At 36.0% G+C, this 72089-nt stretch overlaps 1 protein-coding gene across 1 annotated transcript; it reads right to left on the bottom strand.

The window, feature by feature from the left end:
* Positions 1-12942: 12942 nt before the first annotated feature.
* On the bottom strand, positions 12943-51235 carry LOC308430297 (solute carrier family 7 member 12-like; the record flags this gene model as incomplete). The annotated part of the gene is made up of 4 exons (XM_080929449.1): positions 12943-12976; positions 13324-13448; positions 15445-15533; positions 50569-51235. 4 exons carry the CDS (start codon positions 51233-51235, stop codon positions 12943-12945), a joined length of 915 nt encoding a protein of 304 aa, XP_080785575.1.
* Positions 51236-72089: the final 20854 nt, after the last annotated feature.

Below are 72089 nucleotides of genomic sequence, written 5' to 3'. Positions count from 1 at the left end.
GTCAGGTAACATATAAAGGCAGACCAATCAGAATCACACCCAATTTCTCAACAGAGACTATGAAAGCAAGAAGAACCTGGACAGATATCATGCACACCCTAAGAGAGCACAAGTGCCAGCCCAAGCTGCTATACCCAGCAAAACTATCAATCACCATAGATGGAGAAATGAAGATATTTCAAGACAAATCGAAATTTACAAAATATCTGACCACAAACCCAGCACTACAACGAATTATAAATGGAAAACCCAATACAATGAGGGGAACTACATCCTAGTCAAAACAAGAAAACTCCTAGGCAAAAAAACCAAAAGAAGAAAGAGACACAGACACAAAACAACCTACAAAAGCAATAACAGGAAACAGAAACAACTATTCCTTGATATCTATTAACATAAATGGACTCAACTCCCCAATAAAAAGACATAGGTTATCAGACTGGATACATAAAAAAATTCAGCATTTTGCTGCATACAGGAGACTCATCGCAGAGACAAAGACAGACACTATCTCAGAATCAAAGGGTAGGAAAAAAACTTCCAAGCAAACAGCCCCAAGGAGCAATCTGGAGTGGTTATTCTAATATTGAATAAAGTAAATTTCCAACCAAAAGTTATCCAAAAAGATAGGGAAGGACACTTTTTACTCATTACCAGAGAAATCTCTCAGGAGGAACTTTAAATCTTTAACATATACAACAAATAAAAAAGCACCAACATTCATAAAAGAAACCATACTAAAGCTCAAAAAATACATTTCACCCCACACAATAATAGTGGAAGCCTTAAATACACCACTCTCTCCAATGGACAGATCATGGAAACAGAAACTGAACAAGTACACTGTAAAACTAGCAGAGACTTTGAACCAACTAGAAAACTCCTACAGTTGATAAACAAGTTCAGTAAAGTGGCTGGATACAAAAGTCACAAAACTGCCACTATACTATTCACCAAGAAGCATCCTTCAAACTTCCCAAGCCCATCAACTTTTTTCAAGTCTTTAAAAGTCGGTAATGCCTCCATTTTTACCATCTGGAGTCACTGCTCATTTTATCAATTCATTGTATGAAGCTAAGACATTCTTGAGACTTTAAAAATTCTTAACAAATATAGTATTAAAAATGTTTCACAAGTAAAAAAATCTAAATAATATTATCTATTGCAATTCTTATTATTTGTAAAATTAATGGACTATAATCAAGTTGGATCTATTTCTTATCATAAAGAATAATTTAAACATTAAAAAAAAATAAGAGTGAGAGACACCCCACTGTCTGGGGTCTCACAAGAACACCAAGCTAACAACCATAATATATATGCAGAGGGCCTATTACAGAACCATGCAGACTCCCTGATTGTCTCTTCAGTCTCTAGAGATCCCTATGAGCCTCACTTAATTGAAGTATGTGGGTTGTGTTTCCTTGATTTTCTCAACTCCTTTGGCTCTTACATTTCTTCTTCCCTTTTCCTACAAGGTTTCCCGAGCTGAAGGGAAGGGACCTAATGGAGTACCCCAATTTGGGCTTCTTTCCACCTACTATTTGGCTGTGAGTCTCTATATCAGCTCTTACTAGTAGCTTGTGTTAACCTCTTGGATGACAATTGAGCTAAACAATGATCTGTGAGTGTATAAAGATATCATTAAGGATTTTTTTTTAAAATTAATTTTTGATCTATTATAGTTCTCTGGGATTTCCAGCTTCCAATTTCGGGTCGTTCAGGCATCATCAGGCATGGGATCATTTCATTGTGTCCTGAATTTCCTGGATGTTTTGGGTTGGGAGATTTTTATGTTTTGATTTGTCTTTGACAGCAGTCACTGATACAAAACCAAACCAAAACCAAAACCAAAACCAAAAACAAACAAACAAACAAAAAAACCCAAAACCCAAACCTTAACAATCTAAGAACAGCTTTGGTCCAGATATGGTGGCATATGTCTTTAATCCCCATGCTCAGGAGTAAGAGGCAAACAGATCTTTGAGTTTAAGGACAGTTTAATCTATAGATAGATGTACCACATCTCATTTTGGAGAAGGCAAACCCATGACCTTGAGTGTGTTTGTTCTGATGGGGAAACTGCCTCAGCTAACCTCTTCTCCTCCCAGGAGACTAAGAAGTTGGGGTTTATGCCTTACTACTTTGAACTGCTCACATTTTAGGTCCTATTCATTCCCATTGTGTATTCCTGAAGGTTTCCCTTTATATTTTCCTTTCAGGTTCTCTTCACCTCTTGCAGTTTATCACAAGGCTCTATGTAGTGATAAGGAACTGACTAACATATTACTTATGACAAACAATTCTTACTGGATTAAGGGTACTTCATCTGCTTGCTCTTTTTTTTCACAAAAGTTTGCTTTACTGCTTCTCTAACATGCTGCTACATAGCCTAAAGGATTCTCAACAAAGGTTTAATAGTGTCACCTAATATTGAAGACTTACTATCCAAATTTTATTTTTTAAAAAATAAATTTATTTTATAAATATCTCAGCTAAAATATTCATTCTATTTAAGCAACTAAGCAATGGACTAAACCTCCAAAAATGTCCAAAATTAAATTAAAGAACCCATTCATTTTGTAATATTTCTTTTTTTTTTAAAGATTTTAAACATTTTTTTGCTTAAAATTATACATTTTTGTCAGTACTGTTTTTTCAGACATTAAAATAAATTTTACATAAAACCATGTGAATATGTTTTTTAGTCAGTACTTGATTTTTTTCAAGGGCTTGACAGTATGCATTGAAAACGTACTAGTTGCAATAAGCGTAAAGTACATGCAAAACAAAACGCAACATGGAAATAGTCAAAGTCTTCTTGTTTTGTGAATATATGTATAGTTTTTGTTTTCTTTATTTCTTGGACTTCATACAGTCTGTGAGTTGTTTCTGGGGGAGTGCAAGCCTCTGGGGTTAGCATCCCACTATCAGTGACTGCATATTATGTCTGTTCTTTTGTGACTGGGTTATCTCACTCAGGATGATATTCTCTAGATGCAGCCATTTTCTTAAGAATTTAGTCAAGTCATTGTTTCTGGTGGCTGAGTAGTATTCCATTGTGTATATGTACCACAATTTTTGTATCCCTTCTTCTTCTGAAGGACATCTGGGTTCCTTCCAGCTTCTGGCTATTATAAATAGAGCCGCTATGAACATTGTGGTGCATATATCTTTGTTGTGTATTAAAGTGTCTCTGGGGTATATGCCCAGAAGTGGAATAGCTGGGTCTTCAGGTAGTACTATATCCAATTTTCTGAGGTATCGCCAGACAGATTTCCAGAGTGGTTGTATTAGCTTGCAACCCCACCAACAGTGAAGCAGTGTTCCTATTTCTCCGCAGCCTCGCCAGCATCTGCTGTCATCTGAGTTTTGGATCTTGGCCAATCTGACTGGTGTGAGGTGGAATCTTAGGGTTGTTTTGATTTGCATTTCCCTGATGGCTAAGGATGTCGAGCACTTCCTCAGATGTTTCTCGGCCATTCGGTGTTCCTCAACTGAAAATGATTTGTTTAGCTCTGTACCCCATTTTTTAATAGGGTTATTTGATTCTCTGGTGTCTAGCTTTTTGAGTTCCTTGTACACCTTGGATATTAGGCCTCTATCTGATGTGGTGTTGGTAAAGATCTTTGCCCATTCTGTTGGTTGCCGTTTTGTTTTCTTGACGATGTCCTTAGCCTTACAGAAACTTTGCAATCTCATTAAGTCCCATTTGTTAATCTTTGACCTTAGAGCTTGAGCCATTGGTGTTTTGTTCAGGAAATTTTCTCCTGTGCCTATGTGTTCTAAGGTTTTCCCTACTTTCTCATCTAATAGTTCCAGTGTATCTGGTTTAATGTGGAGATCTTTAATCCACTTACACTTGAGCTTTGTACAAGGAGCTAAGAACGGGTCTATTTTCATTCTTTTGCATGTTGAGTGCCAGTTGGACCAGCACCATTTGTTGAATAGGCTGTCCTTTTTCCATTGAATGTTTACTGCTCCTTTGTCAAAAATCAGGTGACCATATACATGAGGGCTCATTTCTGAATCTTCTATTCTATTCATTGATCCACTTGCCTATTTCTGTACCAGTACCATGCAGTTTTCAGCACAATTGCCTTGTAATATAGCTTGAGGTCAGGGATAGTGATTCCCGCAGATGTTTTTTTTGTTGTTGAGGATGGATTTCGCTATTCTAGGTCTTTTGTTATTCCATATGAAATTGCACATTGATCTTTCCAATTCCATGAAGAACTGGGTTGGAATTTTGATGGGGATTGCATTGAATCTGTAGATTGCTTTTGGTAGGATGGCCATTTTTAAGATGTTGATCTTTCCAATCCATGAGCATGGGAGATCTTTCCATTTTCTGAGATCCTCCTCAATTTCTTTCTTTAGAGGTTTGAAGTTCTTGTCATACAGGTCCTTTACTTCCTTAGTTAGAGTCACACCAAGGTATTTCATAGTTTTTGTAACTATTGTGAAGGGTACCTTTTCCCTAATTTCTTTCTCCACATGTTTGTCTTTTGAGTATAGGAAGGCTACTGATTTGTTTGAGTTAATTTTGTATCCGGCCACTTTGCTGAACTTGTTTATCAGCTGTAGGAGTTCTCTGGTGGAATTTTTGGGGTCACTCAAGTACACTATCATGTCATCGGCAAAGAGTGATGTTTTTATCTCTTCCTTTCCGATTTGTATCCCCTTGATCTCCTTTTGCTGTCTAATTGCTCCAGCCAGCACTTCCAGTACTATGTTGAATAGGTAGGGAGAGAGTGGGCAGCCTTGTCGAGTCCCTGATTTTAGTGGGATTCCTTCAAGTTTCTCGCCATTAAGTTTGATGTTGGCTGTTTGTTTGCTGTATATTGCTTTTATTATGTTTAAATATGGGCCTTGGATTCCTGTTCTTTCCAGGACTTTTAACATGAAGGGGTGTTGGATTTTGTCGAATGCTTTCTCAGCATCTAGTGAGATGACCATGTGATTTTGGTCTTTAAGTTTGTTTATATGGTGGAAAACATTGATGGATTTCCTTATGTTAAACCATCCCTGCATCCCAGGGATGAAGCCTACTTGGTCATGATGAATGATGGTTTTGATGTGTTCGTGGATTCGGTTTGCAAGGATTTTGTTGAGTATTTTTGCATCAATGTTCATAAGTGAGATTGGTCTGAAGTTCTCTTTCCTTGTAGGGTCTTTGTGTGGCTTAGGTACGAGGGTTATTGTAGCCTCAAAAAATGAGTTGGGTAATATTCCATCTGATTCTATCTTTTGGAATAGCTTGGCGAATATTGGTGTTATATCCCCAATAAATGTCTGATAAAATTCTGCACTGAACCCGTCTGGACCTGGGCTTTTTTTGGTTGGGAGGCTTTTGATGACTTCTTCTATTTCTTTAGGTGTTATAGGGTTATTTAGATGGTTTACTTGGTCCTGGTTCAACTTTGGGACCTTGTATCTGTCTAGGAATTCGTCCATTTCCTCCAGATTTTCCAATTTTGTGGAGTATAAGTTTTTGTAGTAGGACCTGATGATTTCTTGAATTTCCTTAGTTTCAGTTGTTATGTCACCACTTTCCTTTCTGAGTTTGTTAATTTGGATACTCTCTCTTTGCCCTTTAGTTAGTCTGGCTAGGGGTTTATCAATCTTGTTGATTTTCTCAAAGAACCAACTCTTTGTTTTGTTGATTTTTTCAATGGTTTTTTTTGTTTCTATTTGGTCTATTTCTGCCCTAATTTTGATTATTTCTTGCCGTCTACTCTTTTTGGGTATATCTGCTTCCTTTTGTTCTAGTGCTTTTAGCTGTGCTGTCAGGTTGCTGATGTGAGCTCTCTCCAGTTTCTTCTTGGAAGCACTTAGGGCAACGAGTTTTCCTCTCAATACTGCTTTCATTGCATCCCATAGGTTTGGGTATGTTGTGTTTTCGTTTTCGTTGAATTCTAGAAAATCCTTAATTTCTTTCTTTATTTCTTCTTGGACCCTGCTATCCTTTAACAGAGTGTTGTTTAGTTTCCATGTGTATGTGGCCATTTTGTTGTCTTTGTTGTTGTTAAAGACCAGCCGTAGACCATGGTGATCTGAGAGGATGCATGAGAGTATTTCATTCTTCTTATATCGATGAAGGCTCGTTCTGTGTCCAATTATGTGGTCAATTTTCGAGAAGGTGCCATGGGGTGGTGAGAAGAAGGTGTATTCTTTTACTTTAGGATAGTATGTTCTGTATATATCTATTAATTCTAGTTGGTTCAAAGTCTCTGCTAGTTTTGCAGTGTCCTTGTTCAGTTTCTGTTTCCCTGATCTGTCCATTGGTGAGAGTGGGGTGTTAAAGTCTCCTACTATTATTGTGTGGGGTGAAATGTATATTTTGAGCTTTAGTAGAGTTTCTTTTATGAATGTGGGTGATTTTTTATTTGGAGCATATATGTTAAGGATTGAGAGTTCCTCCTGACAGATTTCCCCGGTAATGAGTTAAAAGTGTACTTCTTTATCTTTTTTGATAACTTTTGGTTGGAAATTTACTTTATTCGATATTAGAATAGCCACTCCAGCTTGCTTCTTGGAGCTGTTTGCTTGGAAGTTTTTTTCCCACCCTTTAACTCTGAGATAGTGTCTGTCTTTGTCTCTGAGATGAGTTTCCTGTATGCAGCAAAAGGCTGGATTTTGTTTATGTATCCAGTCTGATAGTCTATGTCTCTTTATTGGGGAGTTGAGACCATTTATATTAATAGATATCAAGGAATAATTGTTTCTGTTTCCTGCCATTTTTGCTTTTTTGGGTTGAGTTGTGTCTGTGTTTTTTTCTTTAGTTTTCTTGTTTAGGAGTTTTCTTGTTTTTACTAGGCTGTATTTTCCCTCCTTGTATTGGGTTTTCCACCTATAATTCGTTGTAGTGCTGGGTTTGTGGTCAGATATTGTGTGAATTTTGATTTGTCTTGAAATATCTTTGTCTCTCCATCGATGGTGATTGATAGTTTTGCTGGGTATAGCAGCTTGGGCTGGCACTTGTGCTCTCTTAAGGAGTGCATGATGTCTGTCCAGGCTCTTCTAGCTTTCATAGTCTCTGTTGAGAAATTTGGTGTGAGTCTGATTGGTCTGCCTTTATATGTTACCTGACCTTTTTCCCTTACTGCTTTTAGTATTCTTTCTTTACTTTGGGCACTTGATGTTTTTACTATTATGTGTCGGGAGATATTTCTTTTCTGGTCCAACCTATTTGGAGTTCTGAAGGCTTCTTTTATGCTCGTGGTCATCTCATTCTTGAGGGTAGGGAAGTTTTCTTCTATGATTTTGTTGAAGATATTTACTGTGCCTCTTAGTTGATACTCTTCTCCCTCTTCTATTCCTATTATCCTTAGGTTCGGTCTTCTCATTGTTCCTTGTATTTCCTGGACATTTTGGGTTAGGAGCTTTTTGTTTTTTGCATCTTCTCTGGCTGTTTTGTCTATGTTTGCAATGTTGTCTTCTGCCCCCGAGATTCTCTCCTCGATCTCTTGTAATCTGTTAGAAATGCTTGCTTCTGTGACTCCTGATTTCTTTTTTTGGTGTTCTGACTCTAGGGTTATCTCTTTTAGCGCTTTCTTTATTGTGTCAATTTCTGTTTTAATTTCCCTCTTCCATTCTTTTATTTCTTTGGTTCTGTTTTCGTCTCGTTTCTTGAGTTCTTTGAGTGTTTTTCTTGTTTCTTCTTTAAAAGCTTCTGAATCTTTTTGCTTTTCCTCCCTTTCTTGTTTAAGTAACTCTATCAGCGTCTTGAGGCATGTTTTCAGGTCTGTGTCTTCTTTCTCTGGAGTGTTTAGAATTCCTATGTTTGCTACTATGGGAGAGCTGGGTTCTGGTGTTGCTAGATTGTCTTGGTTTCCTTGGGATATACTCTTTCTCTTTCCTCTTGCTATTTTGTTGTCAGTGATATGTTCTTGCCTTTCCCTTGTATCTGGTCTGTGTCCCTGGTACACTTTCCGTGTGCACTCCTCAGAGATCTCTCTACTCCCCAGCAGCCCAGGTTCCGGGTGGCAGCTGGGACAGGCTCTGCTCTGCGTCCTGAAGTCGCCCCCGGGTGGGAACAGACGTTCCTAAGATTTGTTCCTGGTCACAGATGCTCAGCCTCTCCGAGCCACCTTTCCGGCTGGCTGTTGGGCCAGGCCCTGCTCTGTGTCCTGAAGTCGTCTCCGGGTGGGAACAGAAGTTCCTAAGATCTGTTCCCGGTCACTGGATCGGGGAGGACAGGGCAGGTCAGGGCAGGGGGTGCCCTTTCCGTGTGCACTTCGCAGAGATCCCTCTGCTCCCCCGCAGCCTAGGTCTCCCACTCACCAGTTGCTCAGCCTGTATGAGCTGCCTTTCCGGCTGGTGGTTGGGCCAGGCTCTGCTCTGCGTCCTGAAGTCGTCTCCGGGTGGGAACAGAAGTTCCTAAGATCTGTTCCAGGTCACAGTAGCTCAGCCTGTATGAGCCGCCTTTCCTTGTAATATTTCTTATGTTATCACTAAGATTATTTAAATATTTTTGACTTTTAATTTTTTCATTCATTAATTTATTTATTCCCTTTACATCCTGATTGGAGCTTTCGTACCCCTCTCCTCTTAGTCCCACCCTCTTATTAGTTTTTCTCACTCTCCCCCCTTTTCTTCCCAGAGAGAGGGAATACCCTTTATCCTCCAGGCACCAACTTGCCCCGGGGCATCAAGCCCCATTGGGACTAAAGACATGCTCACCAACTATGTATAGTTCGGAGAAAAGGATCCAAAGGTGGGCAACAGAGTTCAAGTCAAAGATATTCCCTACTCCAATACTTAGGGTACCTACATATTTATAGGGGGCCTAGTACCAGTCCATGTATGCTCTTTGATTGGTGGTTCAGTATCAGAGAACCCACACAGGCCCAGAATAATTGACTCTCTAGGCATTCTTCTGGTGTCATTGACTCTTTCTTCTTTCTTTCAAGATTCTTTGAGGCTGTGGGTCTTTGGGTCTGTTTCCATCAGCTACTATATGAAGATTCTCAGTTATGCTAAACTTTTGTCTGGAAGTATAGCAGATTATCAATAATGGTGTCAGAGGTTTCTTTCATTGTGTGGTTCTCAAGTTGGACCAGTCATTGGTTGGCTATTCCCTCAATCACTACTCCAGCTTTATCCCTACACATTTTGTATTATGAATGTTCATCATTAAGAATACATGAAATTCTTGTTTTTTTCACTTAACATGTCCTCCAAGTTCATCACTTTTTATTAAATAGATGTTTGTTCATTTTGTGGTTGAATAAATATAGTTTTTTAAAACTTCCCTTAGGAAGAAAATTAACTGGTTTTATATGTTGGCTGTTTTGGATATTGATACAATAAAATGGCATGTATGTACGTTTTTGATATTATTATTGGTCTGAGGTCATTTATAGATCTACAAATCTAATAATGAATGATAATTTAATAGGAACAGGCTTTTTAAAATTTAGATACTGGACCTTGTGCTTCATTGTATGATGACTTGCTTTTCTGACATATACTCAGGATTGGAATATATATGGATATTGTGGCAGTCCTAGATATTTTTTAGGTGTCTTTATTATGCTTTTCATAATGGATGTACTCATTTGTAATCCAACCAATGATCTATCAGAGTTATTTATTATCAATATCTTTATCAATATCAAATTTTCATATTTATTTATTTCAGGCAGGAAAGAATATTATATAAAATTGATTAGCATTTTCCTAATGGCTAAAGGGATTAAACTTCCTTTTTCAAATATTGATTTTTACTTTTTTGATGTCTTTGTGCAGACCATGTAACTATTTTTATGAAATTTCTCTTTCTCTAAATAAAATCCAACCACTGCTTACTGCCAATATGTATACATGTATGGGACATCCACTGGAGCCTTGTCAGTCTTTCAAAGGGTCACCCTTCTGAGAATATGTTATCTCTTTTCTCATCAGCCATCAACAGCCATAGGTTTTCAAATAGGAGTGGAATCTTATATGTCCTTCCATGTGAGAATTCTAGCTTCTTGATTTTATGCAGATAACCACAGCTGCTGAGGTGAAAGCCAAAGAGAGAAATGGCCATGTGGTGTCCAGAAAAAATTGTTTTGAAACAATCCTGCTCAATCTCTGCTCTTACTTTTTTCTTTTTCTTTTATGATGTTCTCTGAGCCTTTCTTCCACAAACATTCTGACTGGTGTAAAGTGAAATCTCAGGGTTATTTTGATTTGTATTTCCCTGATGAGTATGGATGTTGAGCACATCTTTAGGTGCTTCTCAGACATTTGCTATTACGCAGTTGAGAATCCTTTGTTTAGCTCTGTACCCCATTTTTAATGTGATTATTTGATTCTCTGGAGTCTAACTTCCTGAGTTCTTTGTGTATATTGAATACGAGCCCTCTATCACATGTAGTGTAGGATTGGAAAAGATCCTTTTCCAATCTGTTGGCCACAATTTTGTCTTCTTGACAGTGTCCTTAGCTTTACAGAAACTGCAACTTTATGAGGTGCCATTTGTCAATTCTTAATCTTAGAGCATAAGCCATTGGTGTTCTGTTCAAAAAAATTTCCCTTATGCCTATGTGTTCTAATCTCTTCTCCACTTTCTGTTCTAATAGTTTCAGTGTACCTGGTTTTATGTGGAGGTCTTTAATCCACTCACAATTGAACTTTGTACAAGGAGATAAGAATGTATCGATTTGCATTCTTCCTCACACTGGTCAGAATGACTAAGATCAAACATTCAGATGCTGGCAAGAACACTCCTCCAATTTTTGGTGGTATTGCAAGCCAGTACAACCACTCTGGTAACCATTCTGGTTGTTCCTCAGAAAATTGGACATAGTACTTCTTGAGGACACAGCTATACCACTCATGGGCATATACCCAAAAGAAGCTCCAAAATATAACAAGGAAACATGCACAATCATGTTCATAGTAGCCTTATTTATAATACCCAGAAGCTGTAAAGAACCCAGATGTCCTTCAACAGAAGAATAGATATAGAAAATGTGGTACATTTACACAATGGAGTACTACTCAGCTATTAGAAACAACGACTTTCTGAAATCTCTAGGGAAATTGATGGAACTAGATGCTATCATAGTGAGTGAGGTAGCTCAGTCACAAAAGAACACACATGATATGCATTCACTGGTAAGAGGATACTAGCCCCCCAAAGCATTGAATATCCAAGAAACAATTCACAGACACTATGAAGCTCAATGAAAGAGCTAGAGAAAAGTCTTGAGGTGAAAGGGTTTGCAACCTCATGAGAAGGACATTATCAACTGACCAAACCCTTCACAATTTTCATGGACTAAAATACCAACCACTGAGCATACATGGAGATACCCATGGCTTCAGTTGCATATGTAGCCGAGGATTGCATCATCTGGCATCAAAGGTAAGAGTCCAGTGAATGTTCATCTTCACAGTGTAGGGGACTGCTGAGGGGCTGAGGTGGGAAAGGGTGTTTGAGAGAAGGAATACCTTCATGGTAGCAAGTGTAGGAGGAGGAGAATAGTAGGGGGAAGGGAATAACATTTGAAATATAAATACAGAGAATATCCAATAAAAATTTTACAGACATGCTATGATTGTATTTTCTAGGTTTGCAAAGAATGCTAGTAATAATTTGTTTGGATATTTAGTTTGAATTGAGTTATATGAGTTGACTTTTGAGTTGGTAATATGACCATTTTGACAATCTATAAACATGATAATTCTTTTTGTCTTGATATGACTCATTTTTAAATCTTGTTTGACCCATAATTTTCATTGTGCAGGTCCTTTATCAACCTTGTGTGTTTTACTTCTAAATACTTGGGTTTCAGATTATTTTGAGTATTTTATATCTTAAATGCCTGTTCTTTTCCAATGAGAGACAGAAAGGGATCTAGATGAAATGGAAGGTAGAGGTATAGGAGAACTAGAAGGAAGGGGTAAGTGTAATCAGGATGAAGTGTATGAGGCAGAATCTATTTTCAACAAAAGAGAAAGTGAAAGCCAAAGGAAGAAAAAATGATTTATTATTTGTTCTTTAGCAGATGATTATTATTAAATAGAAAACTATTATGTTTGTACATTTGCTATTTTCACATTTTATTTGTCCTTAGAAAATTTAAACAATGTATTTTGATTACACTGTCTTTACCTAGTCCTTCTGACTCCTTCCAGATACATCACTCCCTTCTCACTGTTTTTCAGTCCATATATTTTTTTAATGTTTGGCATTTACTGGAAGGTCAGCCACTCTCCAGAAGCTGTATCCTGAATGAGCAATATCTCACTTGCATATACACATTGTGTTTGACTTTTGTGTAGAGGATTTAGTGGGGATTTCATGGTTTCAAAATGGAGAAAATAAATTAAAGTTTTTTATTTTATATATGTGAATTTATTTTATATGCATGAATACACTGTCTCTCTTTTTAAACACCAGAAGAGGGCATAGGATCTCATTAAAATTTGATGTGAGCTACTGTGCGGCTGCTGGAAATTGAACGGAGAACCTCTGGAAAAGCAGTTAGCACTCTTAATCACTATGAAATTTTATGTCATGAATATTTAATATATCAAAATACAATATTGATGCATCATTATTATAAAATATATAAAACTAGGAAAAAGATCAAAGGAGATGATCAGATTATTTTGTGTGTTTGTGTCAAAATTCAACATCATTTGTATAATTGCTAGTACCAAGAACTCAACATGTCCAGGTAAGTAGTAAGAATATAATTGAAACATTTGAAAGTGGACCACAGATGGATACTGAGAATAGTAAGATACCAAAATATCTCTAATGTAATAAAAGGGAAACATCAGAGAACTATGTGGTCTAATGTTAGTACAGGAAATTCCATGTAATAATGATATATAAGATGACAATGAAAAAAGTGATGGAATTTTTTAAGCTAAAGAAATAATTAAAATACTATTATAAGAAACTATGTCTCATAATAGTTCTTAGCTCCTTAACTACTAAAAAGTGCTAATAGCTTTATAATCAATATACCTATTTATAGAATTGTATTGTGTTAAAAAATAAATTTTCACACTTCCTTATCCTTTACTTTTATTTTGGGAGCCTTTGTGCTCAGAAGTTATATTGGGACTACACTGTTTTGTGCTGTGCAATATATGGAGATTTTGTGTTTAAGAGAATATGTATTTTTTTAAAATAAAAATTTCATTAACAATATTATATTTTATAAAGTAAATATTTAGTATGCTAATTTTATTCAGAAAAAAATGTCTTTGTCTTGTTTGTCAGATGGTGAAACATTAAATAGCAACTGAAAATAACATGTTATTGTTTTAAAATTATCAGAATGTTGATTAAGGTAAACTTGAAGCCTGTACATCAGAAATCCACTGGCAAGAAAGATAACTTGATAGATATGCTCGATATTAGGAGACTGGATCAATGGTGTCAAAATAAGAAATGAAGACATAGCTAAGGATCCAAATACAAATGGCAAGCACACCTGAAAGTAAAAAGAAACTTAAGATTAGTGGTGATGTTGTTTTCTATTTTTTGACAGCCATATAATATTACCTATATCCCAGAATCAAAGGTTGAGAATAGATACAGTCTCAGTATTACCTTCTAACTATATTTACTTGGCAACTGACAAGTTGTAAAAGCATAGAATTAAACCTAGCGATTCATGGATTTATTCACTAGTCACAGGGTTTCCAATTAACTCATTGAAGTCAATGTTTTTTTTCATGAAAAGAGTGAAGTACACATGAAAACACATCATTTATATTAACCAATATCGAACTAATAAATGTTTAGTTCAATAGTTGCTGATTTTTCCTGACTTGAGGAATAAAGAGACTCAGCTATGTCATAACTGAGTATTCATTCCTAATGCAATCTAAATCAGAGTATCTTTATTAGAAACCCTACAAATTAAAAAATGAGTTCATAATTAAGTGTGTTATCTTTGTTATTCACTCCTGAAATATTAACTAAATGATTCTGACTTTTTTCCTACTGTCTTTTGGTTTGATAAAGTAAGTTTCTTTTATGGAAACTAATTTTTACTGTACTAGTGCATAATATTGAACTACTTAATGAATCTGTCACTCTGATTTTAATAAAAATACTCAGTGCATATAATAATGATCACCAAGAAGCATCTGATTCTAGTTTATTATTCAAATTATTTTCACATAATGCAGTATCTGGAATGGGTTATCTTTACTGCATTTATTCTATGGATGAGGCAAAAGCAAAGACTATGGGATCTCATAGAACATTTGGCTGTCATTACAAACAGATAAAATAAGTAAATAAAACAAATGAGCAAATGAAAATAAATGAGGGAAATTAAGGAAAGTATAGAAAAGAATAAATTTAGTTTAGAAGTTTTCTGTTAATCTTGAAAGCAACCATTACAAGGAACAAGCAAAGAGTTTGTTCTGGAGAGGTATGCATATTTTTACTGTTGAGATAAGAAAATGAAATAAGTCTTCAATTGATTCACTATGAGAAAATTATTCTTCACAGCAGCAAATAAATATGCCATGACATAAAATAAACAAAACGAACCAACCAAACAAACCAAAGTCTGGCTCTTTCTTTAGGATTGGGTGATATACTTGAGACCTACAATTATCTTGAAAATAGAAAAAAATCGTTTAAAAGAATTTATGGCAGCTTGTAGATCTGTATCTGCATATGTTTTCTTCTCATGTTCCACTCAGTTTTTAGTATCATCATTTAAAATAACATATTATTTATCCTGCATTTTATGGCTTATATATTTCATCTCGCATATGTGTACCCATGTATGTAATAAATGTTGCTTATGTTCTCCTCACAAATGTCTGTGCCTGGGCTTCATGGTACCTCTTCCTGGTGGAAAGAGAACTTATAATACAGTGGTTTAGTGTATCATTGGATACAAACCTTAGTGCCAACAAGAAATGCATTAAAAGCTGTTTCACAAGCCTACATTAATGCTTTTATTTTGATAGTTAAATTAAATTTTAAAATGTTTCTAGAATCACCGAAGTTGATAATATTATTAGGATTTTAGAGAAATTTGATATTTTTCTGAGGACATGAGAAAAAATAAGCCTATATAGTTTATGTGAAATGGTTATCAGAGTCCTCCTTGAACAATTTTAATACTTTATTTCACAAGTAAAAACACTGGTTAGTTTCTAAAACATGATAATAATTATATATATATGTATGTGTATATATATATATATATGTGTGTATGTGTGTATATATGTATATATATGTGTGTGTATATATATTTCTGTTACAGATAATTTTTAGCTTTTATACATTAATCCCCCCAAATGACCCATAATACAAATTTGGGAAACAGAGATGATATCAGATTTGTTATACATTAAGCTTATAATTGGTTAGAAGCATATACATATGTGAAACAACATTTCTACTAATTCAATAGTGTTCAATAATGTAGGTAGAAATATAATGATAGCATTTTGATTTACCTTAAATGGTCTAGGAAGATCTGGCATCTGGTACCTCATTTTAAGTAAACCTATCATACACAGCAAGTCAGTGAAAATGGCTATTATTCCTAAATATTTTATCAAAGAAGTTAAGTTTGAATTCATTATTGAAACTGTAGATAAAATGACAACTTGAGTGACAGATACAACAGGACTATGATGGTCATTGAGCATTGAGAAGATGACTGGCATCTGTCCTTCTTGGCTTCCAGAGTAGAAAATTCTTGACGCTGAAATTATGACACAGGCTGTGGTGCTCAAGGATGAGAGGGAGATACCCAAAGAAATAACCCATTTCATGGAAGGGTATACTCTGTTTACCCACGTGATAGCAACAGAATCTGCAAAAATTAAACAGAAAGTAAAGAATAAAAGCCACTTTCCTTTATTTCTTCTTCTCTGAACAATGCAACTTCATGCCTCCTTACAAAACAGGGGATCGCTTCACTTACTTTGTGAATATAATTTGACCTTACAGTATTTTCCTTAAAGATAAATTAGAAATTGCTCTTTTCCCATTTTAAGCCAACTTCATGACAACTTGTAGAATTATTCTTGCTCTGCAGATGGGTGCACTGCATAATGGAGGTCTGATGGTATCAGCTAATTTACTAGAGGAGAGGCAAGACAAGACATGCTAGCTCAGGAACCTTTCCAGTTTATGCTGCAATCTACAAATAATAATTGTTGTAAGATTTAATGATTTTCTTCTTTGGGTTTCCTGACAAGAAGACACTGTCTATAGATGTGCTCAACATGGCTTAGAGCTGGAAAGAAGAATATATATATCATTTTGGGGGACAGCATTGCTACAGAAACATATAGCCATCGGCCATATTGAGTCTGCAGTCAGGAAATAGAGAATATACAGGCTATGTGGGCAGATTTAAATTCCTCAGGGATACTTTCTTATTGCCTACTTTCTCCAATAAGACTTCACTTATAGATTTTCCACAGAATCTCTAAGCTGGAGACCAAGCACTCAACTTCACATGCCTAAGAGAAACATTTTGTAGCCAAACAATAGTGTCCAACAACTACCCTGTAAAATCATTTGTGCCATGTATTAGAATATAAAATAACTTGCGTTTTGTTTCATTCTCCTTTGCATAGTGGCACAGTTACCCATGAGTCCATTCTCTCTTCATATCTCCAACATAAATACTGGCATTAATTCACACTTTATACTTAGAATATAATTTTGGAATTTCTTTTTTCACAAGCAAAAAAAATTTCCAAGTTGGAACCAAAGTCAATGTGCATCTCTAAGACAGATGCTTTACAGGTTGATAGAATCTACAAATGTGACTAACCTGATAGTGATCAGAAGTACTTATCTGGCCTTAATCTTAAATTGTTAATATGCAAGCATGTGAACTATAAACACGGTTGACTTGTGGTAGAAAATATCTGAAAGAATTGTGGAATGAAATATATATGTGAAAAAGGCTTGAAAACCTCTGTCAAATAAATAAAAAATGGAAAGGTTCTTCAATAGATATCAAGATTATGTTTTTAAAATATTTATTTATTTACTTTGAATGTTTTAGGTGTGTATCAGGTGGAATGCATGTACCAAAGTGTGACTGTAGAAATCATACAATAAATTGTCAACTCTCTTCTTTCTTTATTTCTTTTTTTAATTTTTATTTTACAAAGGTGCACAACTATGAGTTTCAGTAAGAAAAGACTTTTATCTGGGACTTTTGAATAATAATTTAATTGTTAAGAACATTGAGCTCACCATGATATGACCTTTGGGGGTTCAGAGGTTGTTACTCTTTAGGTAGATGTGAGCTCTGCAGGATCCTATATAGGATGCTTGCTTTTTTTTTTTAACTTTATTTAAAAAAAACAAAGATAAAAGAAAAAAATTTAAACATTTTTGCATAAATGTATACAAATACAATTGTGTCAGTGCTTGGCTTTTTTTCCTTTTCTTTTTAAGGTTTGATACTCTGCATTAAAGTCTTACTAGTTACAATGAGCAAAAAATACATGTAAAACAGAATGTAACCTGGAATTAGTCAACGTTTTCTTGGTGTGTAAGGATTGAGCATGACTTTTTTTTTTTTGTTTCATTTTGTTTTCTTTTTTTCTTGAACTTCACACAGTCTGTGAGTTGTTTCTGGGGCAGTCCGAGCCTCTGGGGTTAGCATCCCACTATCAGTGGCTGCATATTATGTCTGTTCTTTTGTGACTGGGTTATCTCACTCAGGATGATATTCTCTAGATGCAACCATTTTCTTAAGAATTTGATTAAGTCATTGTGTCTGATGGCTGAGTAGTACTCCATTGTGTAAATGTACCACAATTTTTGTATCCATTCATCTACTGAAAGACATCTGGGTTCTTTCCAGCTTCTGGCTATTATAAATAGAGCTGCAATGAACATTGTGGTGCATGTATCTTTGTTGTATATTTGAGTGTCTCTGGGGTATATGCCCAGAAGTGGAATAGCTGGATCTTCAGGTAGTACTATGTCCAATTTTCTGAGGAATCGCCAGAGTTATTTCTAGAGTGATTGTATTAGTTTACAACCCCACTAACAGTGGAGAAGTGTTCCTCTTTCTCTGCAACCTCACCAGCATCTGCTGTCATCTGAGTTTTGGATCTTGGCCAATCTGACTGGTGTGAGGTTGAATCTCAGGGTTGTTTTGATTTTTAGTCAAATCTGTTCTACAATGTGGATTCTAGGTACTGAATCCAGGTCATCGTGCTTGATAGCAAATGAGCAATATTTGCTTTGTAAGGCTAAGGTCGTTGTCAAGAAAATAAAACGGCAGCCAACAGAATGGGAAAAGATCTTTACCAACCCCACATCTGATAGAGGCCTAATATCCAAGAAATACAAAGAATTCAAGAAGCTAGACACCAGAGAATCAAACATTCCTATTAAAAATGGAGTAGAGAGCTAAACAAAAATTTCTCAATTGAGGAATATCGAATGGCCGAGAAGCATCTAAGGACATGCTTGACATCATTAGTCATCAGGGAAAAGCAAATCAAAACAACCCTGAGATTCTACCTCACACCAGTCAGATTGGCCATGATGAAAATTCAGATGACAGCAGATGCTGGCGAGGATGTATAGAAAGAAAAATACTTCTCCACTGTTGGTGGGGTTGTAAACTGGTACAATCACTCTGCAAATCAATATGGCAATTCCTCAGAAAATTGGACATAGTACTACCTGAAGACCCAGTTATTCCACTTCTCGGCATTTACCCCAGAGATGCTCCAACATACAACAAAGATACATGTACCACAATGTTCATAGCAGCTTTATTTATTATGGTCAATATCTGGAAAGAACCCAGATATCCTTCAGTAGATGAATGGATACAAAAATTGTGTTCCATGTACTCAATGGAGTACTACTTAGTTATCAGAAAATGATCTTATGAAATTCTTAAGAAAATGATGCATATAGAGAATATAATCCAGTCACAAAAGAACAGACATAATATGCAGTCACTGATAATTGGATACTAACACCAGAAAGCTCTGAACACTGAAGAAACAACTCACAGAATGTGTGAAATTCTAGAAAAGGAAAAAAATAAATAAAAGGAAAATAAAAAAACCAGTATGTTTACTCTTTGCACACCAAGAAAACTTTGAATCATTCCAGGTTACATCCTGTTTTACATGTACTTTATGCTCATTATAACTAGTAAGAACTTAATGCACACTATTAAACCTTATTAATAAAATCCAAGCAATGACAAAAATGTATTCGTATACTTTTATGCAAAAATATTTAAAAAATTGTACATTTATCTTTGTTTTTTAAAATAAAGTTCTTCAATAAAAGAAAAGAAAAGAAAAGAAAAAAAAAAACATTATGTTTATCCCTTACACACCAAGAAAACCTTGACTAATTCCAGGTTACATTTTGTTTACATGTACTTTATGCTCATTGTAACTAATAAGGTCTTAATGCACACTATCAAACCATATTTTTTTTTAAAAAAGCCAAGCAATGGCAAAAATAAATTCGTTTACTTTTATGCAAAAATGCTTAAAATATGTACATTTATCTTTGTTTTTTAACAATAAAGTTTTTCAATTAAAAAATTATAGTCTTCACAAATTTAAATGTTTGACATAAGGAATATAAGTAGTTATGTTGTAAAATGTACAATAGAGTGCTAAATTATTTCAAATTATGTACATGGCAGTAAAATTCTAGTTAAAACTGAACAGCTTAGTTATATTTTTGTGCTAGAATAATGTTTTTTAAAACCTATTTGATAAACAAGAATGAAAGGAAAAGCATAAGGAAATAGATGCATTTAAAGAGGAAACACGAAAAACACTCAAAGAAATCAAAGAACTAGAAGAAAACAGAACCAAAGTGATGAAGGAATTTAATAAGGCAGTGAAAATGGAAATGGAATCAATAAAGAAAACACACCCAAAAAAATGAAACAACACTGAGGTAGAAAACAAACAAAAGAAATCAGCAATCATCGGACGCAAATATCTCCAACAGACTACAAGAGATTGAAAAAAGAATATAGGAGGCCGTAGGTAACATTAAAAACATAGGCAAAACAGTCAGAGAAGATACAAAAGCCAAAAAGCTCCTAACCCAAAATTTTCAGGAGTTCCAGGACACAATAAGAAGACCAAACCTAAGGATAATAGGAATAAAATTGTAGAAGAAAATGTCTCTATTTTTAATAATGAGATGATCATGAGCATAAAAGAAGCCTACAAAACTCCAAATAGAGTGGACCAGAAAAAAAATTACTCCTGACACAAAATTGTCAAAATGTCAAGTGCCCAAAGCAAAGAAAGAATACTAAAAGCAGTAAGGGAAAAGGTCATGTAACATATAATGGCAGACCAATCAGAATTACACCTGACTTCTCAACAGAGACTATGAAAGCTACAAGATCCTGGACAGACATCATGCAGACCACAAGAGAACACCAGTGTCAGCCCAAGCTGCTATACCCAGCAAAACTCTCAATCACCATAGATGGAGAGACCGAGACATTCAAAGAAAAAACTAAAATTACACAATATCTGACCACAAACCCAGCACTATAATGAATTATAGCTGGAAAACCCAATGCAAGGAAGGAAACTACATCCTAGTAAAAACAAGAAAATACCTAAGAAAGCAAACTAAAAGAATAACACAGGCACAATTTTATCTGTAAAAGCAAAAATAGCCTTAAACAGCAACCACTATTCCTTAATATCTATTAATATAAATGTACTCAATTCCCAAATAAAAGAACATAGGCTATCAGACTGTATATATAAACAGAATCCAGCATTTTGCTGCATACAGGAAACTCATCTCAGAGACAAAGGCAAACACTATCTCAGAGTAAAAGGTTGGAAAAACACCTTCCAAGCAAATGGCCCCAAGAAACAAGCTGAAGTAGCCATTCTAATATAGAATAAAGTAGATATTCAACCAGAAGTTGTCAAAAAAGATAAGAAAGGACACTTTTTACTCATTACAGGGAAAATTTGTAAGGAGGAACTCTCAATCTTTAACATATATTTTCCAAATACAGGAGCACCCATATTTATAAAAGAAAACCTATTAAAGCTTAAAAGATACATTGTACCCCACACAATAATATTAGGAGACCTCAACATCCCACTCTTTTCAATGGACAGATCATGGAAACAGAAACTGAACAAGGACACAGTGAAACTAGCAGAAGTTATTAAACAATTGGAATTAATAGACATTGCAGAACATTTATTCCTAAATCAAAAGAATACACCTTCTTCTTAGTACCTCATGGAACCTTCTCCAAAATTGACCATATATTCAGTCACAAAACGAGCCTCAATAGATATAGGAAGATTGAAATTCTCCCATGGATGCTATCAGATCACCATGGTCTAAGGCTGTTCTTTAATAAGAACAAAGACAACACAAAGCCAATATATATATGGAAACTAAACAATTCTCTATTAAATGATAGCATGGTCAAAGAAGAAATAAAGAAATTTAGGATTTTCTAGAATTTAATGAAAATGAAAACACAACATACCCAAATCTATGGAATACAATGAAAGCAGCACTGAAATAAAAACTCATAGCTCTGAGTGCTTGCAAAAAGTAACTGGAGAAAGCATACATCAGTAACTTGACAGCACAGTTGAAAGCTCTAGAACCAAAGGAAGCAGATACAACAAAGAGGAGTTGACAGCACAAAATAATCAAAACCAGAACAGAAATTGACCAAATAGAAACAAAAAGAACCATTCAAAGAATCAATAAAACCAAGATCTGGTTCTTTGAGAAAATTCACAAGATTGATAAACCCTTAGACTTACTAACTAAGGCAAAGAGTATCAACATTAACAAAGTCAGAAAGTGGAGAAATAAAACCTAAAACTGAGGAAATTCAAGAAATCATCAGATCCTACTACAAAAGCCTATACTCAACAAAGCTGGAAAATCTGGAGGAAATGGATGAATTCTTAGTCAGACACAAGATCCTAAATTTAAACCCTCTAAATAATCCCATAACACCTAAAGAAATAGAAGCAGTCATCAAAACCTCCCAGCCAAAAAAGCCCAGGTCCAGATGTGTTCAGTGCAGAGTTTTATAGGACATTTATTGCTGACATAATACCAATACTCTCCAAACTATTTCACAAGATAGAATAAGATAGAACACTACCTAACTCATTTTTTGATGTCACAATAACCCTCGTTCCTAAACTACACAAAGACCATGCAAGGAAATAGAACTTCAGACCAATCTTGCTTATGAACATTGATGCAAAAATACTCAACAAAATTCTTGCAACCAGAATCCAAGAACACATCAAAATGATCATTCACCATGATCAAGTAGGCTTCATCCCTGGGATGTAGGGATGGTTTAATATTCAGAAATTTATCAACATAATTCATTATATAAAAAAAACTCAAAGAAAAAACCACATGTTCATTTCCCTAGATGCTGAGAAAGCATTTGACAAAATTCAACAACCCTTCATGTTAAACATCTTGGAAAGAACAGGAATCCAAGGCCCACAACTAAACTTAATAAAAGCAATATACAGCAAACCAATAGCCAACATAAAACTTAATGGTGAGATACTTAAACAATCCCACTTGAATCAGAGAGTAGACAAGGCTGCCCACTCTCCCCCTACCTATTCAACATAGTACTGGAAGTACTGGCTGGAGCAATTAGACAGCAAAAGGAAATCAAAGGGATACAAATTGGAAAGTAAGAAATAAAACATCACTGTTTGCAATGTATTTAAGTGACCACAAAAATTTCATCAGAGAACTTCTACAGCTGATAAATAAGTTAAGTAAAGTAACTGGATATAAAATTAATTCAAATAAATAGGTAGCTTTCCTTTACTAAAAGGACAAACACGGGGAGAAAGAATTTAGGGAAAATGTACCCTTTACAATAGTCACAAAAAATATAAGATACATTTGTGTGACTCTAATTAAGCAAGTGAAGAACCTGTATGACAAGAACTTCAAATATCTGAAGAAGGAAATCGAGGAAGATCTCAGAAAATGGAAAGATGTCCCATGCTCATGGATTGGAAGAATCAACATTGTAAAAATGGCTATCTTACCAAAAGCAATCTACAGATTCAGTGCAATCCCCGTCAAAATTTCAATCCAATTCTTCATAGAGTTGGAAAGAACAATGTGCAATTTCATCTGGAAAAACTAAAGACCTAGAATAGGAAGATCTATCCTCAACAACAAGAAAAAAATCTGTTGGTATCATCATCCCTGCCCTCAAGCTATATTTCAATGTTATTGTGTTAAAAACTGCATGCTACTGGGACAGATGTAAGTATGTAAATAAATGGAATAGAATAGAAGATCAAGAAAAGAGCCCTCACATATATCGTCACTTGATTTTTTTTTTTAACAAAGGAGCTGTAAACATCCAATGGAAGAAGGACAGCCTCTTCAACAAATGGTCTTGGTCCAACTGGCACTAAGCATGAAGAAGAATGGAAACAGACCCTTTCTTATCTCCTTTTACAAATCTCAAGTGCAAGTGGATCAAAGATCTCCACATTTAACCAGGTACACTGAAACTATTAGATGAGAATAGGGAAAACCTTAGAACACATAGGCATAAGAGAATATTTTATGAACAGAACACCAATGGCTTGTGCTCTAAGGTCAAAGATTGACAATTGGGACTTAATAAGATTGCAATGTTTCTATAAGGCTAAGATTAATGTCAAGGAAACAAAATGGCAGCTAACAGAGTGGGAAATGATCATTACCAACTCCACATATGATAGAGGCCTAATATCCAAGGTATACAAAGAACTCAAAAATCTAGACACCAGAGAATCAAACTATTAAAAAATTGGGTACAGAGCTAAACAAAAATTTCTCAATCGAGGAATATCGAATGGCTGAGAAGCATCTAAGGAATTGCTGGACATCATTAGCCATCAGGAGAATGCAAATCAAAACAACCCTGAGATTCCACCTCACACCAGTCAGATTGGCCAAGATCCAAAACTCAGATGACAGCAGATGCTGGAGAGGATACGGAGAATGAGGAACACTTTTCCAATCTTGGTGGGGTTGTAAACTGGTACAACCACTCTGGAAATCAGTCTGGTGGTTCCTCAGAAAATTGAACATAGTACTACCTGAAGACCCAGTTATTTTACTTCTGTGCATATAACCCAGAGAACCAATAACATACAACAAAGACACATGCACCACAATGTTCATAGCAGCCCTATTTATAACAGGCAGAAGCTGGAAAGAACCCAGATGTCCTTCAGTAGATGAATGGACACAAGATTTGTGGTATATTTACACATTGGAGTACTACTTAGCTATCAGAAACAATGACATTATGAAATTCTTAAGAAAATGGATGCATCTAGAGAATGTCATCCTGAGTTAGTTAACCCAGTCACAAAAACCAGACATAATGTATAGTCACTGATAATGGAATACTAACCCCAGAAAGCTCTGAACACCCCAGAAACTACTCACAGACTATATGAAGTTCAAGAAAAACAAAAGCTAAAATGAGAAAAGATGAAAAATCATTATGCTTAATCTTTACACCCTAAGAAAACTTTGACTATTTCCAGGTTACATCTTGTTTTATATGTACTTTATGCTCATTGTAATTAGTAAGAATTTAATACATGCTATCAAATCTATAAAAACAAGTTCTGACAAAAATGTATTCATATACTTTTATGCAAAAATGCTTTTAAAATCTGTACATTTATCTTTGTTTTTAAAAATAAACTTGTTCAACTAAAAATGCTTTCATACTTAGCATTTTCTTTTGTTTACTTGAAAAACTAATGTATTGTTTATTGTGCTTTGTTTTGTTGGTCCTCTGACCTATAACTGAGAGTTTATTATTTGGAGAAATAATTTCTATCAGAAATTGAATCAAGACCTTCCATTGCATTTTCAGATTTTTAACTGCATTTAAAACTCTCCGAGGTTAGATAGTGTTGTACATGGTCTCACAAGACATTTGAATGCAAATAATTTCCACCTTAGAAAAAATGGTACTGCATATGGTCACAGGTTTTTACATGAGGCTGATAGTCTATAGGTGGCATAATGGAATAAGCAGAGGACATGAAGTATTTTCTGAAAGTGTTATTCTAGTGCCTAGAGTTTCCATGTGCTGGACAATGCAACTTCATTCATAGAAGAAAGAAGTAATTCTTTCACTTTTGTTTATAACAAATCATACCTGATGTCGTAATTTCTTTTGGTGTCAGAGCGACCAAGTAAGACACATTAACCAGTAAATACAACACAATTATGATGGAAAGACAGGAAATCACAGACTTTGGAATTGTTTTAGCAGGATCTTTTATCTCCCCTGCAAAACAAATGTAAGTTTGTTAGAGAAACAACGCAGTAAACATTTAGAATTCTTGTAATAAAAGGAGAGAAAGACAATTTTTAACTGTCAAAGTTCCTTCAACGACTTGTAATGATACTTTTTTTGTGCTACATAATTTCATCTTTAAATGCTGGAATACTTTGTCCTCAGTAGATTAAGCCTGAACATTAACAACAGGAACAATAGAAAGCTTACAAACTTATCGAAATGAAACAATTTACTGTTGAATTGAAAAATATAAATGGGTCAAAATGGAAATCAGTAAGTAGACCAATCTTTTTAGAATAGAACAAAATTGAAAGGACAATATATCTAAATATATGGTGCACAGTGAAGAAAACTTTTGCAGTGTATGCTATATTTCAAAAGGAAGAGAATGCTCTCAAATTACCAATTTAGCAGCTAAGTTAAAAGCTTTAGAACAAAACCAATAAAACATACCCAAAAAGTAGATTAAAAAAAATATCAAGAGTTCCCAAAGGTTTAAAGACTGGTGAGAAGGAGATCTGGGAGGCATGGAGGAGAGATCTCTGCCGAGTGTGCACGGAAAGTGCGCCCCTGCCCTGCCTGATCCAGAGACCAGGAACACTGAATTGGGACCTCTGTTTCCACCCGGCAGCTTTGGGGTGCAGAACAGGGCTCGGCCCATCTGCCACCTGGACCAGCAGTTCCCAAAGGTTTAAAGACTGATGAGTAGAGGATCTGGGCAGCCAGTGAGCAGAGAGATCTCTGCCGAGTGTGCACGGAAAGCATGCCCCTGCCCTGTCTGATCTAGGGACCAGGAACCCAGCACTGGGACCTCTGTTTCCATGCGGCGGCTTTGGGGCGAAAAACAGGGCTCGGACCATCCAACACCTGGACCAGTGGAGATCCAGAGACACAGACCAGATACAATGGAAAGGCAAGAACATATCACTGACAACAAGATGGCAAGAGGAAAGCGAAAGAGTATATCCCAAGGAAACCAAGACAACCTGGCAACACCAGAACCCAGCTCTCCCATAAAAGCAAACATCGGAACTCCAAACACTCCAGAAAAAGAAGACACAGACCTAAAATCTTACCTCAAGAAGCTGATAGAGATACTTAAACAAGAACGGAAGGAAAAGAAAAAAGAATCAGAAGCTTTTAAAGAAGAAACAAGAAAAACACTCAAAGAACTCAAAGAACTAGAAGAAAACAGAACCAAAGAGATGAAGGAATGGAAGAGGGAATTTAAAATGGAAATTGACACAATAAAGAAAACAATAAAAGAGATAACCCTAGAGGTAGGACACCTAAAAAAGAAATCAAGAGTCACAGAAGCAAGCGTTTCCAATAGACTACAAGAGATGGAAGAGAGAATCTCGGGAGCAGAAGACAACATTGTAAACATAGACAAAACAGCCAGAGAAGATGCAAAAAACTGAAAGCTCCTAACCCAAAATATCCAGGAGATCCAGGACACAATGAAAAGACTAAACCTAAGGACAATAGGAATAGAAGAGGTTGAAGAATATCAACTAAGAGGCACAGTAAATATCTTCAACAAAATTGTAGAATACTTCCCTACCCTTAAGAATGAGATGACCATGAGCATAAAAGAAGCCTTCAGAACTCCAAATAGGATGGATCAAAAAAGAAATTCCTCGGGACACATAATAGTCAAAACACCCAGTGCCCAAAGCAAAGAAAGAATACTAAAAGCAGTAAGGGAAAAAGATCAGGTAACATATAAGGGCAGACCAATCAGAATCACACCCGATTTCTCAACAGAGACTATGAAAGCTAGAAGAGCCTAAACAGATATCATGCACACCCTAAGAGAGCACAAGTGCCAGCCCAAGCTGCTATACACAGGAAAACTATCAATTACCATGGATGGAGAGATGAAGATAATTGAAGACAAATCGAAATTTATACAATATCTGAACACAAACCCAGCACTACAATGAATTATAGTTGGAAAACCCAATACAATGAGGGGAACTACATCCTAGTAAAAGCAAGAAAACCCCTAAGCAAGAAAACCGAAAGAAGAAAGAGACACAGACATAACTCAACCTACAAAAGCAATAATACCAGGAAACAGAAATCACTATTCCTTGATATCTTAGTAACATAAATGGACTCAACTCCTCAAAAAAGAGACATAGGCTATCACACTGGATACATAAACAAAATCCAGCATTTTGCAGCATAGAGGAAACTCACCTCAGAGACAAAGACAGGCACTATGTCACAGTAAGAGGGAGGGAAAAAAACTTGCAAGCAAACAGCTCCAAGAAGCAAGCTGGAGTGGGTATTCTAATATTGAATAAAGTAAATTTCCAACCAAAAGTTATCAAAAAAGACAAGGAAGAACTCTTTTTACTCATTACCGGGGAAATCTGTAAGGAGGAACTCTCAATCCTTAACATATATGCTCCAAATACAAAAGTACTGACATTCATAAAAGAAACCATACTAAAGCTCAAAAAAAAAAAAAAAATTTCACCCCACACAATAATAGTGGGAGAATTTAATACCCCACTCTCTCCAATAGACAGATCATGGAAACAGAAACTGAACAAGGACACTGTAAAACTAGCAGAGACTAAACTGGAATTAATAGATATCGACAGAACATATCATCCTAAAGTAAAAGAATATACCTTCTTCTCAGAAACCCATGCCACCTTCTCGAAAATTGACCACATAATTGGACACAGAGCCAGCCTCAATCGATATGAGAAGATAGAAATACTCCCATGCATCATCTCAGATCACCATAGTCTACAGCTGGTCTTTAACAACAACAAAGACAGCAAAAAGACCACATACAAATGGAAGCTAAACTATGCTCTTTTAAACGATAGCAGGGTCAAAGAAGAAATAAAGAAAGAAATTAAGGATTTTCTAGAATTCAATGAAAACGAAAACACAACATACCCAAACCTATGGGATGCAATGAAAGCAGTACTGAGAGGAAAACTCATAGCCCTAAGTGCTTCCAAAAAGAAACTGGAGAGAGCTTACATCAGCAACCTGACAGCACAGCTAAAAACCCTATAACAAGAGGAAGCAGATAAACCCAAGAAGAGTAGATGGCAAGAAATAATCCAAATTAGGGTAGAAATAGACCAAATAGAAACAAAAAGAACCATTGAAAAAATCAACAAAACCAAGAGTTGGTTCTTTGAGAAAATCAACAATATTGATAAACCCCTAGCCAGACTAACTAGAGGGCAAAGAGAGAGTATACAAATTAACAAAATCAAAAAGGAAAGTAAAGACATATCAAATGAAACTGAGGAAATTCAAGAAATCATCAGATCCTACTCCAAAACCTATACTCCAGAAAGATGGAAAATCTGGAGGAAATGGATGAATTCCTAGACAGATACAAGACCCTTAAGTTAAACCAGGACCAGGTAAACCATCTAAATAATCCCATAACACCTAAAGAAATAGAAGAAATCATCAAAAGCCTCCCAACCCAAAAAAGCCCTTGTCCTTATGGGTTCAGTGCAGAATTTTATCAGACATTTATTGGGGACATAACACCAATATTCTCCACACTATTCCACAAGATAGAAACAGATGTAATATTACCTAAATCAATTTTTGAGGCTACAATAACTCTTGTCCCTAAACCACAAAGACCCTACAAGGAAAGAGAACTTCAGAACAATCTCACTTATGAACATTGATGCAAAAATACTCAACAAAATCCTTAAACCAAATCCAAGAACACATCAAAACGATCATTCATCATGACCAAGTAGGCTTCATCCCTGGGATGCAGGGATGGTTTAATATAAGGAAATCCATCAATGTAATCCACCATATAAACAAACTCAAAAAACAAAATCCCATGGTCATCTCACTAGATGCTGAGAAAGCATTTGACAAAATACAACACCCCTTCATGTTAAAAGTTTCAGAAAGAACAGGAATCCAAGGCCCATACCTCAACATAATAAAAGCAATATACAGCAAACCAACAGACAACATTAAACTTAACGGTGGGAAACTTGGAGCAATCCCACTAAAGTCAGGGACTCTACAAGGCTGCCCACTCTCCGCTACCATTCAACATAGTACTGGAAGTCCTGGCTGGAGCAATTAGACAGCAAAAGGAGATCAAGGGGATACAATTCAGAAAGGAAGAGGTAAAAACATCACCCTTTGTAGATGACATGATAGTGTACTTAAGTGACCCCAAAAATTCCTCCAGAGAACTTCTACACCTGATAAACAAGTTCAGTAAAGTGTCTGGATATAAAGTTAACTCAAACAAATCAGTAGCCTTCCTATATTCAAAGGACAAGTATGTGGAGAAAGAAATTAGGAAAAAGATACCATTCATTATAGTCACAAATCTATGAAATACCTTGGTGTGACTCTAACTAAGCAACTGAAGGACCTGTATGAAAAGAACTTCAAACCTCTAAAGAGGGAAATCGAGGAAGATCTCAGAAAATGGAAAGATCTCCCATGCTCATGGATTGGAAGGACCAACATTTTAAAAATGGCCATCCTACCAAAAGCAATCTACAGATTCAATGAAATCCCCATCAAAATTCCAACCCAGTTTTCATTGAGTTGGAAAGATCATGTGCAATTTCATATGGAATAACAAAAGATATAGAACAGCGAAATCCATCCTCAACAACAAGAAAACATCTGCAGGAATCACTATCTCTGACCTCAATCTATTTTACAAGGGAATTTTGCTGAAAACTGTACGGTACTGGTACCAAAATAGGCAGGTGAATCAATGGAATTGAATAGAAGATCCAGAAATGAGCCCTCAGGTATATGGTCACCTGATTTTTCACAAAGGAGCAGTAAACATTCAATGGAAAAAGGACAGCCTATTCAACAAATGGTGCTGGTCCAACTGGCACTCAACATGCAAAAGAATGAAAATAGACCCGTTCTTATCTCCTTGTACAAAGCTCAAGTGTAAGTGGATCAAAGATCTCCACATTGAACCAGATACACTGAAATTATTAGATGAGAAACTGGGGAAAATCTTAGAACACAAAAGCACAGGAGAAAATTTTTTGAACAAACACCAATGGCTTGTGCTCTAAGATCAAAGACTGAGAAATGGGACTTAATGAGATTGCAAAGTTTCTGTAAGGCCAAGGACATTGTCAAGAAAACAAAACAGCAGCCAATAGAACGGGAAAAGATCTTTACCAACTCCTCGACAGATAGAGGCCTAATATCCAAGTATACAAAGAAATCAAAAAGCTAGACACCAGAGAATCAAACCACCCTATTAAAAATGGGGTACAGAGTGAAACAAAACCTTCTTTTTGAGGAATATGGAATGGCTGTGAAACATCTAAGGAAGTGCTTGACATCGTTAGCCATAAGGAAATGCAAATCAAAACAACCCTGAGATACCACCTCACACCAGTCAGATTGGCCAAGATCCAAAACTCAGATGACAGCAGATGCTGGCGAGGTTGAGGAGAAAGAGGAACACTTCTCCACTGTTGGTGGGGTTGTAAACTGATACAACCACTCTGGAAATCAGTCTGGCGATTCCTCAGAAAATTGGACATTGTACTTTCTGAAGATCCAGCTATTCCACTTCTGGGAATTTACCCCAGAGACACATTAATATACAACTAAGATACATGCACTACAATGTTCATAGCAGCTTCATTTATTATAGCCAGATGCTGGAAAGAACTCAGATGTCCTTCAGTAGATGAATGGATACAAAAATTGTGATACATGTACACAATGGAATACTACTCAGCCATCAGAATCAGTGACTTAACCAAATTCTTAAGAAAATGGTTGCATCTAGAGAATATCATCCTGAGTGAGATAACCCAGTCACAAAAGAACAGACATAATATACATTTACTGATAGTGGGATGCTAACCCCAGAGGCTAGGACTGCACCAGAAACAACTCACAGACTGTGTGAAGTTCAAGAAAAAAAGAAAACAAAACAAAACAAAACAAAAAAAAAAAAAAAAAAAAAAGCCATGCTCAATCCTTACACACCAAGAACACATTGAGAAATTCTAGGTTACACCCTGTTTTACATGTACTTTTTGCTCCTTGTTAAAAAAAAAAAAAGAAAGAAAAAAAAAATGAAAAAAAAAAGCCAAGCACTGACACAATTGTATCTGTATACATTTATGCAAAAATGTTTAAATTTTTTTATATTTGTTTTTTAAATTAAAATTTAAAAAATAAAAAAAAATAAGAAAAGTTTTTGATTCTTTTTGGTTTTCCTCCCGTTTTTGTTTCAGGAACTCTATTATCATATTGAGGTATGATTTTATGTCTGTTTCTTCTTTTTCTGGATTATTTGGCATTCTGCTGTTTGCTGTGCTGCACGAGCTGGGTACTGGTGTTTAAGGTTGTCTTGGTTTCCCTGGGATATATACTCTTTCGCTATCCTCTTGCCATCTTGTTGTCAATGATACGTTCTTTCCTTTTCCTTGTACCTGGCGTGTGTCTCTGGATCTCTGCTGGTCCAGGTGGAGGATCGTCCAAGCCCTGCTCTGTGCCCCAAAGCCGCCGGGTGGCGACAGAAGTCCCAATGCTGGTTTCCTGGTCCCAAAATCATGCAGGGCAAGGGCATGCTTTTCTTACGCACTTGGCAGAGATCTCTCTGTCCCCTGTCGACTCAAATCCCCTTTTCACCAGGCCTTTATCTCTAGGAACTGCTAGTCTAGGTGGCAGATGGCCAGTGCACTGTTCTATGAAATTCTTAAGAAAATGGCTGCATCTAGAGAATATCATCCTGAGTGATATAACCCAGTCACAAAAGAATAGACATGATATGCAGTCACTGATATTTGGATACTAACCCCATACAGCTCTGGACACTCCAGAAACAACTCACATACTCTATAAAGTTGAAGAAAAGAAATAAGAAAAGAGAAAAAAAATTATGCTTAATCCTTACACACCAACAAATCTTTGACTATTTCCAGGTTACATCCTGTTTTACATATACTTTATGCTCATTGTAACTAGGAACATCTTAATGCACACTATCAAACCTTTTAAAAAAAACCAAGCACTGACAAAAATGTATTCATATACTTTTATGCAAAAATGCTTAAAATTTGTTCTTTTATCTTTGTTTTTTTAAAATAATTTGTTCAAAAAAGAATACACAGTTAGACAATTTTTCGTGAAGCCTCCATATGGGGAACTTAGAATGATAATTCAAAATATTATTATCAAAAATCAGTGATTCTATTATTAATATTCAATACTGAGCTAGTCAATATTTTCTATAAATATTGTACAGGTTGTGAGAAGTCTTAGTTCTCAGAACAAGGTTATTCAGTCTTTTTAAACCATTTCTCTATTAATTTTAGTGATACTACTCTAATACCCATTCCTGTAAAAAAATAAATCAATTGGCTTAAAATAATTTTTGTTTATATAAATGAAATGCATAGTATTCCAAAAAAAATAAACCATATTCAAATATAAAAAAAGAAAAAAAACTGTAGGTCAGCTAAAGGATATCAAGGAAATATAAGTAGATAAATAATAAGCCAAAATATTTTTTGATGATATGATTTTATATATAAAAGAGCTTAAAAGTACCACCAGTAGACCCCAAAAGTTGAAAAAAACTTTCAATAAAGCAGCAGGACAAATACATAAAATTAACACACAAAAATTACTAGACTTTCTGTATATATAGATGATAGTCTAAGAGAGAAATTAGGAAAACAACAGCTTTTACAATAGCCTGAAAAGGAAAATATGAATAGATCCAATAAAGCACATAAAATATGTTATAAGAACATTAAGAAATTGAAGAAATAACTTAAAAAATCAGAATATGAAAACATCTTTCACATTTATGAATCCCTAAGACCAAAATGTTAAAAATGACCGTCTTACCAAATACAATCAACAGATTCAATTCTATCCTTATTACAGTTTCAACACAATTGTTGAGGGATCTTGAAATTAAATTCATCCATTTAATTTGGAAACACACACAAAAAATCAAACCACAAACCACAAACACATAAGCAACAAAAGCCAGGATGGCTGAAGCAATCCTGAATAAAAAATAAATGTGGGAGGTATTACCATTCACTGAAAAAGATGCACCACAGAGCTATATTCATAAAAATACCACAGTGTTGAAATTGAAAACAAATATGTTGAAAAACAGACCTGAATTGAATCTATACATAAATCCACACACTTTTTGATTCCTGACTTTTGACAATAATAAACTAAACAAATAGCCCCTACCCTCCCAACCCCCCCCCCCAAAAAAAAAAAAAAAAAAAAAACATAAGACTAGATATTTTGAATCATATAGAAAAGAGTGCTGGTTTTAACTGAGAACTTACTGGGACAGGGAAAGATTTTCTGAAAAGAACACCAATATCACACAAGAACAACAATTAATACATGGAACCTTGTGCGACAGTAGAGTTTCTGTATGTCAAGGGCCATGACTTTGGGAGAAAGTGACAAGCTATATAATGGGGAATCTTTTTTAATGACATACCTAATAGAGAGTATATATCAGACATATCTAAAGCAAAAGATAACTAAAAAAAAACTGGACAGCAAAGAAACTGATAAACTAATTAAAAATGGGGCACAGAAATAAGCAGTTATAAAAAGACAAAACATAAATAACTAGGAAGCACATTTAAGATTTTTCAAAATTATTAATTAGGGAAATACAAATATAAACTACTTTGAGTATTTGTATCCACCAGTTAAAATGGCCAAGAATAAAAAACGAATAACATCTTATTCTTGCAAGGATGCAGGCCAAAGATAACACTGATCCACTGCTGATGGCAGCGCAGACTTTTCTAGTCATGTACAGAAATCAATGTGACTATTCCTTAGGAAGTTGAGAATAGATTTACCTCAAGATCCACATATACTACTTTTAGGCATATTACCAAAAAACTCTACATCCTCTTAAAGAGACCCTTGCTCAATCATATTTATTACTGCTCTATTCATAATAGCCAGAAATTAAAAACAGCCTAGATATCCATCAAATGATGGATAATGAAATTGTGGTATACTGAATCAATAGAAAGTTACTCAGCTGTTAAGAAAATGAAATTTTGAGATTTTCAGGTAAATGGATAGAGCAAGAATTGAGCCATGCTGAGTGATGTAACAGAGTGAAAACATTATTAAAATAAATATTAATTATTATGTTATTGGGTTGACAATATCTTAATATTATCAAGAGAAAAAGGAAAACTCAATAGCAAAATACATGTAGATACATGCAAATTCTTTTCCCTATAAGAAAGGTGAAATTAAAGCAGCTCATGAAAAGTTATGTCAAATATTAAATAGAAAAGTGGAATATATCACAAGGGACACTTAATACAAAATATGTGTCTATTACAGAACAATTTATATAAAATTTGAAATTTTATTTCTTCAAAAGTAAACATCTGGAACTGGTTGAAAAATATCTGTTGAGTGTATATTTGCGTATTTTCCATTGGTCATCAAGGAAACTCCTCTTAAACGGATGAAGATCTTGATAGAAAACCCACAGCCAATCAAAATGCTGAGCTGTGAAATCCAGTCCCAATGGAAACATTCATAAAACATTCGCACACCCAAGACTCTAGGGACTTTGCACAAGAGGAGGCAGACTGTAAGATCCAGGGGAAAAAAAATTTGCTGTGAGTTTTTTTTCCAAGTCACGTCAGATACTAAATTATAAAGTCTCACTAACATGACGAGCCAACCATGTGATGAACAAGAATAACAGCAATAGACATGCCAAAGAGTACTAAAGAAAAGCCCACAAATCTTTTTTTTATTTATTTTTTAAACGACTTTATTTTGCAAAACAATAATAAATGTACAGATTTTAAACATTTTTTGCTTAAAATTATACATTTTTGTCAGTACTGTTTTTTCAGACATTTAAATAAATTTTACATAAAACCATGTGAATATGTTTTTTAGTCAGTACTTGATTTTTTTCAAGGGCTTGACAGTATGCATTGAAAACGTACTAGTTACAATAAGCGTAAAGTACATGCAAAAGAAAACGCAACATGGAAATAGTCAAAGTCTTCTTGTTTTGTGAATATATGTATATTTTTTGTTTTCTTTATTTCTTGGACTTCATACAGTCTGTGAGTTGTTTCTGGGGGAGTGCAAGCCTCTGGGGTTAGCATCCCACTATCAGTGACTGCATATTATGTCTGTTCTTTTGTGACTGGGTTATCTCACTCAGGATGATCTTCTCTAGATGCAGCCATTTTCTTAAGATTTTGGTTAAGTCATTGTTTCTGGTGGCTGAGTAGTATTCCATTGTGTATATGTACCACAATTTTTGTATCCCTTCTTCTTCTGAAGGACATCTGGGTTCCTTCCAGCTTCTGGCTATTACAAATAGAGCCGCTATGAACATTGTGGTGCATATATCTTTGTTGTGTATTAAAGTGTCTCTGGGGTATATGCCCAGAAGTGGAATAGCTGGGTCTTCAGGTAGTACTATAATCAATTTTCTGAGGTATCGCCAGACAGATTTCCAGAGTGGTTGTATTAGTTTGCAACCCCACCAACAGTGGAGAAGTGTTCCTCTTTCTCCTCAACCTCGCCAGCATCTGCTGTCATCTGAGTTTTGGATCTTGGCCAATCTGACTGGTGTGAGGTGGTATCTCAGGGTTGTTTTGATTTGCATTTCCCTGATGGCTAAGGATGTCGAGCACTTCCTCAGATGTTTTTCGGCCATTCGGTGTTCCTCAACTGAAAATGATTTGTTTAGCTCTGTACCCCATTTTTTAATAGGGTTGTTTGATTCTCTGGTGTCTAGCTTTTTGAGTTCCTTGTACACCTTGGATATTAGGCCTCTATCTGATGTGGTGTTGGTAAAGATCTTTTCCCATTCTGTTGGTTGCCGTTTTGTTTTCTTGACTATGTCCTTAGCCTTACAGAAACTTTGCATTCTAATTAAGTCCCATTTGTTAATCTTTGACCTTAGAGCTTGAGCCATTGGTGTTTTGTTCAGGAAATTTTCTCCTGTGCCTATGTGTTCTAAGGTTTTCCCTACTTTCTCATCTAATAGTTCCAGTGTATCTGGTTTAATGTGGAGATCTTTAATCCACTTACACTTGAGCTTTGTACAAGGAGATAAGAATGGGTCTATTTTCATTCTTTTGCATGTTGAGTGCCAGTTGGACCAGCACCATTTGTTGAATAGGCTGTCCTTTTTCCATTGAATGTTTACTGCTCCTTTGTCAAAAATCAGGTGACCATATACATGAGGGCTCATTTCTGGATCTTCTATTCTATTCCATTGATCCACTTGCCTATTTCTGTACCAGTACCATGCAGTTTTCAGCACAATTGCCTTGTAATATAGCTTGAGGTCAGGGATAGTGATTCCCGCAGATGTTTTTTTGTTGTTGAGGATGAATTTCGCTATTCTAGGTCTTTTGTTATTCCATATGAAATTGCACATTGATCTTTCCAATTCCATGAAGAACTGGGTTGGAATTTTGATGGGAATTGCATTGAATCTGTAGATTGCTTTTGGTAGGATGGCCATTTTTAAGATGTTGATCTTTCCAATCCATGAGCATGAGAGATCTTTCCATTTTCTGAGATCCTCCTCAATTTCTTTCTTTAGAGGTTTGAAGTTCTTGCCATACAGGTCCTTCACTTCCTTAGTTAGAGTCACACCAAGGTATTTCATAGTTTTTGTAACTATTGTGAAGGGTACCTTTTCCCTAATTTCTTTCTCCACATGTTTGTCCTTTGAGTATAGGAAGGCTACTGATTTGTTTAATTTTGTATCCGGCCACTTTGCTGAACTTGTTTATCAGCTGTAGGAGTTCTCTGGTGGAATTTTTGGGGTCACTCAAGTACACTATCATGTCATCGGCAAAGAGTGATGTTTTTATCTCTTCCTTTCCGATTTGTATCCCCTTGATCTCCTTTTGCTGTCTAATTGCTCCAGCCAGGACTTCCAGTACTATGTTGAATAGGTAGGGAGAGAGTGGGCAGCCTTGTCGAGTCCCTGATTTTAGTGGGATTGCTTCAAGTTTCTCGCCATTAAGTTTGATGTTGGCTGTTGGTTTGCTGTATACTGCTTTTATTATGTTTAAATATGGAAGGCAACTCTTATAAGGGACAACATTTAATTGGGGCTGGCTTACAGGTTCAGAGGATCAGTCCATTATTATCAAGGCAGAAATATAGCAGCTTGCAGGCAGGAATGTTGCTAGAGGAGCTGAGAGTTCTACATCTTGATCCATAGGCAGATAGGAGAAGACTGTATCTTCCACATTGGGCAGAGCTTCAAAGCCCACCGCAACAATGGCACACTTCCGTCACCAAGGCCACACTTGCTAACAGTACAAATCTCTACGGGCCAACCATATTCAAGCTATCACAGAAGACAGCATGTATACCAATTGCCATTCCATATTCTCTCCTGAAGTCATTTGTAAAGTAGCCTTGTGGGTTATATAGGGGTTTCCAAACAGAGTATACGTTCTTAGCTATGGCTGAGGTTCTAGGAATGCTTTGTTTAGCTGAAGAGGAATGCCAGGTACTTAAACCTATAATTTTGCAAAGAGGCTAAGCAGTTCCTCAAGAAGGAAGGAGGTGGGGGGCATGGGGGCACGGGGAACATGTGCCCTGGGGCTTGAAGGCTGAGAACAAGGAATGAGCAATCCTTAATTATATATTGTTTAGAAGATGAGAATTTGGTCTCACCATGACATGTTCAATGTTTGGATACTTCTCTTCCTCAGTCTCATTTCAAGCTCAGGCTCTGGTCACACTGCCCCACAGTTACCCATTCCTTAGTTTTAGGGTCATAGGATTGTTGAAGGAGACTATTGAAAATTTATAAAATCTTTAACATAATACCACAAAATTCATCACTGAAAGAAAATTTTGGGCAGCACCAAAATAGTAACTGTGAAAGAACAGTGACAATTGAACGATGGTTTCCATCCTTATATTTCAGAGAATTTCAGACTTTACAATATGTCCTTTGTCTGCCAAACTGGCTTTTGTTTTTCAAGAGAGATTTCCAAACATCTTGTGGAAAATAATTTCCAAATCATTCACTTTCTGGTCTTTCCATTGTCATTGTGTTTTATTTATTGGCTAATGTTTCCTCTCTGGCATTTTTGACACTGAAGAAAATCACCTGTCAGGTATCACTGGCTATAAATTAGAAGCAGATGGTCACACCTTTGTACCCAAAATGAACTTGCATTGTCCTTCACATAGACACTCCAGGCTCTCAAGATCAATTTTTAGAAGAGAATCTGTACACCTCGCTTGCACCATTATACCTATTCTATGTTTTCAGCCTCATGTATGGACCTCTCTCTGTGTGTAGGAGGATTTATTCTATGTTCTAATGTTCTTGAGTCTAAATGCCTCATAAGATCATGTCCAACTCTATTTGTCATGGAGAATTTGAAATGCAGATGAAAATCTAAAAAATTTAATTAAAGGAGAACACTCAAATTTTGAAAGCATTGATTCTTCTGAATAATAAACTCTGTGTTTTGGTCAAAAATGAGTTATAAAAAAACAAAGTTTAACAAACTAATTTTTTCAGATGCACACATTGCTAAGTTTGTAACTACTGTGACAAAATAACCAAAAGGTAATCAAATTATTATTTCATCAAATGAGCAAGCAAAAAAAGTACTCTAGCATAAAATATAACTATAGTAGTAGTTTTTCATTAAACTTTAACTGTCATTAATGTGATGTAAAATATTGTTACAATATATTTGACATTTTACAACATTATTACTTATATTCCTAATGTCAAATATTTAGATTAGTGAGGTAAGTAATATTCAGGAACAATGAGATTGCTAATCATGCTAATCAGTTGATGGGCTTTTCAACCAAGCATGATGATCTGAGTTCAATACCTAGAATTAGTAAACCTACATTGTAGAAAAAGAGACATGCCAAGTTTTTTTTATAAACTTCACATTAACATTGGAGCAGAAAAGGTTGAAAAACTGGTGAGGAGGAGATCTAGGCAGCCAGGGAGCAGAGAGATCTCTGTGGAACACGCACACTCCGACCTGCCTGATGCAGGGACCAGGAACAAAACTTTGGAACTACTATTCGCATCCGGCAGCGACTTCAGGGCTCAGAACAGAGCCGGCCCATCTGCCACTCAGACTGGCAGCTTCTAAAGGTTGAAAAACTGGTGAATAGGAGACCTAGGCAGCCAGGGAGCAGAGAGATCTCTGCGGAGTGCACACGGAAAGCGCACACTCTGACCTGCCTGATCCAGGGAACAAAACAAAATTTTGAAACTTCTATTCCCACCCGACTACTCTGAGGCATAGAACAGGGGTCGCCCCATTTGCCACCTGGAACAGTGGAGATCCAGGGACACAGACCAGATACAAGAGAAAGAAGAGAACATACCACTGACAACAAAATGAAAAGAGGAAAGCGAAGGAGTATATCCAAGGAAACCAAGACAACCTGGCATCACCAGATCAGAGCTCTCCCATAACAGCAAACATTGAAATGCCAAACACTCCAGAAAAAGAAGACGCAGACCTGAAATCATACCTCAAGATGCTGATAGAGATACTTAAACAAGAACGGGAGGAAAAACAAAAAGATTCAGAAGCTTTTAAAGAGGAAAAAGAAAAACACTCAAAGAACTAGAGGAAAACAGAACCAAAGAGATGAAGGAATGGAAGAGGGAATTTAAAATGCAAATTGACACAATAAAAAAAACACTAAAAAAGATAACCCTAGAGGTAGAACACCTAAAAAAGAAATCAAGAGTCAAAGAAGCAAGCATTTCCAATAGACTACAAGAGATGGAAGAGAGAATCTCGGGGGCAGAAGTCAACATAGTAAACATAGACAAAACAGCCAAACAAGATGCAAAAAACAAAAAACTCCTAACCCAAAATGTCTAGGAAATCCAGGACACAATGAGAAGACTGAACCGAAGAATAATAGGAATAGAAGAGGGAGAAGAGGATCAACTAAGAGGCACAGTAAATATCTTCAAAAAATCATAGAAGAAAACTTCCCTACCCTTAAGAATGAGATGATGACGAGCATAAAAGAAGCCTTCAGAAATCCAAATAGGTTGGACCAGAAAAGAAATACCTCCCGACACATAATAGTCAAAACACCAAGTGCCCAAAGCAAAGAAAGAATATCAAAAGCAGTAAGGACAAAAGGTCAGGTAACATATAAAGGCAGAACAATCAGAATCACACCCGATTTCTCAACAGAGACTATGAAAGCTAGAAGAGCCTGGACACACATCATGCAGACCCTAAGAGAGCACAAGTGCCAGCCAAAGCTGCTATACCCAGCAAAACTATCAATCACCATCAATGGAGAGACGAAGATATTTCAAGACAAATCAAAATTCACACAATATCTGACCACAAACCAAGCACTACAACGAATTATAGGTGGAAAACCCAAATCAATGAGGGAAAATACAGCCTAGTAAGAACAAGAAAACTCCTAAACAAGAAAACTAAAAGAAGAAAAAAAAAAAAAAAAAAAAAAAAAAAAAACACAGACACAACTCAACCCAAAAAAGCAATAATGGCACAAAACAGAAACAACTATTCCTTGATATCTATTAACATAAATGGATTCAACTCCTCAATAAAGAGACATAGGCTATCAGACTGTATACATAAACAAAATCCAGCATTTTGCTGCATACAGGAAACTCATCTCAGAGACAAACACAGACACTATCTCAGAGTAAAAGGGTGGGAAAAAAACTTCCAAGCAAAGAGCCCCAAGAATCAAGCTGGAGTGGCTATTCTAATATCGAATAAAGTGAATTTCCAACCAAAAGTTATCAAAAAAGATAAGGAAGGACACTTTTTACTCATTACAGGGGAAATCTGTCAGGAGGAACTCTCAATCCTTAACATATATGCTCCAAATAAAAAAATCACCCACATTCATAAAAGAAACCCTACTAAAGCTCAAAAAATACATTTCACCCCACACAATAATAGTGGGAGACTTTAATACCCCACTCTCACCAATGGACAGATCATGGAAACAGAAACTGAACAAGGACACTGCAAAACTAGCAGAGACTTTGAACCAACTAAAATTAATAGATATCTACAGAACATATAATCCTAAAGTAAAAGAATACACCTTCTTCTCAGCAACCCATGGCACCTTCTCGAAAATTGACCACATAATTGGACACAGAACCAGCCTCAATTGATATAAGAAGATTGAAATACTCCCATGCATCCTCTCAGATCACCATGGTCCACAGCTGGTCTTTAACAACAACAAAGACAACAAAAAGTCCACATACACATGGAAACTAAACAACGCTCTGTTAAATGATAGCAGGGTCAAAGAAGAAATAAAGAATGAAATTAAAGATTTTCTAGAATTCAATGAAAAGGAAAACACAATATACCCAAACCTATGGGATGCAATGAAGGCAGGACTGAGAGGAAAACTCATAGCCCTAAGTGCTTCCAAAAAGAAACTGGAGAGACTTACATCAGCAACCTGACAACACAGGTAAAAGCCCTAGAACTAAAGGAAGCAGATATACACAAGAAGAGTAGATAGCAAGAAATAATCAAAATTAGGGCAGAAATAGACAAAATAGAAACAAAAAGAACCATTGAAAAAATCAACAAAACCAAGAGTTGGTTCTTTGAGAAAATCAACAAGATTAATAAACCCCTAGTGAGACTAACTAGAGGGCAAAGAGAGAGTATACAAATTAACAAAATCAGAAAGGAAAGTGGAGACATAACAACTGAAACTGAGGAAATTCAAGAAATCATCAGATCCTACTACAAAAACATATACTCCACAAAATTTGAAAATCTGAAGGAAATAGACAAATTCCTAGAAAGATACAAGAGCCTAAAGTTAAACCAGGACCAAGTAAACCATCTTAATAATCCTATAACACCTAAAGAAATAGAAGAAGTCATCAAAAGCCTCCCAACCAAAAAAAAAAGCCCAGGGCCAAAAGAGTTCAGTGCAGAATTTTATCAAACATTTATTGCGGATATAACACCAATACTCTCCAAACTATACCACAAGATAGAATCATATGGAATACTACCTAACTCATTTCTTGAGACTACAATAACCCTCGTACCTAAACCACACAAAAACCCTACAAGGAAAGAGAACTTCAGACCAATCTCACTTATGAAAATTGATGCAAAAATACACATCAATATCCTTGCAAACCGAATGCAAGAACACATCAAAACGATCATTCATCATGACCAAGTAGGCTTCATCCCTGGGATGCAGGGATGGTTTAACATAAGGAAATCCATCAATGTAATCCACCATGTAAACAGACTCAAAGAACAAAATCACATGGTCATCTCACTAGATGCTGAGAAAACATTTGACAAAATTAAACACCCCTTCATGTTAAAAGTCCTGGAAAGAAAAGGAATCCAAGGTTCATACTTAAACATAATAAAAGCAATATACAGCAAACCAACAGCCAACATCAATGTTAACGGTGGGTCTGGAAATCAGTCTGGCGATACCTCAGAAAATTGGATATAATACTACCTGAAGACCCAGCTATTCCACTTCTGGGCATATACCCCAGAAATACCTTAGTACACAACAAAGATACATGCACCACAATGTTCAAAGCAGCTTTATTTATAATAGCCAGAAACTGGAAAGAACCCAGATGTCCTTCAGAAGATGAATGGATACAAAAATTGTGTTACATTTACACAATGGAATACTACTCAGCCACCAGAAACAATGACTTGACCAAATTCTTAAGAAAGTGGCTGCATCTAGAGAATATCATTCTGAGTGAGATAACCCAGTCACAAAAGAACAGACATAATATGCAGTCACTGATAATGGGATTCTAACCCCAGAGGCTCGCACTGCCCCAGAAGAAATAAAGAAAACAAAACAAAACAAAACAAAAAAATATTTACACAACAAGAAAATTTTGACTATTTCCATGTTACATATTGTTTTACATGTACTTTATGCTCATTGTAACTATTAAGTTTTCAATGCATACTATCAAACCTTTAAAAAATCACGTACTGACTAACAAATATATTCATACAGTTTTATGTAAAAATTATTTTAAAATCTGAAAAAAAAGTACTGACAAGGGAGCCTGGCCCATCTGCCACCCGTAACAGCCGCTCGTAGAGGCTGAGAAACTGGTGGGTGGCAGACCTGGGCTCTCGGGGAGCAGAGAGATCTCTGCGGAGAGCACAGGGAAAGTGCACCCCCTGCCTTGCCCTGCCCTGCCCTGCCTGAGCAAGTGACCAGGAACAGAAATTTAGAACTTCTGTTTCCACCCGGCGGTGACTTCAGATCGCAGAGCAGAGCCCGGCCAATCTGCCACCCGGAACAGCAGCTTGTAAAGGCTGAACAGCTGGTGAGTGGGAGACCTAGGCTGCAGGGGAGCGGAGGGATCTCTGCGGAGTGCACACGGAAAGTGCACCCCCCACCTTGCCCTTCCCTGCCCTGCCTCATCCAGCGACCACCAGGAACAGAAATTTCGAACTTCTGTTTCCACCCGGTGGCGACTTCAGGACACAGAGCGGAACCTGGCCCATCTGCCACCTGGAACAGCAGCTCATAGAGGCTGAGCAACTGGTGGGTGGGAGACCTGGGCTGCCAGGGAGCAGAGAGATCTCTGCGGAGTGCACACGGAAAGTGCACCCCCTGCCTTTCCCTGCCCTGCCCTGTCTGATCCAGAAACCAAGAATAGAACTTTGGAACTTCTAGTCCCACCCAGCGACTCTGAGGCATAGAACAGGGCTCGACCCATCTGCCACCTGGACCAGTGGAGATCCAGAAACACAGACCAGATACAAGGGAAAGGCAAGAACATATCACTGACAACAAAATGGCAAGAGGAAAGTGAAAGAGTATATCCCAAGGAAACCAACACAACCTGGCAACACCAGAACCCAGCTCTCCCATAACAGAAAACATATGAATTCCAAACACTCTAGAAAAGGAAGACACAGACATGAAATCATACCTCAAGATGCTGATAGAGATACTTAAACAAGAACGGGAGGAAAAGAAAAAAGATTCAGAAGCTTATAAAGAGGAAAAAAGAAAAACACTCAAAGAACTCAAAGAACTAGAGGAAAACAGAATCAAAGAGATGAAGGAATGGAAGAGGGAATTTAAAACGGAAATTGACACAATAAAGAAAACACAAAAAGAGATAACCCTAGAGGTAGAACACCTAAAAAAGAAATCAGGAATCACAGAAGCAAGAATTTCCAATAGATTATAAGAGATGGAAGAGAAAAACTCGGGGGCTAAGACAACATTGTAAACATAGACAAAACAGCCAGAGAAGATGCAGAAAACAAAAAGCTCTTAACCCAAAATGTCCAGGAAATCCAAGACACAATGAGAAGACCGAAACTTATAGGATAATAGGAAGAGAAGAGGGAGAAGAGTATCATCTAAGAGGCACAGTAAATATCTTCAACAAAATCGTAGAAGAAAACATCCCTACCCTCAAGAATGAGATGACTACTAGCATAAAAGAAGCCTTCAGAACTCCAAATAGGTTGGACCAGAAAAGAAATACCTCCCAACACATAATAGTAAAAACATCAAGTGCCCAAAGTAAAGAAAGAATACTAAAAGCAGTAAGGGAAAAAGGTCAGGTAACATATAAAGGCAGGCCAATCAGACTCACACCCAATTTCTCAACAGAGACTATGAAAGCTAGAAGAGCCTGGACAGACATCATGCACACCCTAAGAGAACACAAGTGACAGCCCAAGCTGCTATACCCAGAAAAGCTATCAATCACCATCGATGGAGAGATGAAGATATTTCAAGACAAATCAAAATTTACACAATATCTGACCACAAACCCAGCACTACAACGAATTATAAGTGATAAACCCAATACAATAAGGGAAAATACAGCCCAGTAAAAAAAAGAAAACTCCTAAACAAGAAAACTAAAAGAAGAAAAAGACACAGACACAACTCAACCCACAAAAGCAGTAATGGCAGGAAACAGAAACAACTATTCCTTGATATCTATTAACATAAATGGACTCAACTCCCCAATAAAGAGACATAGGCTATCAGACTGGATACATAAACAAAATCCAGCCTTTTGTTGCATACAGGAAACTCATCTCAGAGACAAAGGCAGACACTATCTCAGATTTAAAGAGTGGGAAAAAAACTTCCTAGCAAACAGCTCCAAGAAGTAAGCTGGAGTGGCTATTCTAATATCGAATAAAGTAAATTTCCAACCAAAAGTTATCAAAAAAGATAAGGAAGGACCCTTTTTACTCATTACTGGGGAAACCGGTCAGGAGAAACTCTCAATACTTAACATATATGCTCCAAATAAAAAAGCACCCACATTCATAAAAGAAATCCTACTAAAGCTCAAAAAATATATTTCACCTTACACATAATAGTGGGAGACTTTAATACCACACTTTCACCAATGGAAAGATCATGGAAACAGAAACTGAACAAGGACACTGCAAAACTAGCAGAGACTTTGAAACAACTAGAATTAATAGATATATACAGAACATACTATCCTAAAGTAAAAGAATACACCTTCTTCTCAGCAACCCATGGCACCTTCTCGAAAATTGACCACATAATTGGACACAGAACCAGCCTCAATCGATATAAGAAGATTGAAATACTCTCATGCATCCTCTCAGATCACCATGGTCTACGGCTGGTCTTAACAACAACAAAGACAACAAAAAGCTCACATACACATGGAAACTAAACAACACTCTGTTAAACGATAGCAGTGTCAAAGAAGAAATAAAAAAAGGAATTAAGGATTTTCTAAAATTCAACGAAAACGAAACACAACATACCCAAACCTATGTGATGCAATGAAAGCCGTACTGAATGGAAAACTCATAGCCCTAAGTGTTTCCAAAAAGAAACTGGAGAGAGCTTACATCAGCAACCTGACAGCACAGCTAAAAGCCCTAAAACAGAAGGAAGCAGATATACACAAAAAGAGTAGACGGCAAGAAATAATCAATATTAGGGCATAAATAGACCAAATAGAATCAAAAAGAACCATTGAAAAAATCAACAAAACCAAGAGTTGGTTCTTTGAGAAAATCAACAAGATTGATAAACCCCTAGCAAGACTAACTAGAGGGCAAAGAGAGAGTGTACAAATTTACAACATCAGAAAGGAAAGTGGGAACATAACAACTGAAACTGGGGAAATTCAAGAAATCATCAGATCCTACTACAACAACTTATACTCCACAAAATTGGAAAATCTGTAGGAAATCGACGAATTCCTAGAAAGATACAAGATCCCAAAGTTAAACAAAGACCAATTAACCATCTAAATAACCTATAAAACCTAAAGAAATAGAAAAATTCATCAAAAGTCTCCCAACCAAAAAAAGCCCAGGTCCAGACGGGTTCAGTGCATAAATTTATCAGACATTTATTGGGTATATAACACCAATACTCTCCAAACTATTCCAAAAGATAGAATCAGATGGAATACTACCTAACTCATTTTTTGAGGCTACAATAACCCTCGTACCTAAACCACACAAAGACCCTACAAGGAAAGAGAACTTCAGACCAATCTCACTTATGATCATTGATGCAAAAATACTCAACAAAATCCTTGCACACCGAATCCAAGAACACATCAAAACGATCATTCATCATGACCAAGTAGGCTTCATCCCTGGGATGCAGGGATGGTTTAACATAAGGAAATCCATCAATGTAATCCAACATATAAACTGACTCAAAGATCAAAATCACATGGTCATCTCACTAGACACTGCGAAAGCATTTGACAAAATCCTACACCCCTTCATGTTAAAAGTCTTGAAAGAACAGGAATCCAAGGTCCATACTTAAACATAATAAAAGCAATATACAGCAAACCAACAGCCAACATCAAACTTAATGGTGGGAAACTTGAAGCAATCCCACTAAAATCAGGGACTCGACAAGGCTGCCCACTCTCCCCCTACCTATTCAACATAGTACTGGAAGTCCTGGCTGGAGCAATTAGACAGCAAAAGGAGATCAAGCGGATACAAAAGGAAAGGAAGAGATAAAACCATCACTCTTTGCCGATGACATGATAGTGTACTTGAATGACCCCAAAAATTCCACCAGATAACTTCTACAGCTGATAAACAAGTTCAGCATAGTGTCTGCATACAAAATTAACTCGAACAAATCAGTAGCCTTCCTATACTCAAAGGACAAATATGTGGAGAAAGAAATTAGGGAAAAGGTACCCTTCACAATCGTCACAAAAACTATGAAATACCTTAGCGTGACTCTAAATAAGCAAGTGAAGGACCTGTACGACAAGAACTTCAAAGCTCTAAAGAAAGAAATTGAGGAGGATCTCAGAAAATGGAAAGATCTCCCATGCTCATGGATTGGAAAGATCAACATCTTAAAAATGGCCATCCTACCAATAGCAATCTACAGATTCAATGCAATCCCCATCAAAATTCGAACCCAGTTCTTCATGGAACTGGAAAGATCAATGTGCAATTTCATATGGAATAACAAAAGACCTTGAATAGCTAATTCCATCCTCAACAACAAAAGAACATCTGCGGGAATCACTATCCCTGACCTCAAGCTATATTACAAGGCAATTGTGCTGAAAACTGCAAGGTACTGGTACAGAAATAAGCATGTGGATCAATGGAATAGAATAGAAGATCCAGAAATGAGCCCTCACAAATATGGTCACCTGATTTTTGACAAAGGAGCTGTAAACATTCAATGGAAAAGGGACAGCCTATTCAACAAATGGTGCTGGTCCAACTGGCACTCAGCTTGCAAAAGAATGAAAATAGACCCTTTCTTATCTCCTTGTACAAAGCTCAAGTGTAAGTGGATCAAAGATCTCCACATTCAACCAGATACACTGAAACTATTAGATGAGAAAGTAGGGAAATCCTTAGAACACATAGGCACAGGAGAAAATTTCCTGAACAAAGCACCAATGGCTCAAGCTCTAAGGTCAAAGTTTAACAAATGGGATTTAATGAGATTGCAAAGTTTCTGTAAGGCTAAGGACATTGTCAAGAAAACAAAATGGCAACCAACAGAATGGGAAAAGATCCTTACCAACACCACATCAGATAGAGGCCTAATATCCAAAGTATACAAGGAACTCAAAAAGCTAGACACCAGAGAATAAAATAACCCTACTAAAAAATGGGGTACAGAGCTAAACAAAATGTTCTCAGTTGAGGAACACCGAATGGCCGGGAAACATCTGAGGAAGTGCTCCACATCCTTAGCCATCAGGGAAATTCAAATCAAAATAACCCTGAGATTACACCTCACATCAGTCAGATTGGCCAAGATCCAAAAATCAGATGACAGCAGATGCTGGCGAGGCTGCGGAGAAAGAGGAACACTTCTCCATTGTTGGTGGGGTTGCAAACTAATACAACCACTCTGGAAATCAGTCTGGTAATACATCAGAAAATTGGATATAGTACTACCTGAAGACCCAGCTATTCCACTTCTGGGCATATATCTCAGAGACACTTTAATACACAACAAAGATATATGCACCACAATGTTCATAGCAGCTCTATTTAGCTCTAAGAGAATATCATCCTGAGTGAGATAACCCAGTCACAAAAGAACAGACATAATATGCAGTCACTGATAGTTGGATGCTAACCCCAGAGGCTTGCACTCCCCCAGAATCAACTCACAGGCTGTATGAAGTCCAAGAAATAAAGAAAACATAACAAAACAAAAAATATTTACAAAACAAGAAAACATTAACTATTTGCATGTTACATTTTGTTTTACATGTACTTTAGCTCATTGTAACTATTAAGTTTTCAAGGCATATAACCAAAACTTGAAAAAAATCAAGTACTGACTAAAAAATATATTCATATAGTTTTATATAAAAATTGTGTTAAAATCTGAAAAAAAAGTACTGACAAAAATGTACAATTTTAAGCAAAAAATGTTTAAAATCTGTACATTTATCTTTGTTTTGTAAAATAAAGTTGTTTAAAAAAATAAAATTAAATGACAAAATGCCAAAAAATATGGCTGCATCTAGAGAATATCATCCTGAGTGAGATAACCCAGCCACAACAGAACAGACATAATATGCAGTCACTGATAGTGGAATGCTAACCCCAGAGGTTTGCACTCCCCCAGAAACAACTCACAGACTGTATGAAGTCCAAGAAATAAAGAAAACAAAACAAAAAATATATTTACAAAACAAGAAGACTTTGACTATTTCCATGTTGCGTTTTGTTTTGCATGTATTTTACACTCATGGTAACTATTAGGTTTTTAATGCATACTGTCAAGCCCTTGAAAGAATCAAGTACTGACTAAAAAATATATTCACATAGTTTTATGTAAAAATTATTTTAATATCTGAAAAAACAGTACTGACAAAAATGTATAATTTTAAGGAAAAATGTTTAAAATCTGTACATTTATCTTTGTTTTGTAAAATAAAGTCGTTTTAAAAATTATTTTAAAATCTGAAAAAACAGTACTGACAAAAATGTATAATTTTAAGCAAAAAATGTTTAAAATCTGTACATTTATCTTTGTTTTGTAAAATAAAGTTGTTTAAAAAAACAAAAAAAAACCAAAAAAAAAAAAAAAGAATTAAAATGTTTATGACAACTAAGTGTAGCAGTAAAATGGATGTCTTATATACCTACACATTAACAAAATTAAATCTATGATAAAATGGTAAAATACAAATGAGGAGTCATTTTTATGCTCCTAGGAAGACATGAAAATATGAAAATCCCAACATATAATAAGGTCACTGATAGTAAAAATAAATCAAATTGTTTTCACTGGTTACTTCTTTGTAGGTAACTGTTTATAGAAGGTAATGGTAGAAAGTTCCTCAAATCAAGTACATGTAATACATTTCAATTAGGTACATTAACTCTTTTACTCTCTAATTACTCTTGAACTGAAAATGCCTCAAAATGCAAAGACTTACCACAATAAATCTGAGAATACAGTCTATTTTGAGATATTTCCTAGGTATTAGAAATAAAATATTAAAACCTGACTAAATTCGATATCGTCTATTTGACTGACTGCAAGTGTTGCCTTATATAATAAAACATGAATTTTTTAGAAAAAATTATAATAAAAATTTTCACCATAAGCTCTGGAAGTATGCTTATACATACTGATATTTTAAAAATATAAATAGAAATACCTGCTATGTTGATCAGCAATAATGATCCTCTGTATGCAAAACATCCTTGAAGAATGGCTTCTACAATTTGTGAGGCATTAGGAAGTTCAGCATCCAAAGCATTCTCAAACCTGGACACATTCTCTCTTTTACCAGTCACTAACATCACAGTCCCAGTTAGAGAAATGAGACAAAGAATACTCATCTTTATCAGACTGCTGACAGTCTGAAGCCAAGCCACTGCTTTTATTCCTCTAGCACTGAAAATTCCAAATGTCCACAAAATAGCCACAGCCAGGCATTTAATCGGGAGTTCTGGAGCTGGACACTCAGTATAGAAAGGTTGAATCAGATATGTAGCTATTAGTAAGGTCAGAGTACCCAGGCCTAGACAATGAGAAAAAAGTTTAATCCAGAGACTAAGGAAAGCAATAGAGGATCCAAGAGATCTCTTCAGGAAGTAAAAAGAGGCTGCACTCACAGGAAACGTGGTGGCTAGCTCTGCCGAAGAGAGAGCACTCATCATGCTCAACAGGCCACAGCCTGCCCAGACACTGAGGAAAACAGGGATGTTCAGTGAGCAGTATTTTAATACTCCTTTAGGAGACACAAAAATCCCTGACCCTATTAGGGATCCAAGTAAGAGCATGTTTACATGGAAGGACCCCAGCTCTCTCAAGAGACGCATGGTTTTGCCTTTCCCTAATGTTTATCCTAAAAAAAGTTTACAGAATCATATGTTTATAATTTTCGGCCTTTAATATCCAATTATGCTCGCTTATGTTCTCTTGTATCAAATATCATTCTTATATATGTCTAGTTGAGTTAAAAATTGTTGCAATGAATAACTAAACAAATTCTGATCTCCTCTTAAGACCAATGTTAAAATGTTCCTCATGTTAAGTTTTTAAAAAGTAAAATAAAATATACTACTGGCCAAGTTAGCAACTAAGAATTAGAAAATTAGTAACTTAAATTTCTGCACAGAATTATTCAGCTCTCTCAGTGCAAGAGAGTCATTATTTAACTATTAGGTAATCATTTGTATATTTCTGCCAAGATCTAAAATTATAGTTTACCCAGAAAAATTTAAACTTTGCTGTTCAGTGAACAAAGATGGGAATCTCACATTTGTTTATTTAAAGATGCATGATGATTTATGTCTTCAAAATATATGTATATATCGTTTTCACAGACATGAATAAAATGACAAGTAGAATATGGATCGTTTTCCCAATGAAGGTTTACTAATAACACTTGTATATACTGCTGCTTAACAGAGTCCATCTAAATTTAGGTTCTTAACACAAAAATACTATTTATTATTTTTAGTCATAAATGTAGGTTCTACTTCTTCGTTAAGTGTGGCAATAACCTAAAACTAGCACCCAAAAAAAGAAACAAAACAATCAAACAAACAAACAACAACAACAACAACAACAACAACAACAACAAAACAAAACCAACAACAAAAAAACAGGCACCTACAAATTCTCTGGTAGTTTGATCAAAATATCAAAATATAGAACTGGGGACTAAATCACCAGCCAAATAGTATACATGGGCCAGTCTGTGGCTCCTGTGTAGCAGAGAACTGACTCATCTGGCATCAGTGGAATGGGAGGCACTTGGTCCAGTGGAGACTTGATGCCTTAGAGAAGGAGGATACTAGAAGGGTAAGGTGAGAGTCAGTGGGTGGGAGAGCATCTTCTTAGAGGAAAATGGGAGGAGGAGAGGGTGGAGGGTTGGTGGACTCAAGACCAGGAAGGGGTATGACATTTGAAATGTAAACAAATAAAATGATTAATAAAAATAAAATAAAACCATCCTGATAGCACGATTTGCCACAAGCTCAAGCCCTTACTTAGCCTACTTCGATCAATGAATTGTTCTGTTGCTGTGAAGAGACACCATAACCATGCAACTCTAATAAAGAGTTGATTGGGACTAGCTCACAGTTTCACAGGCTTAGTTTATTGTCATTAGGGCAGGGAGCATAGCCAAATGCAGGCAGACATGGCGATAAAGAAGTAGTTGAAGTTTTGCATCTGGATCTTTATGTCCCAGGAAGAAACACACTCAGGCTTTAGAATAAGCTTTTGGAAACTTTCTGTGCTTATCCCCAGAGAGAAATTTCTTCCAACAAGGCCACATCTACTCTAATTAGTCCACATCTCAAATAATTCTCAAGTAGTGCCACTCACTGATGACCAAGCATTCATTTTTAGGAACTTACAGTAGCTTTGCCTATTTCACCACACTCCCTTTACCCATATAATAACGGAAACAGTGCATTCTGTGCACTTTTTAAAGTCCTTAAAGTTTTCTAATTTTTATCTCCAAAGCTGTTCATTCCTGTTGAGTGGAAAAATACCCCCTCTCTTTGGTTGGTTCCACATGTAGTCTGCAACTTTTCTCAAGGGGTATCTTAAGATTCTAGCACCAAAAACATCTTCAGATCTTCAAAGCAATTCAGGATTCACTTTCAGTTACACATGATGGCTTTTTAGGGCCCCTGTACAGGGACAGCACAGACCCACACCTGACCTCAGCAACTTTTTTTTAGCTATGGAGGAAGATTCTACAACCTCTTTCTTGTATTCTTGACTCCAATGCTGCCAAATTCTTCTGATTCTTGGGCTAGAACATGCCCCTCCTTGTTCAGTTACATCTGCTTGGTCTTTCATTTGTTGATGGTTCTTTTCACTGCTTAATTGCTTCTTTTTTTTTTTTTTCACAAGTTGGAAGCTTACCTTGGTGAGCTCTTTTCCTGAAGTCACCACTCAAGTTTTTTCATTTGTAATCAAGGTTTCCTTCAAGCTTTTTAATCATGCTGAGCACAGAACTAAAGCCCATTATAATTTAGTACTCTGATTCCCCTCAAACTGTAAATTTTGTATTTTTCTCTTGCTCATTTTCATTATATATCTACATAAGAGTGACTACAGATAACCATACAGCAGAGTCACTACCGGGCTGTCTTGAAATCTCCTCTGCAAACGCCATTAATCCAGATTTTCAACTAAGTCTTAGACAGATTTTTCTTTTTAAATATGAGAGCAGAAAGCATTCATGTTTTTGCCAAAATATCACAAGAAAGATCTCTAGGCCACATACTAATCTCTGAAATTCCTTGAGCTCAGTTCCCATATTCCTCATTACCCTTATCAGCAGGCTCTTCCATGTGCCTACTATGGTGGCTTAGTTTAAAGCATTCAATTATTTTTTCTAGCCCAAAGTTTCAATGACTTCCATATTTCCTCAGATAAAAGCATAGAAAGGCCTATCACATGAATAGCTGACTCTCAATTCCAAATTCTCTCTTAATCCATGTTTAATGGCTGTGAGGTGATACCACGACCTGCAACTATTGCAAATGGAAGTATCTAATTGGGTTTTCCTAAAGTTTCAGAGGTTTAGTTCACTCTCTTTACTGTGGGGAACCTGGCAGTACTTGGCAGAGACAGTGCTAGAGAAGTAGCTGAAAGTTCTAAATCTGGGTCAGGGAACAGAAAGAGAGGAGCTTTGGGCTTGGCATGGGCTTTTTGAAACCTGAAAGTCTATATTCAGTGACATACTTGCTCCAACAGTATCATAACTACTCCAACAAGGACATACATTCTATTTCCACTCTAAGTAGCTCCAATTCCTGATGACCAAGCTTTAAAATATGTGAGCCTATGGAAATATTTTACTCAAAATACCATAGCATCCGAGGGTTTTCAGTGCTTGAAAAAATGAATCTAGCAAAAAGAATCCCATGGAAACAACTGTCTAAGTATTTCTATTCAAGCTGCATCCTTGGCTGGTGCTCTCTTACTAACACAAAGTTTTATGTTAGTTTATGCTTACATGGAGCCTGTAATAAGGCCTTAGATGTGCTAATGTCATGCTTTTTAGTATCACAATATAAAATACTTGGTATATTGTTTTAATTTAATTATTCATTTTATATGTAGGGTTGTTTTGCCTGCATGAATGTATTTGCAGCACATATGTGCCTTGTACCGAAAAAGGTCAGGCAAGGGTTTTGGATACCATAAAACTGAAGTTACAGATGGTTGTGAGCCATCATGTAGCTTCTGGGAATTGAACCTGGGTTCTTTGCAAGAGGAATGATTTCTTTAAACTGCTGAGTCATGTCTCCATTGCCACTTGGTTTCTTTTTAACAACTTTCTTCAAAAAAAAAAAAAAAAAAAAAACAAACAAACAAACAAACAAAAAAACATGTTTTTTTCATCCCCTACTTCACAAGTTTGGTTTTATTGGACAAATATTGAATGTTTCTAGATTCTTCTACTCTGTTGCTCTTTTTATAATAACAAAAATATCTAGTAAAAGCATCTGGAAGTCTAAATGAAAAGCGGTATTAAAATTTTGTTTGCATGATTAATTATATTATCAACTTTATTTTAAGCTTTCTGCAAAATTTTAGGAAAAAGACAAAATTTAGAAAGTTTTGTTGTTCCTTTAATATAATACAAGTAAATTTTAGTCCATTTCCTAATGAAATCTTTATTACCTTCAGTCTACATTTATTTATATTTCTGGGTTACTTTGTTAACAATAGAATCACAATTATCTGTTATATTTTATTGCTGAACATATACTATATTGTCAGAAGCTTGCATTTTCTTACATTTTCAAATTACTTCAATAATCCATATTCGATGTTCTTTTATTTTAATTGAACAACTTTATTTTAAAAAACAAAGTTAAATGTACAGATATTAAGCATTTTTGCATAAAAGTATACGAATACATTTTTTGTCAGTATTGGTATTTTTAATGGTTCTATAGTGTGCATTAAGATCTTAATAGTTACAATGAGCATAAATTACATGTAAAACAAGATGTAATCTGGAATTAGTCAAAGTTTTCTTGGTGTGTAAGGATTAAGCATAATGGTTTTTTATTTTCTTTTTTTTTCTTGAACTTCATATAGTCTGTGAGCTGTTTCTGGGATGTTCAGAGCTTTCTGGGGTTAGTATCGAATTATCAGTGACTGTCTGTTCTTTGGTGACTGGGTTATCTCACTCAGGATGATATTCTCTAGATGCATCATTTTCTTAAGAATTTCATAAAGTCATTGTTTCTAATAGCTGAGTAGTAATCTATTGTGTAAATATACCACAATTTTTGTATCCATTCATGTAGTGACGGATATCTGGGTTCTTTCCAACTTCTGACAATTATAAATAGGGCTGCTATGAACATTGTGGTGCATGTGTCTTTTTGTATGTTGGAGCATCTCTGAGGTACATGCCCAGAAGTGGGATAACTGGGTCTTCAGGTAGTACTATGTCCAATTTTCTGAGGAATCGCCAGACTGACTTCCAAAGTGGCTGTACCAGTTTACAACCCCACCAACAGTGGAGAAGTGTTCATCTTTCTCCACATCCTCGCCAGCATCTGTTGTCATCTGAGTATTTGATCTTGGCCAATCTGACTGGTGTGAGGTGGAATCTCAGGGTTGTTTTGATTTGCATTCTCCTGATGGCTAATGATGTTGAGCACTTCCTTAGATGCTTCTCAGCCATTAGATATCCCTCAATTGAGAACTTTTTGTTTAGCTCTGTACCCCATTTTTTAATAGGATTAAAAAATCTCTGGTGTCTAGCTTCTTGAGTTCTTTGTATACCTTGGATATTAGGCCTCTATCAGATGTGGAGTTGGTAAATATAATTTCCCACTCTGTTGGCTGCTGTTTTGTTTTCTTGACAGTGCCTTTAGCCTTACAGAAACTTTGCAATCTCATTAAGTACCATTTGTCAATATTTTTCCTTAGAGCATGAGCCATTGTTGTTCTGCTCAGGAAATTTTCTTCTGTGCATATGTGTTCTAAGGTTTTCCCTACTTTCTCTTCTAATAGTTTCAGTGTACCTGGTTTAATGTGAAGATCTTTAATCCACTTGCACTTGAGCTTTGTACAAGGAGATAAGAAAGGGTCTATTTTCATTCTTCTGCATGCTGAGCGCTAGTTGAACCAACACCATTTGTTAAAGAGGCAGTTTTTTCCCAATGAATGTTAACAGGTCCTTTGTCAAAAATCAAGTGACCATATATGTGAGGGCTCATTTCTGGATCTTCTATTCTATTCCATTGATCCATGTGCCTATCTCTGTACCAGTACCATGCAGTTTTTAGCACAATGTCCTTGTAATATAGCTTGAGGTCAAGGATAGTGATTACCGCAGATGTTTTCTCATTGTTGAGAATGGATTTTGGTATTCTAGGTCTTTTGTTATTCCAGATGAAATTGCACATTGCTCTTTCCAAGTCTATGAAGAATTGGGTTAGAGTTTTGATGGGGATTACATTGAATCTGTAGATTGCTTTTGGTAAGATGGCCATTTTTAAAATGTTGATCCTTCTAATCCATGAGCATGGGAGATCTTTTCATTTTATGGTGGGGTGGGGGGCGTGGCACACTTCCTGCCCACTCGACACAGACCTCTCTGCTCCCTGGCTACTCAGACGCCATCTCTCTAGGCCTGTGTCTCTGGATCTCTGCTGTTCCTGGTCCATATTCAATGTTCTAAGAACTACCCCATCGGGTACTTAGACCCGTGACTTCACATCTCTGGTACCAATTTTCTGTACCAGTGAGACTTTCTGGTAGCTGACAAAACATATTATGTAACCAATATAATAGAGAAAAAAGACATATTTTCCAACATAATTTTCTAAGTTTTAGTCTGTAATAGTAAACAGAGTGTGGTAAAGTACTTCATAGGGCTAATCTACAAAACAAAAATTATTTTTAGCAAGGTGTTTTTTTTAATCCTTAGTTATTCCATGAGGGCTCCCAGCATCTTACACACTGCTACCCACTGTCAGGTAAATGCTACTTTTTTAGTTAATTCTTACATTTTCCCATAGAGAAATGGCTTACTAATTTTCTGGTTATTTACAAGCCAGTCAATGTTAACTATCATCCTAGGAAAGGGAACAGTTATTTTTAAAAAGAAAATGGTTAAATTTTATTAAATTTTCTTTACCAGTGAGTTTTTTTATAGCTGACAAAACATGTTACATAACCAATATAACAGGGAAAAAAGACATATTTACAAACATAATTTCCTAAGTTTTATTCTGTAATAGTAAACAGAGTGTGGTAAAGTACTTCAGAGGGCTAATCTACAAAACAGAAAATATTTTTTAACAACCTTTTTTTTTCATCTTTAGTTATTCCATGAGGGCTCCTAGCATCTTACACACTGTCACCCACTGTCAGGTAAATGCTACATTTTAGTTAATTCTTACATTTTCCCATAGAGAAATGGTTTACTAATTTTCTGGTTGTTTACAAGCCAGTCAATGTTAACGATCACCCTAGGAAAGGGAACAGTTAGTCTTAATAAGAAAATGGTTAAATGTTATTAAATTTTATGTGTCACTGTAAATGGCTGAAATATTCAGCCTCTTTTAGGATACCTTGTGAAGATGATGGTGAAGAGAAAATTTTAGTGAGAACAATAGAAGATATTTAATTATCAATTTTGTGGGAAGAAGAGCTCTCTCCATTAACTTGGTTGAATGGCCAGGAACCTAGAGGTGAAAAGTTGGTTTTGAAGAGAGGTATGTATATAAATTTTCCTGTTTCTGAAAAATAATAACTGTCTTCCAGTGAATGATTACCCAATTAAAACATGAGTAGAGAACAAAGTTAATGATCAACTGAAAAAGATGATCTGTTCTGTGATTATCAGTCATTCCTGTCATTGCTCAATGAGTAAATGAACAAAGTCACAATGCTAATAGTCATGAAATTATGCAAAGGATAAGCAATACAAAATTGTATTTATCAAGGCTTTTCTGGATGTTGTTCTGTGAAACTTGTAGATTCTGGTAGTAAAGTTTAGTCTTGAATTCCTTATAGAGTACAATGTGCCTTTTCTTAGGGTTTAATAGCTGTGAAATGAAGCCATGACCACAGCAACTCCAATACAGAAAAATGTTTAACTGAGGCAAGCTTACGGTTTCAGAGATTTAGTCCATTGTTGTTATAGAAAAAAATATGGAAGTATGTGGGTAGACTTGTTGGTGGAGACAGCTGAGAGTTTTACATTTTTATTTGCAGGCAGGTAAAGGAGAGTATGTCCACTCTAGGTGTAGTTTGAGTAAAGGAAAACTCAAAGCAAACCCTGTGTTCACAGTTACACACTTTCACCATCAAAACCACACCTACTCCAACAAAGCCACACATCTTAATAGTTTTGCTCCTTATGGGTTATGTATTAAAACACATGAGTCTATGGGGCCAGGGGCATTCCTGTTCAAACTATCACATTCCTTAGTGTCTTAAAATAGCTGGTTTGACAGACTAGATACACTAGTCTATTTTGAATAGATCAGTTTACCTTCTAAAATGTTGGGCCTCATATGTAGGAATAAATCTTTTGCAACCTAGTTTTAATTAGGGTTCAACATTTCCTCTAGTCCACCCCCCACCATAGGTAGTGGAAGAGAAAATTTATTAGGGTATAGGGAAGTCGACCTGTTCATCAATAATTCTTTGGGGGCATCATTGATCTTCTTTGGCAGCAGTTCAGTCCTATAGCGAACACTAAATATGATTCAGCAGCTGGAGATCAGTCTTCTAGGCAGGCAGTTATTTGACAGCTGTAGCTCAATGCAGAAGAAACTGCCAGGCTCTCCAACTGGCCTTTGATGAGGCCATGGAAGCATTAAGGTGCTACAGAATCCAACCTCGCAAATAGTTTTTGCATGAGTTTCTCTCAATGTTGGTGTTACCACCCATTGAGCTCAGCAATGCTATGTAAGATGAACCAATACATGCATGTCTTTAGTGAAGAGTAATGAGGCAGAACAAACCAAACCAAGGCTCAGTGCTCATCTTCCACTGTCTGTGGAGTCATATGCATACTCTTTCAGCCAGGATCCTTTCATGTGTTTGCTGTATCAAAACATCCTTTCATCTGTGTGCACAAGGAAAACATCATTTGACATAACTAACTTTTCAAAGAAACTAGAAGTTTCTCCTTCACTCATATAATCACTTAGGGATATCAGAATAAGTCTGTAGTTTTCTAAGGAAGAAATAATTCTGCCTCAAAACTCAGCCTGAAAACACTGCCTGAGTTTTTCACATACTCTCTGCTCTGATGATTTCAGATTAAGAATAAAACATTGTTGAGGATGGGAACAACCATTTGAGATACCAACTTTTATAAGGAAGTAATGGGATTGATGGCTTCATATCAACATGAACTATAGAACATGCCTTGTCAAAAAAAAACCCAACAAAAACTACAATATCAACACTTAACCTGAATATGTTTCATTGGGTTTTTGGTTCCAGAGTATACAATTTCAAGAGTGCATTTATTAAAACAAATCCCTCCTCTTTGAGTCCCCATCTTCTTGCCTCCTTATTTCTGTCTCTTTCTGTCTCTCTGTCTCTGTCTCTCTCATGCACATACATACATACACATGTACACTCATATGTAGAAAAAAATCTTACTACTTTTGTCTCATTAAAAACGCTGATTAGCACTTTTACTGTGGAAGCAGTAATACAACTGCAGATGGTTGCTGCTCTCTAGTCTTCAAATCCAAACCCTCAGCATCACCTAAAGTTTTGTAGCAGATGATCTGCAGTGCTCTCCATTTCGGCTTTGCCTTTATTGTCAGTAGATCATATGGATCTACCTCTTCAAACTTTCCACCGATGATCTTATCATCCCAATAGTCAACCCCAGCAGACATTCCTGGGAATCAACATTCCAAACCTGCCTGAGAAACATGGATACTAGTAAAGCAGACAGTTGGGTTTCGCGTATTCACTCTCCCTTATTGACTTCCATTCCCCTGTTCCCACCCATAGATCAATTGCAGGCTACTTATTGTGGCCTCTCTTTTTTATTCCTTCATTTGCAGGGGATGGATCTGGATGAAACAATCTGTTTACATCCCCTCTGTAAACAACCTCAGTCCCATTACCTAGAAAATAATTTAACCAGAAACTCCAATGGCTACATCCATCAAGATCCCAGAAGAACATACTTCAGACTATGCATATCTATTGCAAACCTCTAAAAATAAGAGAGGGCAAAAGGAACTAAAGAAGGAAACACACATCCAACAAAGATCAGATAACAGCACCCAGAGTTATAATCTTTCCAAACACAAATGCCTAGAAACAAGCATATAAGCACAACCAATGACAGCCAGGACAAATGAATGTTCTAGAGCATAGCAAACCTACTATAATATTTCCTGAGGATTGCAACATGCCTTAAGAAGAAGAGAAAAAAATTTGAAAGCACCCTGAATTCATATAATAGAGGTGCTTTAAGAGAAAATACTTAAAATACGCTAAAGTGCTTAAAGAAATCCAAGAAAATACAAGTAGTGGAAGAAAATGACCTGAGTCAAGACCTAAGTGGGATGTATAATTAATGAAGAAAATTAAAACTGATAAAATTTTAGCAACTAAAACAGGAAGCACAGAGGCAAGCCTCTGAGAATACAGTAGAATACAAGATATGGAAGTAGAGTTCTCAGGTATTGAAGACACAATAAATGTAATGTTTATGTCATTTGATTAATGTCAAATAACAGGTTAAATATAAAAATCCTGGTAAAATCATCAGAAAATCTAGGACACCATGAGAAGATAAATCTCATGAAAATAGGAATAGTAGGGGAATAAATACCATTCAAATGGCACAGAAAATGTTTCCAAAAAAAAACACATAGAAGGAAGTTTTCTTGATATAAAGAAGAGAGTGTCTTTCAGGGTATATGAAGCACACAGAGCACAAAATGGACTGACCCAGAGTATAAAGTCCCCTCAAAACAGCAAAACAAGAAAAGTAAAGGAGAAAAAATATTATAATCATAAGGAAAAAGATCAAACAACAGAAAGGCAAACACACTAGAATAATACCTGAATTATCAATAAAAACTAAAATTCTAGAGAGATGTTCTAAGGCGTTTTGTTTTGTTCTGTTTTTAAACTTCTAACAGATGTTCTACAAGTGTTATCCCAGATGACAATAACAAGAAAAATCTTAAATTACAATAGATAGAGAAAATGTGACATTCTAGAGTAAAGCAAAATTTAAGTAATATTTTTCTATAAATCCAGCCCTATAGAAGGTGCTAAATGAAAAAAGTTCAATATGAAGAAGTCAACCAGACTGAAGAAGATATAGATAATAATCACACATAAGAAGATCAGAAGAGAAGAAATACACATAGACAAACACAAAAGAAGATGGACATACAGACAGACACAACAATAAAAGAAAACACCAAACATCTCTTAGCATCAACGGATTTGCTGGTGTAAAATTATTTAATAATTTCATTGGTGCAGTTTTCTTGGACTTCTTTTTGTCTAGTGTCTTCTGTAGAGCTTTATTTTGTTCAAATGTCATTGTGCCATAGAGTATTTTGGATTTTTATCTGAAGTTGTGGACAGATTTGATGAGTACAATAATTTAGGATAGCATTTGTGGTCTCTCAGAGTCTGTAAGACATCTTTCTAGGCCCTTCTGGCTTTTATAGTCTTTGTTGAAAATTTTGGTGCCACCCCTGTAGATATTTTTGTATATGCTACTTATTCTTTTTCACTGTGGCATTTGATTTCTTTCTTTATTCTGTACTTAACAACACAGTGAGGTGTCAAGACCAAATAGAAGAAAAGAAATCACACCAAAATATTACAGAACATTAATGAAACAAAGAGTTGGAATTTTTTTCTTTTTGAGAATAGTCAGTATGACTGAAAAATATTCTTATCCAAATTGACTAAAAAGCAGAGAGAAAATTTGAAGTTAACAAAATTTGAAATGAAAAGATAGATATAGCAAAAGAAACTAAAACAACCTCAGGAGTTAAAAAGATATAATTTAAAAATCTAAAAGAAATTTATAATTTTCTTTTCTCATAATGATTTTTAAGTTAAATAAAGATTAGATAAGCAAGTAATTGTACCAATAAGCCCTAGTGAAATAGAAGCAGTCATTGAAGGTCTTCCAATAAAAAACAAGATAAAATAAAACAAAGTCAAGGGCCAGACGGTTTTCATGTAGGATTTCTACTATATTTTCAAAGAATAGTTAATGTCAATACTTGTCAAATTATTTCACAAAAGAGAAACTGAAGGAACATTGCCCACTTGGCTTTATGAGGCCACCTACCTTATTAGCTACCCAGTCCATATAAAAACTCAACAAAGAAAGAGAATCACAGATCTATTTTCCTTATGAACACATGTATAAAAATTATCAACAAAATACTTGCAAATTAAATCCAAAAAACACATAAAAATCATTTGTCCTTATCCAGAGATGCAAGAATAATTCAGCATGTAAGCCACTATATAAACAAAATGAAAGAGAGAAGCCCTATAATTATTTTCTTAGATACCCAGTACACTTTTGGCAAAATTCAAGCTACCTTTGTGAAAACACTCCCACAGAGATTGGGTTACAATGGACATAATGCAACATGGGCAACCTAAACACTAAGAACACACATGGTATGTACTCACCAATAAGTGGATATTAGCCCAAAAGCTCAGAATACACATAATACAACACTCAAATCATAAGGAGTATAAGAAAAAGGAAGCCCAAAGTGTGGATACTTCAATCCTACATAAAAGAGAAAAGAAAATAGTCACAGGAGGTAGAGAAAAGGAGGAACCTGGACAGGAGAGAGAATGGGGAGGAAAATAAAATATGGGGGCAAGATCAGGTATTATAAGGGTCAGGAGAGAAATAAAGAGGCTCAGGAAATTGAATAGAAATATGTAGAAGTGGGGGATTAGAAATGAAGTAGTCACTATAAAGTCCCAGAAAGCAGAGAAACAAGAAGCAGTAAATACCCAACTAAGATGACTTTAGTAAAATGAGCAATAAGGAGGAGATAGAACTTGAAGAGTCTACCTCTAGTAGATTGGCATGGTCCCAAGTTAGGGAGGGAACAACCACCCATCTCAAAATTTTTAATCCAGAACTCAGGGTGGGTAGGAAAGACAAATAGTTTCTGTTACCTGAAAAAATGTGCATCTTAAATGGCATGAAGGGTATTTGTGAAGAAAGAAAATATGCAGAGGACTAGCACCAGTATGATTTGAGATGATAAAACAAGAACAAGAAATAATAAGGTAAATACCTATTTCTACTTTAACAATAGAAAACTAAATTTCAAGTTGTTAGTTTTAGGATTCATAGAACTGTGTATACAAAAAATCTAAGAATAAATTATAGCTTAATAACATTAGCAATGGGAAGCCAAGCACTAACTACTAGAACTATGGGCCTAAAAGTTTGAAATGTACACTCTAGATTAAACTTTTCTTTTTTTTTTAAGGAGCAAAAAAAAATTTATTAATTTGATTCTAAGGATAAAAAGGGAAAAAAATCTGTGTAGGACTACATAAATTGTAAATGACACTTAACAGACATCACCCATGAAAGTGCCTTCAGCACACTGCTTCCAATTTTCTTAGACAACCTCAAAGTAAACCATCAAGATAAGTGCTTGGAACTTGCCCCAGAACCACCAGGCTCTAGAGAGAAACAGTATTTTCTGATTTAACTTGTTACTATTGATTCGCAAGGGAGAAGTTGCATTCAAATACATATTTTTCAACATCGTACACCATACCATGAGAAATTCCAAAATACATCTAAACAGAGTTTAGACAAAGAAAGAAAATGTGGAGTAAGTCTGTCATAATTCACATGCAAATGTATCTATTTCAGTTAATTTTGACAGCCTAAAATAGTAATAATTTGCTCTTTTTTTATTATAGATAATTTATTGGTCTTTTCCTTTCTTTCTTTCTTCTTTTCTTTTCCTTCTTTCTTTTTTTAACAACTTTATTTTACAAAACAAAAATAAATGTACAGATTTTAAACATTTTTTGCTTAAAATTATACATTTTTTTATCAGTACTTTTTTTTTAGATTTTAACATAATTTTTTAAAACGACTTTATTTTGCAAAACAAAGATAAATGTACAGATTTTAAACATTTTTTGCTTAAAATTATACACTTTTGTCAGTACTGTTTTTTCAGACATTAAAATAAATTTAACAAAAAACCATGTGAATATGTTTTTTTAGTCAGTACTTGATTTTTTTCAAGGGCTTGACAGTATGCATTGAAAACGTACTAGTTGCAATAAGTGTAAATTACATGCAAAACAAAACGCAACATGGAAATAGTCAAAGTCTTCTTGTTTTGTGAATATATGTATATTTTTTGTTTTCTTTATTTCTTGGACTTCATACAGTCTGTGAGTTGTTTCTGGGGGAGTGCAAGCATCTGGGGTTAGCATCCCACTATCAGTGACTGCATATTATGTCTGTTCTTTTGTGACTGGGTTATCTCACTCAGGATGATCTTCTCTAGATGCAGCCATTTTCTTAAGAATTTGGTTAAGTCATTGTTTCTGGTGGCTGAGTAGTATTCCATTGTGTATATGTACCACAATTTTTGTATCCATTCGTCTTCTGAAGGACATCTGGGTTCCTTCCAGCTTCTGGCTATTATAAATAGAGCCGCTATGAACATTGTGGTGCATATATCTTTGTTGTGTATTAACGTGTCTCTGGGGTATATGCCCAGAAGTGGAATAGCTGGGTCTTCAGGTAGTACTATATCCAATTTTCTGAGGTATCGCCAGACAGATTTCCAGAGTGGTTGTATTAGCTTGCAACCCCACCAACAGTGGAGAAGTGTTCCTATTTCTCCGGAGCCTCGCCAGCATCTGCTGTGATCTGAGCTTTGGATCTTGGCCAATCTGACTGGTGTGAGGTGGAATCTTAGGGTTGTTTTGATTTGCATTTCCCTGATGGCTAAGGATGTGGAGCACTTCCTCAGATGTTTTTCGGCCATTCGGTGTTCCTCAACTGAAAATGATTTGTTTAGCTCTGTACCCCATTTTTGAATAGGGTTATTTGATTCTCTGGTGTCTAGCTTTTTGAGTTCCTTGTACACCTTGGATATTAGGCCTCTATCTGATGTGGTGTTGGTAAAGATCTTTTCCCATTCTGTTGGTTGCCGTTTTGTTTTCTTGACGATGTCCTTAGCCTTACAGAAACTTTGCAATCTCATTAAGTCCCATTTGTTAATCTTTGACCTTAGAGCTTGAGCCATTGGTGTTTTGTTCAGGAAATTTTCTCCTGTGCCTATGTGTTCTAAGGTTTTCCCTACTTTCTCATCTAATAGTTCCAGTGTATCTGGTTTAATGTGGAGATCTTTAATCCACTTACACTTGAGCTTTGTACAAGGAGATAAGAACGGGTCTATTTTCATTCTTTTGCATGTTGAGTGCCAGTTGGACCAGCACCATTTGTTGAATAGGCTGTCCTTTTTCCATTGAATGTTTACTGCTCCTTTGTCAAAAGTCAGGTGACCATATACATAAGGGCTCATTTCTGGATCTTCTATTCTATTCCATTGATCCACTTGCCTATTTCTGTACCAGTACCATGCAGTTTTCAGCACAATTGCCTTGTAATATAGCTTGAGGTCAGGGATAGTGATTCCCGCAGATGTTTTTTTGTTGTTGAGGATTGATTTCGCTATTCTAGGTCTTTTGTTATTCCATATGAAATTGCACATTGATTTTTCCAATTCCATGAAGAACTGGGTTTGAATTTTGATGGGGATTGCATTGAATCTGTAGATTGTTTTTGGTAGGATGGCCATTTTTAAGATGTTGATCTTTCCAATCCATGAGCATGGGAGATCTTTCCATTTTCTGAGATCCTCCTCAATTTCTTTCTTTAGACGTTTGAAGTTCTTGTCATACAGGTCCTTCACTTGCTTAGTTAGAATCACACCAAGGTATTTCATAGTTTTTGTGACGATTGTGAAGGTTACCTTTTCCCTAATTTCTTTCTCCACATGTTTGTCCTTTAAGTATAGGAAGGCTACTGATTTGTTTGAGTTAATTTTGTATCCGGCCACTTTGCTGAATTTGTTTATCAGCTGTAGGAGTTCTCTGGTGGAATTTTTGGGGTCACTCAAGTACACAATCATGTCATCGGCAAAGAGTGATGTTTTTATCTCTTTCTTTCCGATTTGTATCCCCTTGATCTCCTTTTGCTGTAATTGCTCCAGCCAGGACTTTCAGTACTATGTTGAATAGGTAGGGAGAGAGTGGGCAGCCTTGTCGAGTCCCTGATTTTAGTGGGATTGCTTCAAGTTTTTCGCCATTAAGTTTGATGTTGGCTGTTGGTTTGCTGTATATTGCTTTTAATATGTTTAAATATGGGCCTTGGATTCCTGTTCTTTCCAGGACTTTTAACATGAAGGCGTGTAGGATTTTGTCGAATGCTTTCTCAGCGTCTAGTGAGATGACCTTAACATAATTTTTATTAAAACTATAAGGATATATTTTTTAGTCAGTACTTGATTTTTTTCAAGGTTTGGTTGTATGCCTTGAAAACTATATAGTTACAATGAGCTAAAGTACATGTAAAACAAAATGTAACATGGCAATAGTTAAAGTTTTCTTGTTTTGTAAATATTTTTTTGTTTTGTTTTGTTTTCTTTATGTCTTGGACTTTATAAAGTCTGTGAGTTGTTTCTGAGGGAGTGCAAGCCTCTGGGGTTAGCATCCCACTATCAGTGACTGCATATTATGTCTGTTCTTTTGTGACTGGGTTATCTCACTCAGGATGATATTCTCTAGATGCAGCTATTTTCTTAAGAATTTGGTTAAGTCATTGTTTCTGGTGGCTGAGTAGTATTCCATTGTGTAAATGTACCACAATTTTTGTACCCATTCATCTTCTGATGGACATCTGGGTTCCTTCCAGCTTCTGGCTATTATAAATAGAGCCGCTATGAACATTGTGGTGCATATATCTTTGTTGTGTATTAAAGTGTCACTGGGGTATATGCCCAGAAGTGGAATAGCTGGGTCTTCAGGTATTACTATATCCAATTTTCTGAGGTATCGTCATACAGATTTCCAGAGTGGTTGTATTAGCTTGCAACCCCACCAATAGTGGAGAAGTGTTCCTCTTTCTCTGCAGCCTCGCCAGCATCTGCTGTCATCTGAGTTTTGGATCTTGGCCAATCTGACTGGTGTGAGGTGGAATCTCAGGGTTGTTTTGATTTGCATTTCCCTGATGGCTAAGGATGTCGAGCACTTCCTCAGATGTTTTTCGGCCATTCGGTGTTCCTCAACTGAAAACGTTTTGTTTAGCTCTGTACCCTATTTTTTAATAGGGTTATTTGATTCTCTGGTGTCTAGCTTTTTGAGTTCCTTGTACACCTTGGATATTAGGACTCTATCTGATGTGGTGTTGGTAAAGATCTTTTCCCGTTCTGTTGGTTGCCATTTTGTTTTCTTGACGATGTCCTTAGCCTTACAGAAACTTTGCAATCTTATTAAGTCCCATTTGTTAATCTTTGACCTTAGAGCTTGAGCCATTGGTGTTTTGTTCAGGAAATTTTCTTTTGTACCTATGTGTTCTAAGGTTTCCCCTACTTTCTCATCTAATAGTTTAAATGTATCTGGTTTAATGTGGAGATCTTTGATCCACTTACACTTGAGCTTTGTACAAGGAGATAAGAACGGGTCTATTTTCATTCTTTTGCATGCTGAGTGCCAGTTGGACCAGCACCATTTGTTGAATAGGCTGTCCTTTTTCCATTGAATGTTTACTGCTCCTTTGTCAAAAATAAGGTGACCATATACATGAGGGCTCATTTCTGGATCTTCTATTCTATTCCATTGATCCACTTGCATATTTCTGTACCAGTACCATGCAGTTTTCAGCACAATTGCCTTGTAATATAGCTTGAGGTCAGGGATAGTGATTCCCCCAGATGTTTTTTTGTTGTTGAGGATGGATTTCGCTATTCTAGGTCTTTTGTTATTCCATATGAAATTGCACATTGATCTTTCCAATTCCATGAAGAACTGGGTTTGAATTTTGATGGGGATTGCATTGAATCTGTAGATTGCTTTTGGTAGGATGGCCATTTTTAAGATGTTGATTTTTCCAATCCATGAGCATGGGAGATCTTTTCATTTTCTGAGATCCTCCTCAATTTCTTTCTTTAGAGGTTTGAAGTTCTTGTCATACAGGTCCTTCACTTGCTTAGTTAGAGTCACACCAAAGTATTTCATAGTTTTTGTAACGATTGTGAAGGGTACGTTTTCCCTAATTTCTTTCTTTACATGTTTGTCCTTTGAGTACAGGAAGGCTACTGATTTGTTGGAGTTAATTTTGTATCCAGCCACTTTGCTGAACTTGTTTATCAGCTGTAGGAGTTCTCTGGTGGAATTTTGGGGTCACTCAAGTACACTATCATGTCATCGGCAATGAGTGATGTTTTTATCTCTTCCTTTCAGATTTGTATCCCCTTGATCTCCTTTTGCTCTCTAATTGCTCCAGCCAGGACTTCCAGTACTATGTTGAATAGGTAGGGGGAGAGTAGGCAGCCTTGTCGAGTCCCTGATTTTTGTGGGATTGCTTCAAGTTTCTCGCCATTAAGTTTGATGTTGGCTGTTGGTTTGCTGTATATAGCTTTTATTATGTATAAGTATGGGCCTTGGATTCCTGTTCTTTCTAGGACTTTTAACATGAAGGGGTGTTGGATTTTGTCGAATGCTTTCTCAGCGTCTAGTGAGATGACCATGTGATTTTGTCTTTGAGTTTGTTTATATGTTGGATTACATTGATGGATTTCCTTATGTTAAACCATCCCTTCATCCCAGGGATGAAGCCTACTTGGTCATGATGAATGATCGTTTTGATGTGTTCTTGGATTCGGTTTGCAAGGATTTTGTTGAGTATTTTTGCAGCAATGTTCATAAGTGAGATTGGTCTGAAGTTCTCTTTCCTTGTAGGGTCTTTGTGTGGTTTAGGTACGAGGGTTATTGTAGCCTCAAAAAATGAGTTGGGTAATATTCCATCTGTTTCTATCTTTTGGAATAGTTTGGCGAGTGTTGGTGTTATATCCTCAATAAAAGTCTGATAAAATTCTGCACTGAACCCGTCTGGACCTGGGCTTTTTTTGGTTGGGAGGCTTTTGATGACTTCTTCTAGTTCTTTAGGTGTAATAGGGTTATTAGATGGTTTACTTGGTCCTGGTTTAACTTTGGGACCTGTATCTGTCTAGGAATTCATCCATTTCCTCCAGATTTTCCCATTTTGTGGAGTATAAGTTTTTGTAGTAGGATCTGATGATTTCTTGAATTTCCTCAGTTTCAGTTGTTATGTCGCCCCTTTCCTTTCTGATTTTGTTTATTTGGATACTCTTTCTTTGCCCTCTAGTTAGTCTGGCTAGGGGTTTATCAATCTTGTTGATTTTCTCAAAGAACCAACTCTTGGTTTTGTTGATTTTTTAATGGTTCTTTTGTTTCTATTTGGTCTATTTCTGCCCTAAGTTTGATTATTTCTTGCTGTCTACTCTTTTTGGGTATATCTGCTTCCTTTTGTTCTAGGGCTTTTAGCTGTGCTGTCAGGTTGCTGATGTGAGCTCTCTCCAGTTTCTTTTTGGAAGCACTTAGGGCTTTTCCTCTCAATAGTGCTTTCATTGCATCTCATAGGATTGGGTATGTTGTGTTTTCGTTTTCGATGAATTCTAGAAAATCCTTAATTTCTTTCTTTATTTCTTCTTTGACCCTGCTATCCTTTAACAGAGCGTTGTTTAGTTTCCATGTGTAGGTGGGCTTATTGTTGTCTTTGTTGTTGTTAAAGACCAGCCGTATACCATGGTGATCTGAGAGGATGCATGGGAGTATTTCAATCTTCTTATATCGATGGAGGCTGGTCCTGTGTCCAATTATGTGGTCAATTTTCGAGAAGGTGCCATGGGGTGGTGAGAATAAGGTGTATTCTTTTACTTTGGGATAGTATGTTCTGTATATATCTATTAATTCTAGTTGGTTCAAAGTCTCTGCTAGTTTTGGAGTGTCCTTGTTCAGTTTCTTTTTCCCTGATCTGTCCATTGGTGAGAGTGGGGTATTAACGTCTCCACTATTATTGTGTGGGGTTAAATGTATTTTTTGAGCTTTAGTAGGGTTTCTTTTATGAATGTGGGTGATTTTTTATTTGGAGTATATATGTTAAGGATTGAGAGTTCCTCCTGACAGATTTCCCCGGTAATGAGTAAAAAGTGTCCTTCCTTATCTTTTTTGATAACTTTTGGTTGGAAATTTACTTTATTCGATATTAGAATAGCCACTCCAGCTTGCTTCTTGGAGCTGTTTGCTTGGAAGTTTTTTTCCCACCCTTTTACTCTCAGATAGTGTCTGTCTCTGTCTCTGAGATGAGTTTCCTGTATGCAGCAAAAGGCTGGATTTTGTGTATGTATCCAGTCTGATAGTCTATGTCTCTTTATTGGGGATTTGAGACCATTTATGTTTATAGATATCAAGGAATAGTTGTTTCTGTTTCCTGCCATTATTGCTTTTTTGGGTTGAGTTGTGTCTGTGTTTTTTTTTTTTTTTTTTTTTTTTTTTTTTTTTTTTTTCTTCTTTTAGTTTTCTTGTTTAGGAGTTTTCTTGTTTTTACTAGGCTGTAGTTTCCCTCATTGTATTGGGTTTTCCACCTATAATTCGTTGTATTGCTGGGTTTGTGGTCAGATATTGTTTGAATTTTGATTTGTCTTGAAATATCTTCGTCTCTCCATTGATGGTGATTGATAGTTTTGCTGGGTTTAGCAGCTAGGGCTGGCACTTGTGCTGTCTTAGGGTGTGCATGATGTCTGTCCAGGCTCTTCTAGCTTTCATAGTCTCTGTTGAGAAATCGGGTGTGAGTCTGATTGGTCTGCCTTTATATGTTACCTGACCTTTTTCCCTTATTGCTTTTAGTATTCTTTCTTTACTTTGGGCACTTGATGTTTTTACTATTATGTGTCGGGAGGTATTTCTTTTCTGGTCCAACCTATTTGGAGTTCTGAAGGCTTCTTTTATGCTCGTGGTCATCTCATTTTTATATGCCTACATAATTTACCAGTTATTATTATTTTATGATTTTTAAACTGTTACCATAAAAGCTGTATTGATTTCATTTTCATCCCTCTATTTCCCTCCTCCAACTTCTTTGGTGCCCCTAATTTACCTTCAAATTCATGTTCTATATTTTATAAATTGTTCTGGTACATATATACAGACAAATATATGCATTATACAGATCCAATCTGCTGAATCCATTAGTGATGCACAGATGTATGTGTTTGTGTGTGAGTGTGTATCTGTGTGTCTGATTGTGGAAGCATATCAGTAGGCTTGTCGTTAGTAAAACAACTGATTTTCCTTCTATCAGCTGCACTTGATAGCTCATTTTTAAATATCTGATTTATTTTCTTTGATACTTGTTTTGTTTTCCTGTTTCTATGTATACTAAATGTATGCCTAATGCCTGTGTAGACAAGAAGATGACACTAGATTGTCTGGAACTTTGGGTTACAAAGAGTAGTTAGCTGTTATGTAGGTACTGGGCACCTAACCTAAGCTCTTTGTAATAGCAGTCAGTTCTTCATCTAAGAATGGGATCTTATAAAATGTCTCCAATAATTCTGATAT

The sequence above is a fragment of the Micromys minutus genome (genome assembly GCF_963924665.1).
Source record: "Micromys minutus genome assembly, chromosome: 15".
NCBI lineage: Eukaryota > Metazoa > Chordata > Mammalia > Rodentia > Muridae > Micromys > Micromys minutus.
This window is presented reverse-complemented; position numbering and strand designations above follow the sequence as displayed.